The sequence below is a fragment of the Sus scrofa genome, chromosome 7, assembly GCF_000003025.6.
Source record: "Sus scrofa isolate TJ Tabasco breed Duroc chromosome 7, Sscrofa11.1, whole genome shotgun sequence".
Taxonomy (NCBI): domain Eukaryota; kingdom Metazoa; phylum Chordata; class Mammalia; order Artiodactyla; family Suidae; genus Sus; species Sus scrofa.
In genome coordinates, this window is record NC_010449.5 from 24,308,012 (window position 1) to 24,380,100 (window position 72,089).

At 43.5% G+C, this 72,089-nt stretch overlaps 1 protein-coding gene and 1 long non-coding RNA gene across 2 annotated transcripts; both read left to right on the plus strand.

Annotated features, from left to right (window-relative positions):
- On the plus strand, window positions 13,495-16,365 carry LOC110261497. Its single transcript, XR_002345626.1, has 3 exons — window positions 13,495-13,981; window positions 14,564-14,707; window positions 15,751-16,365. It is a non-coding gene; the product is annotated as an uncharacterized LOC110261497 (long non-coding RNA).
- LOC100155579 (butyrophilin-like protein 1) lies at window positions 16,624-31,203 on the plus strand. Its single transcript, XM_021098468.1, is given in 9 exon segments — window positions 16,624-18,499; window positions 18,735-18,875; window positions 18,878-19,015; window positions 19,113-19,313; window positions 19,729-19,749; window positions 19,843-19,869; window positions 20,875-20,901; window positions 25,609-25,635; window positions 26,283-31,203. Coding segments are annotated over 9 exon segments (1,656 nt in total). The 5' UTR covers window positions 16,624-18,087; the 3' UTR covers window positions 26,945-31,203.

The following is a 72,089-nucleotide window of genomic DNA, read 5'->3' on the forward strand; positions in this document are numbered from 1 at the left end:
ATGGCCAAAAAACACATGAAAAGATGTTCAGCATCACTCTTTATTAGAGAAATACAAACCAACACCACCATGAGGTACCATCTTACACCAGCCAGAATGGCCACCATCAAAAAGTCTACAAACAATAAGTGCTGGAGAGGGTGTGGAGAAAAAGGAACCCTATTCCACTGTTGATGGGATTGTAACTTGGCGGGACCACTGTGGAAAGCAGTATGGAGATTCCTCAGAAAACCAAAAATAGAACTACCCTTTGATCCAGCAATCCCACTCCTGGGCATCTATCCAGAGAAAACCATGACTCTCCAAGACACATGTACTCCGATGTTCATTGCAGCACTCTTTTCAATAGCCAAGACATGGAAACAACGTAAATGTCCATCGACTGAGGAGTGGATCAAGAAGGCATGGTACATATACACAATGGACTATTACTCATCCATCAACAGGAACGAAATACCAGCATTTTTAGCAACATGGGTGGACCTAGAAATGACCATGCTAAGTGAAATCAGTCATATAGTGAGACACCAACATCAAATGCTTTCACTGACACGTGGAATCTGAAAAAAGGACAGAATGAACTTCTTTGCTGAACAGATACTGACTCACAGACTTTGAAAAACTTATGGTTTCTGAAAGGAGATGGTTTGGGGGGTGGGGGTATGCACTAGGGTTGTGGGATGGAAATGCTATAAAATTGGGTTGTGATGATCATTGTACAAGTATAAATGTAGTAAATTCATTGAGTAATAAAAATAATAATAAAAAAGAATATACAAGTCCTTTTTTTTTTTGATGCCCAGGTCAAATTCTACTGCCTGTGAACGTCCTTCATGTATTATCCGTATCCAAAGAGATTTTTCTGTTGAATTTATCCTATTGCATTTACTGCTCTGAATCATTTTTTAATATTTATATTTTTAACATTGTTTTAGTGTTCTCATTTACATTTATCTTCTTGATGCAGATATTCTTGCATTCCTCTATGGATACTGCACTTAGTAGGGACTAAATAAATAATTGGTGGGTAGGAAGATATCACACTTCCTTGAGAAAAAAACGTGCATTTCTTTAGTCAGAGTTTTATTTCAGAAAAATTATGTCTTCCTGGCCATGATTCATCATGGACATACATTTTGAAAAATTTAAATTTGGAAGGTGAAGGTTGAGACTGAGAGATCTAAAAAGTTGAACTTTCTGAAGGATCTTTTGCCAGGTTGCAAGCACAGGAGCAGAAGCTTTGTGGCTAAAGGAAAAGTAAGGAGTCCATTATTTTAATCGAAACTGGAGAAGGCTGGGAGATAGTTTTGAAATTGATGTGTTGGAGTGAAACTTGTTTCTTTTTGTCAGTTTATAAAATCTGGTGCTGTTTTCCTTCAAAGTGATCTTTTTTTGCTGTCCTTCCTGACATCTTCTTTTTGGTTTATACCCTTGTTCTCTTTACTCCTTTTTATTTTATTCCCTTTTGCAATAGAATCTTCTTTGATATCCTTGCTCTCTTTTTTGTCCTCATCTCCCTTCATGTCTTTGTCCTCTGTCTTGTCCTCATCTCCTTTTATGTGTTTGTCCTCTGTCTTATCCTCATCATCCTTCTTGTCCTGGTCCTCTTTTATGTCCTCATCTTCCTTTAGGTCTTTGTCTTCTGTCTTGTCCTCATCTCCTTTCATGTCCTTGTCCTCTGTCTTCTCCTCATCTTCCTTCATGTCCTTGTTCTTGTTTTTGTCTTTATTGCCCTTCTTGTCCTGGTCCTGCTCCTTATCTTCATCTCCCTTCTTTTCTTTATTCTCCCTGTCTTCATCTCCCTCCTTTTTCCTGTTCCCCCTTTGCTCCTCATTTTCACCTTCCTTTTTGTCACCGTCTTCTTTCTTTGATTGGCCTTTTCTGTTTTCTTTTCCTTGTCCATGTCCTCCCTAATACCTTGCCTTTAACCATGTTTTTCTCTCTTCTCTTTTTTACTCTGAGTTTTCTCAGGGAGCTCTTCAATTTTCACTCCAGTTTTCTGTTTTTGTCCCATTTCATAGACCGCCTCAGGACCACTTACTTTTCTGTTATACTGGTACTCTAGACTGTATTGGCTATTTTGTGGTGGGTCTGCCTGAATTCTCAGTTGAAGATCCTGTTTTTGGGTGGTTTTTCTTGTTTCTCTAGTGCCATGTTTTATCTCTGTTTTTGAACCTTCTCTCAAATTACCTGAAAATAAACATAGCATATAATAATAGTGCATAATTCATATCCTCAGTAATTTTTATCTATTTTCATTTTTTTTGTTGCAGACACTTTTACTTTGCATTAAGCTTGAATCAATAAGTGTGTGTCTTCCCAAAATGTAAAATTTGTGAAGCTGTACGAGCACAAAGAATTAGATAAGGGGTCCTTTGAAACACAGACTCTTCAGGAATTGAATTGAGAAAAAGGAAAAATATAACACAAAGAAATTGTTAATTGATGGGTAGAGTATGGCCAGAGAGTACGATTAAAGTGAATAGAGAAAAGTTCCCGTTGTGGCTCAGGGGTAACGAACCCGACCAGTGTCCATGAGGATGCAGGTTTGAACCCTGGGTTTGCCCAATCAGCATTGCCATGAGTTGGAGTGTAAGGTGCAGATGTGGCTCAGATTCTGAGTTACTGTGGTTGTGGCATAGGCCAGCAGCTACAGCTCTGATTTGACCCCTAGCCTGGGAACTTCCATATGCTGTGGGTACAGCCCTACAAAGACAACAACAACAAAAAATTAAAATTAACTGAAAAGAAGAAGTTTTTCTGAGAAAATTATATTATTATATAATGTTTATGATTCCATAAGGAAGCTCCATCTCCCTTTGAGTGATAAAAATTGCTAAACTAGGAGTTCCTGTTGTGGTGCAGTCGAAAGGAATCTGATTAGAAACCATGAGGTCGTGGGTTTGATCCCCGGCTTCACTCAGTGGGTTAAGGATCCTGTGTTGCCATGAACTGCGGTGTAGGTCACAGATGTGGCTTGGATCCTGTGTTGCTGTGACTGTGGTGTAGGCCAGCAGTTTCAGCTCCAATTTGACCCCTGGCCTGGGAACCCTCATATACTGTGGGTGCAGCCCTAAAAAGAAAAAAAAAATTGCTAAACTAGATATTTGAGAGACAATAAGGCTGGAACTTTTCCTTAGCTCTCTCACAGCTTTTCAGAGATTCTATATTAAAAGTGATTTAGAGATGGTAGCATTACCTAAAGTAGAAAAACAGCTGGGTCTTGTACCTACGCTGAGAAAAGGAATGTTTATTGCTGTGTGATGCATAACAAGCTAAAATTAATATTTTTATAAATACAAAAAGCATGACTGGAGTTCCCATCGTGGCTCAGTGGTTAATGAATCTGACTAGGAACCATGAGGTTGCAAGTTCAATCCCTGGCCTTGCTCAATGGGTTAATGATCTGGTGTTGCCGTGAGCTGTGGTGTAGGTTACAGATGCAGCTCAGATCTGGCATTGCTGTGGCTCTGGTGTAGGCCGGCGTCTACAGCTCTGATTAGACCCCTGGCCTGTGAACCTCCGTACCTGTGGGAGCGGCCCTAGAAAAGGCAAAAAAAAAAAAAAAAAAAAAAAAAAAAAAAAAAAAAAAAAAAAAAAAAAAGGACAAAAAAACCCCCCAAAAGAGCATGATTACTTATTTCATTGAAATCCAAATTCTCATTTTTTTTCTTTTTGTCTGTGCCTGTGGCACGTGGAGTTTCCCAGGCCAGGGATCGAACCTGCACCACAGCAATGACCTGAGCCACTACAATAACAATGCTGGATCCTTAACCCACCGAGACACCAGGGAACTCCCCAAGTTCTTACAGTTATATTTTATTGTTCATCTTTTAATTGATCTTGAGTGTTTGCTTCTATCATGTTTCAATGCCCCTTTTCTTATTTAATACAGAAGAAATGGGACCGTTAGTTACTGAAATTGGATAGAAAATATAATTTAAGTTAGTAATGAGAGTTAAGGGTTTCCCCAAATTGAGAATGGGCCAAAAGTTTAATGAGGTTTCCACATGTAAGTGATACCAAATGATGTTGGTGTCTCACTGTTTGACTGACTTTGCTTAGCATGCTAATATCTAGGGAACTCCCCTATGTCGGATTCTTGACATGCTGAGCTCCCTGTTCTGACAGAAACTCGAAGAAGAGTATCTTTTCCAAGTGAAAACAAGCATTTTAGTGGGCTTTGGTCAGAAGCCACTGAATATGGTTGCTAATGTTATGCTTCTTGGGAGGAAGGCACCTTTATATTTGTATCAGTGGTATTACAGGCGTCTATAGATGAGAGATTTTTGAGGGAGGTAAACCTATTTCATTTATTCTTTTCTCTCAGCCTCTAAAGGATTTGTAATCTTTAAAAATCTGTTAAGGGGTTCCCACTGTGGCTCATCAGTAATGAACCCGACTAGTATTCATGAGGACTTGGGTTCGATCCCCGGCCTTGCTCAGTGGGTTACGGACCCAGTGTTGCCGTGAGCTGTGGTGTAGGTCACAGATGTAGCTTGGATCTGGCATTGCTGTATATGTGGCGTAGGCTGACAGCTGTAGCTCCGATTGCACCCCTAGCCTGGGAACTTCCATATGCCACAGGGGTGGCCCTAAAATAAAAAGTAAATCTGTTAAAATCTATTTTTAAAGTTTGCCTTCTTAACTTTAATATATCCTCTCTGTTCTAAATGCCTTCTACTTTCTCTTATTCTTTTTCTGTTCTGTCCTTGGGAGCTGCTCAGGCCCACACAGCCACAAAGAGTATTCACACTTCTCTAAAAGCTTGTTCCTCCTTCTCAGGGGCTTCCCAATGCATGATGCTGCTGATGGTGGTACCAGCATCATCATAGTTGCCCGCGGAGAGCCAGGGACATAGAAAGTTCTCTCTGGTATGAACTGACCTCTTTGCTTCCAACAGCACATCAGAGAGAGGCTTTCTTTATGCCCCTTGACTTTCCTTTCAATTTATATCCTCTCAGAAGGATAAACCCGTCATTCACACTTCAGTCATGGGGACTTTTGACCTTACGAGGATCCATCTCTGAGCTGAGCCCTGGTGATGTGACCAAACACACAGGAGATGATAGCCCATTGTAGACGTAGAAATACACAAGAGTGGCCCCCTTGGAGAGGTTGTTTGTGAACTGGTTACTCCTCACCTCCCCAAGTTCTTACCATTGTGGTGGCCATAGCTCATCTCTGGACCACTCCTCTTTTTTATTTGTCCCTCTGTAACCTCATCGATTCTCATGGTTCACATCAGATTTAAATATCACCCGTGAGGACTATCTTTTCCTGGTGACTCCCAAATTTGTGCTCTAAATGGCACTCCAAGAAAGTGAAAACACAAGCAACGGAATGGGAGAAAATATTTGAAAATCATATATCAGATGAAGGACTTGTATCCAGAATATATAAAGAATTCTTATAACTCAATAACAACCATTTAAAAACAGGCAAAATATTTGAACAGATGTTTTACAAAAGATACACGAATAGCTGGGACTGACTGCCTGGGCTTCAACCTGGCACAGTCGTCGGTCAAGTGATGCCCATCCATGGCCCGCCTTCCTCATGGGGTCTGACCTGGCTCTGGGTGTTAGGAGAATTGTCTGCATTAAAGGATCTCTGGTCTCCTATGCGCTACTGTCCAGAGCTTCCCAGTCTAGGTGGGAGATCCTGACAGGCATAAGTAGAACCATAAACCTGATGGGAGGTGTCGTGAACAGTCCCCGTGGAAGCCCTGGGAAGAAGCCCGGCAGTTCTCTATTCCCACGGCTCCGACCATCACCTGGTCCTGTCCCCACACAACCATGTCTCCAGCCCAGACCTCAAGACCAACACGTCCACCTGCGTCTTCCACTCCCCACTGGCACGTCTAACAGGAAAGTCAACAGAAATGTGTCTAAACCCAAACTCTTGCTCCCTTGCTCCAGCCGCCCCTCCCTCTCTACCCCCAATTCCTGACAGAGCTGTTACCCGTCGCTTAGTCTAGGTATCTGGCAAGCATTCCTTTTTTTCTCACGCTTAATACCCATTTCGCCAGCCAATCCAGGCACACCTGCCTTCCAAGCAAAGTCCCCACCGACCCCTTTTGCTCTTCACTTTGAACATCCCATGTCAGGTCTAAGCCCTGGGCCCAGGGAGGACGGAGAGAGGCTCTGTCCCTCCCTGGTCTAAATGGGTGTGGCCTCCGGGCTGGTCTCCTGCTTCCATCCTCTGAGTTTCTTCTCCAAATGGTAACTGAGTGATGGTATCAAAGAGGAAGGCTTGTTGTTCCTGTGGTAAGAAATGCCAGGAAACAAACGCGTTGATAGATGAAATGATAAGAGATCTGAGATTTGTTTCACAATAATCCAGTAGGGGGGGAAGTGTGTGTGGCGAGGGAGTAAATATGGTTGAAGCCGGGGGATGGGTAAGTGCATATTTATTTTTAATTTTTAATTTTAATTTTTGTTCTTTTTAGGGCCGCACTTGTGACCTATGGAGGTTCCCAGGCTAGGGGTCAAATTGGAGCTACAGCTGCTGGCCTACACTACAGCCACAGCAACCGGGCTCCGAGCCATGCCTGCGACCTACACCCACAGCTCATAGCAACACAGGGGGTGAACCTGCGTCCTCATGGATACTGATCGGATTCGTTTCCTCAGAGCCACGATGGGAACTCCATGTGGGTATTTATTGTACAGTCATTCATTACACTATTCTGTCCACTTTTTTGGGTAATTTTTCCCAGTTTTGACTGCCCTGTGGCATATGGAGCTCCCAGCCCAGGGATCAGATTTGAGCGGCATTTGCGATCCTCAACTGGCTGTGCCAGGCTGGGGCTCCAACCTGCATCCCTGCCCTCCCAAGAGGCCACCAGTCCCCCTGTGCCACAGCAGGAGCTCCACTATTCAGTCTACTTTTTATATGCTTAAAACATTTTATAATAAAGGTAAAATAAAGCAGTCCAATGCAATGATATAAATCTGGTTAAGAACTTCGAAAGGCTCTCCATCTCTCTGAGAAGAGAAACCCAAAGCCGTGAAATGTAGAAGTAATAGCTGGGTTACCTGGGAAGGTGTTTGTGGTAGAGACGCTCAGGGTGGGAATTCTCCCATTAAGCTCTCTCTCCGGGTCCTTTTGTCCTTTGCTGCGTTACTCTTTGCCCTGTCTTCTTCGTCCTTTCTCACTTTCCCCTGCCCTGCTTTGTACCCTGGGAGACTGACCTCCTGGGATGGATCAAGGTGGGGGCGGGAGAACCTGCTGGCGGCTTCTTATTGGGTTTGGCCACTAGGGGGAGACCTGCTGTAAGGAGCGAGAGGATGGGGTGTTTCACATTCCCTCATTCCCTCCCCTTCAGAGTCTGGGCTCCTCCCCTTGTCCCTTCTGGGATGTGTGTGTGTGTGTGTGTGTGTGTGTGTGTGTGTGTGTGTGTGTGTGTGTGTGTGTGTGTGTGTGTGTGTGTGTATGGTGGTGTGGAGATGGGGGTACAGGCTGCCACAGCCTCAGAATCCCTTCATCCAGTTCTCACCCATATAAATGCCCCTTCTTTACAGCTCTGTCCTTGAATCACCTCATTGGAATTCTGCGACCTCCTGGGACCCTCCATCCCTCATCCCTCCTTCTTCTCTTTTCCTGGTCCTCACAGGGGCTGGCCCAGGACTGAGCTTCAGCTGGGACGTTGGGGGGGTGCATTCCCTCCTCACTCAGGACTGTGTGGTCTTTCTCAGCAGAACGGGAGGGCCGAGTCCTCAGCCTGCTCCCCCCTTCCTTGGATGCAGCCTTTAACTCCTCCCTCCACCTTTGAACCCCTGGTCCAAGGTCTCTGAGTCAATGCCTCCTCAGCCCGAAAGATGTCTCCTTGGAGAAGTCAGGCTCTGACCAGCCATTTGCAGCTTCGTTCATGGGGTACAGAATTTACCTGGGAAGCCAGAGCTGAAACAGAGGGCACTTCTCTGCCCAGGGCCTCCCTTGGGTGTATCTCATCTTCCGTGTTCCTGAGGGTTCTCTCGTTTTGTGATTTTCTCCACTTCACCTTTTGTCCTGTCAGGTGGCCGGGTTGTGAGGCTGCCTGGGGCAAGAGGCTTTTTTTGTCTTCCCCAGATGCTTGCAGCCCTCTGGCAATAAACACCCAGTCAACCAGTGAGTGTATGGGGTGTGTCCTATAACCTTTTCCTAGGGAGCCCGGGAGGGGTGAAATGGTAGGGGCAGGTGGAGGAACAAAGCTTCTGATTTGGGGGAAAAGGCAGAGCCAAGGCTGGGCCTTTTGCAAAGACAGGTGTATGTGGGTGTGGGTGTGTGTGTGTGTGTTTGGGATGGGTTGGGAGGTGAGATGGGTCCATGAAGTGGGAGATCCCCACTTTCTTCAGCTTCAGGGGCGCGATGACATTGGGGACCATTGTGAGACCAATAAGTGGGGACTTACTATTTATGTATGTATGTAAGTATGTATTTATTTATTTTTGCTTTTTTTTTTTGCCTTTTCTAGGGCTGCTCCCACAGCATATGGAGGTTCCCAGGCTAGGGGTTGAATCAGAGCTGTAGCCGCCGGCCTATGCCACAGCCACAGCAACACCAGATCTGAGCTGTGTCTGCAACCTATACCACAGCTCTCGGCAACGCTGGATCCTCAACCCACTGAGCAAGGGCAGGATTAAACCCTCAACCTCATGGTCCTTAATTGGATTTGTTAACCACTGCACCACGACGAGAACTCCTGTATTTATTTATTTTTAATGAGTGGGGACTTCGCTGACATTGTCCCAACACTCTCTTGTGGAAACACAATTTTGTCCTTAAAATGAATACTATTTTATTTAAATAAACAAATAAATAAAGTGATAATTAAAATGAATAAGAGCTAATTCTTCAGCAAGTCAGTAAGTGCTGAAGTCGCACCACCCTGGGACATTCCCCAGGTGCCCTTTCCTGGCCCAACAGCCCCCTCAGCCTTCCAGGGTCTTCTCATCTGACTGCCGTCTCAGATGCAGCTTGTCTGCTCTTCAACTTCAAGTCTCAGGGATCCTTTAGCGTGCGATCCTTTGTGTCTGGTTTCTGCTCCGTCCCCTTTTCTAAGATTCCTTGTCCTTATCTCCCTTCCCTCCCTGGCTGTCTCCACCAGGCAAGAGCACTTTCAGGCCACCGTGCTGGCCACGAGGGGGCAGCAGAAGCCGATGGAACCCAGGCTGACGCAGTGGAGCCGCTGCTCCCTTGGCCCTGGGGTTACGCTTCCCACTGAGGTAGCACCTTCTTTCGAGGGGGTGCCAGGCAGCTGGCACAGGCTGGTCCTAGTGCTTCGTCCTCTGAGATCTGCTGCTTCAGAGAGGATTTCTAGAGTGGAAGTTTGGAGCTGAGTTCTCCAAACTCTTTGGGTCATGCACTCTTTTCTGGTAGTTTATTGTGAACATGCAGCAATCAATTATGCACAAAGAAACACAAATAACACATTAAAATAGATAAGATTAAAACTTTTAAAATATTTTTTCTGCCTCCCCTCCTGCCCCCAGATCCCTGGAGCACCCTTGGATCTGGTTCACACCTAACTGGTGGCCCCTGTTTAGAGCTTGGGTGAGCTTTAAGGGGTGGGGTGGGGGACTGGTGCTTGTGGGTTTGACAGGTGAAGGCATCCCTGCAGCAGGTGCCCTCATGTTATTATCGCCCAGCTGTACAGTGAAGAAAGTAAGACTTTCCTGTGAGGGCTCTAATAAAGCAGGTCCTGTTCAGAGTGAGATGGCTGAGTGAAGGGGGTTCCTGTCGTGGCTCAGTGGGTTAAGAACCCGGCATAGTGTCTCTGAGGATGCAGGGTTCAATCCCTGGCCTCCCTCCCTGGGTTAAGGATCCGATGTTGCTGTGAGCTGCAGTGTAGTTTGCAGATGTGGCTCGGATCCGGTGTGGTGTTTCTGTGGATGTGATGCAGGCTGGTAGCTGCAGCTCTCATTTGACCCCCAGCCCCGGACCTTCCACATGTGTGGCCTTAAAAAAAAAAGGCATTGTGAGGAAGACTAGAATTAGATAGGTTAAAAAAAAAAAAAAAAAGGCACTGTGTGAAGGTGGGCATGAGTATTTGGGGACAGTGTTTAGAGAGCAGGGCTCAGCCTCAAGGCTTCAGGCTGGAGCTCTGCCTGTGGACACACGTCTCCCTGACAGGAAGGAACAGGGTGGGCCTCCTGGGCCCTGTTAGAATCAGCCTCTCAGGGCTGGTCAGGGCCTTTCCTGCCTTTTCCTGCCCAGGCCTCTGTCCTCTGATTCTCTCAGGGACAGAGGCCAAAGTGCCAGAACTCCAGGACTCCAGGCCTTTCCCATGCCCTGGCACTCAAAGCCCTCTCGCTAGAAGGACTTCCTGCTTAACCCTCGAGCATGGGTGGGCCTGACCTACCTGGGATTGGGAGATGAGGCAATTCTTCCCGGGTTGCTGTCTGGGTCACCCATGGGGGCAGAACGAATACTTACTGCAAATCTGACACGGACGTCTCGGTGACTGAGGAAGGTGCCCGAGACACGCAGGGCAGGTGTGTCCATTCTGGGGTCCTGTCCCTTATATGCCAGGGGAGTGCCGGGAGGGTCCCACGCCTTCCACCCTCCCTCCCTTCCTTCCTTCTCTTCCCTTTCTTCCAGTATCTTCTTTTGTTTCCTTTCCTTTTAATCTTATTGTCTTCTGTTTATTTATCGGTGTAATAAAATTTATTACATTTTCCGTAGGAATGGCCTTCTCCCTGCTCTCACTCCATTAACTTCTTTTTTTTCTTTCTTTTTCTTTCTTCCTTTTTTTTTGCCTTTTCTAGGGCCGATCCCATGACATATGGAAGTTCCCAGGCTCGGGGTCCAATCAGAACTGTAGCCACTGGCCTACACCAGAGCCACAGCAATGCCAGATCCGAGCCACGTCAGCAACCTACACCACAGCTCACGGCAACACTGGATCCTTAACCCACTGAGCAAGGCCAGGGATCGAACCCGCAACCTTGTGGTTCCTAGTTGGATTTGTTAACCACTGAGCCACAACAGGAACTCCTCACTCCCTTATCTTGGTCCGTCTCAGGGCCTGGGTGGGAGTGATGCCCCCTCCCGTCCCCTGGAATCTCAGACTTTGGAAGCAGAGTACATTGGCTACTTGGGGGGTGGTGGGGTAGGTGCCGTGTGCTCTGCAGCTGACCTCTGGGTGGGCCTGTGAGCACTGACTCCTGGGATTGAGTGAGGGTCCTGAGGGAGTGCCAGAGCCACCTTTGGTTGGATGTTTTAGTTTTGAAAATGAGAGCCTATTCTGGGAGGGACATAAGTGAGGTTCAGAGGAAGGGCATGGCCCCAACCGTGCCCTTGGGGTCCCACCCAGCACATTCCAGTGCAGGGCTTTACCCACCAGCCAAAGTCACTGTGGTGAGAAGGAAGAAATTTTCTTCCTTTCTTTCTTTTTTTTTGGGGGGGGGGGCTGCACCTGTGGCATATGGAGGTTCCCAGGCTAGGGGTCAAATTGGAGCTACAGCTGCCGGCCTACACCACAGCCACAGCTATGCAGGATCTGAGCCGAGTCTTCCACCTACACCTCAGCTCACAGCAACGCCAGATCCTTAGCCCATTGAGTGAGGCCGGGAATTGAACCTGCATCCTCATGGATACTGGTGGGATATATTTCTGCTGTGCCACAACAGAAACCCCAAGAAAAAAAAATTTTTTTTTTTTTGGTTTCTTTCAGGGCTGCACCCACCCGAAATGGTGGTTCCAGGCTCGGGGTCAAATCAGAGCTACAGCTGCCGACCTACACCACAGCCACAGCAACGCAGGATTTGAGCCACGTCTGTGACCTGCACTACAGCTCACGACAACACCAGATCCTTAACCCACTGAGTGAGGCTGAGGATCGAACCCACAACCTCATGGTTCCTAGTTGGATTCCTTTCCACTGTGCCTCAGTGGGAACTCCCCAAGAAAAAAATTTTAAGTCAAAACCAATCCTATCACAGTGTGTGTGTGTGTGTGTGTGTGTGTGTGTGTGTGTGTGTGTGTGTATTTAAGTAAGCAAGAAGAAAACACTTTTTGGATTTTTTTTTCTTTCTAGGGTCGCACCTGTAGCATATGGATGTTCCCAGGCTAGAGGTTGAATCAGAGCTGCAGCTGCTGGTCTACACCACAGCCACAGCAATGCCAGATCTGAGCTGCCTCTGGGACCTTCACTGCAGCTTTCGGCATAGGATCCTTAACCCACTGAGTGAGGCCAGGGATTGAACCAGAATCCTCATGGATACTAGCCAGGTTCTTAACCCGCTGAGCCACAGTAGTACCTCGTCTTTTAATTTTTCCTGCAGTGGAAGAGAACCCAGAGAACCCTTCACCTTAACAGTGTCAGGATAACAGTGTCAGGTTGGCCCTTTTAAGAAAAAGGGTTTAATCCTTTCTATCGACTGTCACGTTTTAAAAATTATAACTCACTCTACTCTCACATTTGTTTTCTGACTTAAGTATTTATCTGAAATTGTTTCAAAATGTGCTGGAGTTCCTGTTGTGATCCTTGTTTCAACGGGATCGGTGGCATCTTGGGAGCACTGGGACACAGGCTTGATCCCTGGGCCAGGCACAGTGGATGAATGATCCAGAGGTGCTGCAGGTGGGGCTTAGGTTGCAACTGCGGCTGGGGTCTGAGCCCTGGCCCAGGCACTCCATACGCCTCAGGGCGGCCAATAATAAGTAAATGAAAAAGTAACTAATAAATAAATAAACAAACAGGACTTGACATAACTAAAAGATGAAAGATATTATATGTGTGGTAAAGAGCAAAGTAAACTATTAACCCCATTAGCATTAGGATGACTTATACTTTGGCGAGTGAACAGTCTTTGTTGTTAAAGCAGCCTGAACACGGCCCTGCCTCCGGGGGAGGGTGGTGAAGTTTGCCGTTTCTGTCCATCTTGCCAGTGTGCTCCTGTCCCCTGGAAAGTAATAACCCTGTCCTTTGTCACTGCCAGCCCTCTCTCCCTCCCAGTATGGACTCTAAGGGCGGGTACTCGGGGTGAGATAAGCTTTCTGGCCAGACCTTCTCAGGGCATTTCAGAGTCCAAGGTCCCTTGTTGCTGGTCCTGGAAGCTCCTGCGGCCTGGGCTGGGGCTCTGTCCCTGTGCCATCCCCCAACCCCCATGGGATCATTTCCATAGTGAGCCCCTGGTGCTGACAGACCCAGGCACCGGGCCGAGTATCAGTCTTGGGTGTGCCACACAGGCCCCACTTCCAAGGTTAGAAAGGAGCCAGCCTGGAGTTCCCACTGTGGCTCAGCTGGTTAAGAACCTGACTAGTATCCATGAAGTTGTGGGTTTGATCCCTGGTCCCGCTCAGTGGGTTGAGGATCTGGCATTGCCACGAGCTGTGGTGTTGGTCTGGGACATGGCTCAGATCTGGCATTGCTGTAGCTGTGGTGAAGGCAGGCAGCTGCAGCTCCAGTTTGACCCCTAGCCTGGGAACCTCCATATGCTGCAGTGCGGTCTTAAAAAGAAACAACCAAAAGACACAGAGAACAAAAGACAGCCAGCCTGGAGAGTAGCACTTGTTCCAATTGTGGCTATTGAGTCCCTGCCTCTCTCTGCCCCCTCAGGGTTGTGTCAGCATTCCCAGACCTGCCCTCCTTTTGCTGCTCTGATCAGACTGGTTCCTTCTTGATAACGGGGGTGAGTGTCCAGAGGGCAGGGCAGAGTGTGCTTTGTATGCCTTTTGCAAGTTTCAGTTTCAAAGAGCAGAAGGGGCCAGAGAAGGCGGATTCAACCGTTGGGGATCGTTTTGATGGGGGCGCCCATGGTCTGGCCTCTGCAGACCCCCCTGTAACCTGTGCCAGGCTCTGCCACTCTGCTGGGAGCTGCCTGCTTCTCAGCCACGAGGGACTCAGATCTGGAGCTGGAATTAGAGTTTGGGGCTCAGGCAATTAGCTTCAAGTGCAAAGTCTGAGGGCAGATCTGGGGCCTGCTGGGCTCCCTGAACCTTTTCCTGCTGCTGAGTTGAGAGACGCTTCAGAAGTCCCAGGCTTTCAAAGCAGGTGAGTTGGTTTTGAAGACGCGTGTGGGCCAAGAAGGGAAAGCAGGGAGCAGCTGGCCGGGAGGAGGAGGCTGAGCGAGTGGTGGGGCTGTGGGCCGGGCTGAGTGGGACTGGATAAGCTCTAAGAAGCCCAGGACAACCACAGCGAGGGTCGCACCTTCACTCGTTTATTTTAATGTTGTATCTGCAGCACCGACAGGCCCTGTTCCAAGTACAGGTAGTGACTCTACAAATTTATATTCAAGTGATTCTTGGTTAAAACCTTGGGGCACAGGAATTCCCTTTGTGGCTCTGTGGTTAACAAACCCGACTAGGATCCATGAGGATGGCGGGTTCAATCCCTGGCCTCACTCGGTGGGTTAATGATCCGGCATTGCTGTGAGCTGTGGTGTAGGTCACAGATACAGCTCGAATCTGGCATTGCTATGGCTGTGGTATAGACGGGCAGCTGCAGCTTCGATTGGAACCTTAGCCTGGGAACTGCCGTATACCTCAGGTGCAACCAAAAAATTAAAAACAACAACAACTAAAAAACCCCAAACAACCTTGAGGTGGAAGTGCCTTTCATATCTTTATTTTGCAGATGAGGAAACACACAGAGAAGGCCAAGGAACCTGACTAAGGTCATCACACAGAGAGTGGGCCAGCCCTGGGGAGAGGTCAGCAGTCAGCCCCCAGAATCTGGCCTTCCCAGGACCCTAAGCTGTGTCCTTCTCAACCCTGAACAGTAAGTGTTTGGGGATATTTTGTCTCTAAGCGCCAAGCTCTAATTCATTTTAGGAGTTCCCGTCATGGCGCAGTGGTTAATGAATCCGACTAGGAACCATGAGGTTGCGGGTTCGGTCCCTGTCCTTGTTCAGTGGGTTAACGATCCGGTGTTGCCTTGAGCTGTGGTGTAGGTTGCAGACGCGGCTCGGATCCTGCATTGCTGTGGCTCTGGCGTAGGCTGGTAGCTACAGCTCCGATTAGACCCCTAGCCTGGGAAACTCCATATGCCGCGGGAGTGGCCCAGGAAATGGCAAAAAGACAAAAACAAACAAACAAACAAACAAAAAAACCTCTAATTCATTTTATCTCCTTGGCTGCTGTTTCCACTGGGCATTTCTGCTCCAGTGCAATCTTCTCCAAAGACAGTGAGGATGAGGGTTCGCCTGTTGGTGGGGATTGACCGGACACCTGGGTACCGGGCCACATCCCTGGTCCCTCGCAGGCAGGGCTGGGTGGGATTAAAATTCAGGGGAACCGAACAAGCAACTCGGGCAGCACAGCTGTGCCTGTGATGGGACCCAGGTTCTCCTTGAGGAGGATGTGCTTGGTCTCAGGCTTCTCAGTGATTCTTGGTCCCCTGGGGGCCACAGAACCACAGCAAGTAGGAGCGGACCTGCCCTTCATGGTGAGGGGCCTGAGTCTGGGCCGGTTGTCCTGGGGGGTCACTGGCAGTTGTGCCTAATGCAGAGATGGGGGATGGTTTCCTCCCGGGGCCCGGGGTGCTGAGGAAGGAAGTGCCTGGTTTTCTGGGCAGAGCGGGCTGTGCGGCAGGTGGGCTGGGCTGGGAAGGGAAGGAGTGTGCTTTTCCCCAGCCAACCTAGTGGTTGTCTAGCCCCACAGAGGCTTCCCCGGGGTGGGAGGAGCCCAGCTCGGTGCTTTCTTGGGGTCAGGGTGGTGGGGGCCTCACCCCGCAGTGGGGAGGCTGTGGTCCTGCTGGGGACAGTCGCCAGCCCTGGGCCCCGAGCTCCGGGTGGCCCTGCCTCCTGCCTTGCTCTCTCTCAGCTCGGAGGAAATGGAGGATCTGTCCTGCTGCCCTGTGCTCTGCCGGCTCACCCCGCTGCTGCTCCTCATCCAGCTGCTCACTGGGGGCTCCCTAGGTGAGTGGTCCCCATCCCTCTTGCTGTGTCCTCTGGGGTGGGTGGCTCCCTGGGGGCTGGAGCCGGGCTGGTTCTCTCCATCGCCAGGGGGTGACCATTTTTCTCTGGAAAAATGACGATGCTCCCCAACTATTCATTATAATTAGACATTTAGGAAGAGTCTCTAAGCCATGATATGAGGGTAAGGACCCTGACAGTTGTCACATGAGGGATTTATGCAAGTTAACTGTCAGAAATGTGACAATACCTCTTCCCCCTAGTTTTTACTTCTCAGCTTTAGTGGTATTGAAGCTCTTACTCCTGCATTAATTCATTTCGTTCCCCATATATTTACAGGGTGTGGACTATGTGTCAGGTGCTCTTCTTGAATTCAGCAGACAGAATCCCTGGCTTTATAGACCTTCCAGTCTCACGGGAGGCACCGAGTAGTAAATGTGAGAGCAGGTGTAGGGGACAGTTTGCTGTAAGAGATGGGAGGTGGGGCAGTGAGGCAGGGCAGGCGGGCAGGCAGGGCTGTGGAGGTGGGAGCGGGCAGGCCGCGGTGTTCAGGGAGGCGGTCAGTGAAGACAGTGTGATGGAACCAAGTCCTGGAGGGGCGGGGTTGGTGAGGCCGTGAGGCTCCCCTTGGGAGGATGGTTTCTTTTTTCCTTTTCTTTTGGCTTTTTAGGGCTGCACCGGCAGCATATGGCGGTTCCCAGGCTAGGGGTCAAATCGGATCTATAGCTGCCGGCCTACACCACGGCCACAGCCATGCAGGATCTGAGCCATGTGTGCAACCTACACCACCGCTCATGGCAACACCAGATCCTTAACCCACTGAGCGAGGCCAGGGATGGAACCCGCAACGTCATGGTTCCTAGTCGGATTTTGTTTCCCCTGAGCCACGACAGGAACTCCCAGGATGATGGTTTCTGCAGGAGAGAGCAGCCAGTGCGAAGCTGCCCGTGTGCCCGGGATGGTCGAGGAACCGTGGAGGCACGTGTGGGCTGCCGCAGAGTGATCGAGAGGGAGAGAAGGAGGAGCTGGGGTCAGAGAGGCCCTGGGGTCACCCCGTCCCCAGAGTGGGCCTGTGGTCCACGGGGCAACCGAGGGGCCATGGCAGAGTAGGGACAAGATTGACAGGTGAGAAGAGCCTGCAGTTGTGGGAGTGGGGAGACCCAGGGGAGACTCCAGGGGAGAGAGGATGGCGGCTCAGGCCACATTTGAGCAGCTGGGGGCGGGGAGAAGTTGGTCTTTAGAGTCCGGTGGGGCTGTCCTGCAGAAGTCATGTCGTGTGCCATCCACCAGGCCTGAGAAAGTCACAGGCTCTGAGAAGGTAGTGTTGGGGTCAATCCTCTTTTTTTTTTTTTTTTTTTTTTAAAGAAGCGGAGATATGGGCAGTTGTAGGCCATCAGAGTGAAGGCCGGTTTTTAATGGAAATAGTACTTGGGTCTAGTTTTAACTTTTTTCTTTTTTCTTTTTTCGGGCCACACCTGTGGCACATGGACGTTCCCAGGCTAGGGGTCAGATTGGTACAGCAGCTGCCGGCCTACCTCACAGCCACAGCAAAGTAGCATCTGAGCCATGTCTGTGTACACCACAGCTCATGGCAACTCCAGATCCTTAACCCACTGAGTGAGACCAGGGATTGAACACGCATACTAGTCGGGTTAGGAACCCGCTGAGCCACAAGGGGAACTGTGGATCTAGTTTTTAGTCCACACATAATTTAGCCAAGGAGATAGATATGAGCACAGACAAAAAAGTTGAGGGTGGCAGTGGGGAGTCCCTGGATGTGGCTGAATGATCAGGGAGTTCTGATCCGGGCCCCAGGTGTGCTCTTTGGTCAGGGTTCAGTCTTGTCCAAGAAGGACCAGGATAGAGCTGCAGTTCTCAACGTGTGGTTTCCGGAGCATCAGTATCAGCCTTTCAGGGACCTCTTTAAAAACGCACATCCTTTGGTCCACCCAGACCACGAGAATCGGAAGTTCTGAGGCTTGGGCCCAGCAGCATGTGTTTCATAAGCCCCCTTGCTGATTCTGCTGCACGCTGACGGTTGCAGCCCCCCGAGTTAGAGTCCTCTGTGAAAAGATGTGACGAAGGAGCACAGATAGATGAGGGATTCTCTTTGTGATCATCTGTGGGTGACAGCATTGCAGTCAGAAGATCTTGCTCAGATTCAGAATCATCACAGCTCCACCCATCAGGTCAGAGTTCATCTCGTCCAACACCTGTCGCCCGCCTGCCTGGGCCTTCCCACCAGATGGCGTGTGCTCCCTTCGCTCAGTCTGTGTTTCTGTTTCTCACTCCCATGTCTGTGTCCACAGAGGAGTTCTCGGTGCTTGGGCCCTCAGATCCCATTGTGGCAGTGCTCGGTGGGGATGCCGTGCTGTCCTGTCGTGTGTTCCCGGCCATGAATGCCGAGGACATGGAGCTGAGGTGGTTCCGTTCCAAGTTTTCAGAAGCCGTGTTCATCTATCAAAACCGAGAGGAACAGAGTGAACAACAGATGGGTTGTTATGCCGGGCGGGCCTCGCTGGTGAGGGACCTCCTCTCCCAGGGAGAGGCTGCCATACTCATCCGCCAGGTCCAGGTTTCTGACAATGGGCTGTACACCTGCTTCTTCAGAAAGGGGGACTTCCATAAAGAGGCAAGTTTGGAGCTGAAGCTGGCAGGTTGGTGACATGGAAACTAGGTCAGAGTCCTGGAGTGTGGGGGTGGGAGGCACCTTAAAGATGGAACTCAGCCCTTCATTTATTACAAGAGGAATGGAGGCTCTTTGGTCCATTCCTTCATAAAATGCAAATATATGGGGCCCCTACTACGTGTCTGTTCCTTTTCAAAACACCTGGGATACATCAGAAACCTAACAAAGATACTGTTCTCATGAATTTATCGTCCCTCCTGCAGGTGTGGGCTCTGCCCCTGAGATGCGCATCACAGGGCCCGAGGAGGACGGGGTCCGCGTGCTGTGCACGGTCTCGGGGTGGTTCCCGAAGCCCCAGGTGCAGTGGAGGGACGGGAGCGGAGAGAAGTTCCTGGCGTTCTCCGAGCCCACACCCAGGACGCGGAGGGGCTGTTCAGCGTGGAGGCCGCCCTGGTGGTGCGAGACCGCTCCGTGGGCAACGTGACCTGCTCCGTCCTCAACCCTGTCCTGGGCCAGGAGAAGGCCATGGCCATTTTCATCCCAGGTCAGTGCTGCTGCCCGCTTCCAGTGGGCCTTCCTGAGTGTACTGGGCTCGGCAGCCCTGGGCCGTGGCCCTGACGGGGTCTCTGGCTGGGCTGTAGAGCCCTTCTTCCCCCAGGCCTCTCCCTGGAAGGTGGCTTTCTTGGTGAGCCTGACTGTGCTGATGCTCCTCGTCCTTGGGGCTGGATGTTACATCAGGAGAGAACATTCCATCAAGTTGCGGGAGATGGAAGAAAAGAGGCATCTGTGGCAGGCTAAGGAGGAGGCCCGGCAGACAAAGGAGAAGGCTCTACAGGACAAAGGTGAGGCTGGACAGCAGCCAAGGCTGGCGAGGGTGGCAGCCTGTGCTAGAGGGACAGGAAGACCACAGGGCCGAGTCCAGGGCTCCAGGGAAATCCAGGGCCCTTGGCCCAGGGCAGGTGTCTGGGGAGATCCGGGGAGCCGTGGAGGCTCGGATGGGTGGAGTTGGAACTTCACCCAGGTTACATACCGAGTGGTGTTTTGTTGTTGCTGTTGTTTTGGCCATGCCTGTGGCATGCAGACGTTTCCAGGCCAGGGACTGCACCCGCACCTCAGCAGCAACTCGAGCTGCTGCAGTGACAGCACTGGATCCTTAACTTGCTGAGCTACCAGAGAACTCCCAGAGAGGTTGTTTTTTTGTGGATTCGTTTCTTAGGGATGGGAACTCATTTTTTTTTTTTTTTCACTTTCTTTCAGCTGAACTCCAGGCACAGCTCAGTAAGTTCTGCTTTTCCTTCTGCGCTCTGTGCATCCCCTTTGAAGGAGACTTTCTGGTTCTTAGCTCACCTGTTTCCTGTGTGTTCCTTTCAGACTGGAGGAAAGACGTGTACCTGGCTGGTGAGTGAGTCTCCAGATGGCCCTGGGTTTCCTGTCCTACCTGTGCCAAGGCGTCCCCCTCTTTGTGTCTGTCTAGACACCCACACACGTGTGGACCCCTTTCCCTGGGGTGGAAGTGGAGGCTGGGGAAGGCAGAACCCAGCACCACGGGCTCTCCTGGATCTGGGCTGCTGTTTCCCACCCAGTGCTTGGGAGCCTGGATGTGACGGTGACTCCCGGGTCCGCATGCATGTTGGGTCTTGTTCCAACTCTGACGGACCCACCTTCTTGATAGTTTTCTAGCCTTGTGTGCATCTGGTTTTCAGCCAGCACCTGGAAGCCAGAAGCCAGCTTCTCTGAGACTTCAGTCTTCAAGGGGCTCTCTACATAAAGAGGGCGATTACGTTTAGGAGCGCCCCCTCCTGCCCGTAGCCCAAAAGCCCATCCAGGGAGAGTCTGTTTTCTCCCGTTCCTGAGGGTGAGGATTGAAGAGTGCTGGAGGGGCTGACCGGGCTGACCATACATGGGGAGGCCGTGGGATGGGCGTCGATTCCCCAGAATAGTCTCTTCTTTCTCCCACGAAATCGAATGAGCCACTTTTAGCCCAGAGCTCACCTCACCTCTCTGTCCTTACGTAATTCCCAGTTCAAGTTATTTCCCAAATGTATCTTTGCCAGGACAAGGCTAGATAAGAGAATTCTTTCTTAAAATAATGGAGTCATTTATGTTTTCTCCCTTTGGATCCTTTGTGGCAAAAGCGAATGCAGATAGCATCAGAATTTTTGAGGTTTATGAGGCACAGAGCAGCTAAGTGACTTGCCAAGTGTCCCACGGGGCAGTGGGACAGTGGTGGCCCTCAGTCTGTAATGCTGGCCTCCCGATTGTGGTCTAGGGAAGTTCCCAGAACACCTGGTGTCTGTACGTGGCAGGAGTCCCCTCCCCTCTGGCCTCTTCCCCACTGGCATAGCTTCCCCTGCAGAGCAGGCTGCTGTGGCTGAGGTCTCACCAGGGTGTGTTCCCTTTCAGGCTGGAAGAAGGCCCAGCTGTATGCAGGTAAGTGGCTGTGAGTTCCTGGGGCCTCCACTCCCCAGGCTGGACTCTGCCCCCTTCTCCACCAGGGTGGGGTGGGTGTTCCTGGTCTCCCTGCCACTTTTGTAGCCTCCATCTGGAGACTGCAGGGCCTCCTCCTTGGGAACCCACCTCTGCCTCCATTCTGGCCCATCCTCCACTGTTAGGGTGAGCGACCGCCTCCCGAAGCACCTGATCCAGTGGGGCTTCTCGCTGGTGCAGTGACAGTGGGGAGGGGCATTGTGAGGAGGGCAGGCAGCAGGGAACGACTGTGTGGATCAGGACTCACTGACCTCCAGAAGATTTCGGGGATGGTGCTCGCCTGCTTAGGACTCGGGTCTTCCCAAGGGGACCCTGGGCTCTTGATCCCTCTTGCTCTCAAGTTCCTCCACTTTTTGGGTCTGGTTTTGGTGTTCCCATTTCTTCTTGGTCCTCTGGGATATTGGCCCTCTCTCTGCTTCCTCATGTCCAGGCTGAGTTTCTTCCTGCAAGCCTCCTGGGTTGCTGAGAAAGTAAGTTTCTCTAGAGCAGGTATCCTGAGTGTGTGGTCCAGAACCTCTGGGATGTTTATGGACTCCTGGGGTGAGGGTCTGTGAAAGATTGGAAATTATATGTCATCTCCTGTGTATATGTTTGTGTGACAGGAGCAAAGACAGAACAACCGTCATCTCTCCATTTCAGAGAATTCTGTGTTTGCTAATGGGCTTCTTAGGGGCAGCGTGTGAAGACTGGGCAAAAAGAAACGTAGAGGAGTCAACATTGTTTTCCCAGAAAGGGTGAGGCGCAAACCAGGGAAGACAGACCAGGAGGAGGAAGAGAGGAGGCGATGAGGAGGAAGTCAGGGGTCTGAGATGTGTCTTACAGAGATTCGGGGTGGCTTGAAGTGGTGGAAGAGAAACCGCAAGAAACAGCCATGGTGGATGGAGTTAGGGAGCACCCAGAGGGTGTGCAAGTTATCTGGATGCGGGAAGTGTAATCAACTCCTTGATATCTCTTTGAGAAATTTCAGTTCAGACACAGCTATTTTTAAACCATTTTGCAGTAACCCTTTTTTTTTTTGGTCTTTTTATAATGATTTTAATTTTTTCCATTATAGCTGATTTACTGTGTTCTGCCAAATTTCTACTGCACAGCAAGGTGACCCAGGCACACATACATGTATACATTCTTTTCCTGCATTATCATGCTGCATCACAAGTGACCAGACGTAGTTCCCAGGGTGTACAGCAGGATCTCATTCTTACGCATTCCAAAGGCAATAGTTTGCATGTATTAACCTCATAATCCCAGTCCCTCCCAGTCCCTCCCCTCTCCCTCTTGGCAACCCCAAGTCTGTTGTCCATATCCATAGTTTTCTTTTCTGTGGAAAGATTCATTTGTGCCATATATGAGATTCCAGATATAAGTGAAATCATGTGGTAGTTGTCTTTCTCTTTCTGATTTACTTCCCTGAGTATGAGAGTCTCTATTTCCATCATGTTGCTGCAAATGGCATTATTTTGTTCTTTTTTATGGCTGAGTAGTATTCCATTGTGTATATATACACTATATCTTCTTAGTCCCGTCATCGGTGGATGGTCATTTAAGGTGTTTCCACGCCTTGGCTATTGTGACTAGTGCTGCAGTGAACATGCAGGTGCATGTGTCTTTTTCAAGGCAAGTTTTGTCTGGATATATGCCCAAGAGTGGGATTGCTGCGTCATGTGGTAGTTCTATGTATAGTTTTCCAAGGTCCCTCCGTACTGTTTTTGGTAGTGGTTGTACCAATTTACATCCCCACCAACAGGGCAGGAGGGTTGCAATAACCATTTAACTGATTTTGCCTCTGATAATGAGACCATCCCCACCTTCGTGTAGTGGTCGGGGCAGGAGTGTGGTCTGGTGTGTCCCAGGGCAGTGTAGGCTTGTCCAGAGGACCTTCCGCTGTGGGGTGAGTTAAAACTCTGTACCTTTTGAGCCTGTGTCACATGCCCTCTTCCTACTTAGAATGTTATTGTCTAAGAATTTAGACTGAGCGACGGGGATAAACCAAGGGGTGAAAAGCCTGGTACTGGATTTGAGAGGGGTGAGGATTGCACCTTAGGGCTTCTTACTGATGCTCCTGAGGATTTCCATATTAAGCATGAGGATCAGATAGTTTTCTTTTACCATCTCCCCTTACCTGTTACATTACAGAGCATATGCTTTCATGTATACCTTGTCTGCCCTTGTATTTTGTAAGGAGAAACCCCAGTATGCTAGAATCAACTCTTTCCCATTGACAGGTTCATAGAATGAGGGGGACAAATATCTCATCTCTTTTTACTCATAATATTGGAAAGGCAGGAATTCCCTTGTGGTGCAGTGGGTCAGGGATCCAGCATTGTCCCTGCAGCGGCTCAGGTCCCTGCTGTGGCAGGGATTTGATCCTTGGCCCAGGTGAGGGCAAAAAACATGGAGAAACCGTTTGTCCTTTAGTGATTTGCTGTGGAAATTAAGTGAAGAATTGTATCCCACTCAAGATATTGTGGAATCTCACAATTAAATGCCCACTCTCTTTTCTCCTCCTCCCCCTTCTTCTTCTTTCATAATCTCTCTCATTTGTGATAGAGAAATTTATAGCTGGGTATTAAGTAGCGTCTTTGTGAAGAACAAGTAAATTAAAGTTAATTTTTTCCTCAAAGGGTCTCATGGTCCATGTTATGTGATCTTATTTCCATCAAGCAAATCAGCAGCGATGGAAAGGCCAGCTTCTGCATGACCTTTCATTAAGTGGGAATGGTCGTAACAAATTTACACCCTAATGTGCAAGACAATACCATTTACGTATTTCTATAAATGTTCTAATTTTATTCCCAACTGTGCACTCTGGTGGAGGCAACAGCGCTATAAGTGCGGGCCTTTCAGGGTGCCATGACTTATATAAGCCTTGCTTTGCTTCCTTTCTTCTTCCCAAAAGCGAGTATGGAGGTTGGAAGAGATTCTGCGGCCTTGGGTCAGTGAGGGAAAAGGGTGCTATGCTCTCCTCCTAGTCGTATCGGGTCATCACCCTGGGGAGACTAACCTGATCTGATTCTCTTTTTTAATTGAATTTTTCTTTTATTTTAGCTTTGCATGCTTTAGTGATGAATCCTTCAGAAGAAAGAACCACTCTTTAGGAGTTAGAATTACTACTATTTTTATTATTGTGCATTTCCTAAGGAGATGGGCAAGCTACTTTTGTTTCTGACTGTCAGAATTTTATGAATTGCCAGTTTGAAATATTCCGGGGAAAATAACATCTCACATTCTGCAATGGGCCTCATATATATATGTATATGTATGTTTATATATATGTATTTTTTTGTAATTTTGTTTATTTATTTATGTTTTTATTAAAGTATAGTTGATTTACAATTTTTCTTCAATCTCTGTTACATGGTGAAGTGACCCAGTCCCACTCATTTCCCTGTGCTGTACAGTAGGATCTCATTGCCCATCCATTCCAAATATAACAGTTTGCATCCAATCCCCCACCGCAAATGTCCAACCATTCCACTCCCTCCCACTTCCCACCTGTGAACCCCAAGTCTTCTCTCCTTGGCCATGATCTGCTTCTGGTGTTTTTTTTTTTTTTTTTTTTTCAGTAGGATATCAGTTCCATATTTTAGATCCCACAAATAAGCGGTATCATATGGTATTTGTCTTTTTCTTTCTTGCTTTGGAACTAGAGATTCTGAAGTAAGCCAGGAAGAAAAAGACCCATGTGGTTCTTAAGATCCCTGATTTGGGGTCAGCTGAGGAGCGGCAGGTCCTGTGTAGCTATTTGGGCACTGTTGTTTCCTCTCTACCCTTGACCCCATCTCAGAGTCCTTAATCACACCTGTAAAGTTCCCTTTGACACAACATATGCACATGTTCTGTGGTTTGGAACACGGACATCTTTAGGGGCCTCCACAGGGAGGTTCTCCTGGAAGCTTACAATCTTTCTGGGCAATTATAAGGGGATGCAGATGACCAGATTGAATATTTGGGGTTCTCCCTTACATTTAGGGATGTTTTTGCTCCACTGCCCTGTGAAAAGGGGGAAGAGAATTCACTGGTGCCTTTCCCCTCACCGAATGTATGTCTTCCCTTGAAAAATCTCTCTCCTTTCCTTGAAATCTCTCTGTTGCTTCCTAACTGGGTAGGTTTTCACTGATGTTGCATCTTGAATTCTCTGCACTAATGGTTCATAGTCATCCTCTGAGTTAAATCAGTCAAGTTGTGTTCTCTCAACTGCTGGCCTAGTGGTAACCTGCACATTTAGCTCAATTAGTTTTTGATCATTCAATGGAAGCCTTGGAAATTTTGACCTCTTCAGTTCTTTAAAATCCTGGCTTTCAGGATGGGTCTGTGGCTAGGGACTTGAGAAAGCACTATTTTGCAGTGAAATCTGGGCAGTAACCTTTATGTTCAAACTGATATCAAGCCTCTTAATTGTTCAGTATTAAAGTCTAAAGCTAAAGGCTTAGCTTTCATGAGAAGCAGCAGTATGATGGTTGTGTGTGTGTGTGTGTGTGTGTGTGTGTGTGTGTGTGTGTGTGTGTGAGAAAAGAAATCTGCATCAGTTGAATGTTTCCAAAATCTTTTCCCCCATAACTCTCTTGTTTGTATGTTTCAGAAGACTAAGCAGAAGACTGATATGTGTAGTCTCTGCAAATCTCTGAGGTGAAACCTGTGGTTCTCTTGTAGATTGGAGGACGGAGAAGTTCCAGCCCCGTGAGTGACTTTGTGCTCATTCTGGGTGTTCCTGCTGCAGCCCCCGTGGCCTCTCCTTTAGTTCTCAGTGGTGATATGGAGGCTGGCACCATCAACGGTGGTGGGGTGGGGTGTGGGGTCATAGTCACACAATTGGGGCTGGAGGGTGTGGCTGATGTTGGCTGCTAAAGACATTCTTCAGCTTTTGGAGACTGGGCTGGTCCTCACGGGTCTTGTGACATATTTAAACCTAAAATTGGTTTTGTGGTTCCTTTTATTTTGGCCTTTTAGGGCCACATTTGTGGCATCTGGAAGTTCCCAGGGTGGGGGTTAAATTGGAGCCTCAGCTGCTGGCCTAAGCCACAGCCAAGCCATGTCTGGAACCTACATCACAGCTCACGGCAATGCCATCCTTATTCCACTGAGCAAGTCCAGGGATTGAACCTGCATCCTCATGGATACTAGTCAGGTTTGTAACCTGCTGAGCCACAACAGGTACTCATTTTTTTTGGTCCTTTTTGCTTGGAGGCCATGGGGTTGAATCACATGTTTCTAATCTCGGGGGGCTTAGCCTTCCCCCCACGCAGCTGAGAGTCAGGGATGGGCGTGGTTGTGTGTTCTTGTTATGGGGCAGGGGAGGGCCTTGCATGATGCAGCTTTCTCTGCAGAGCCTGTCACTCTGGATCCAGGATCTGCCGCTTCAAGCCTTGTAGTCACCCATGAAAAGACGAGTGTGACCAGGAAGAACACTGGTGTGAACCCAGGAGACATGGACAGTGTGTTGGGCTTTGAGGACATCTCATCAGGGCGCTGGTACTGGGAGGTGGAGATCAAGGATGGAGATGGATGCGAGTGGGCTCTGGGGGTCTGTAGGAAAGATGTGAAACGGGAAGGTTGGTGTAAAGAATGCCCAGAAAAGGGGTTCTGGCTTGTGGGGAAATATAGCGATAAATATTTTGTCCATACTGCACAATACACTGAGCTATCCCTTCGCCAGTTTCTCCACAGGGTGGGGGTGTTCCTAGACCATGAGGAAGGGGATGTCTCCTTCTATAACATGACTGATGGCTCCCACATCTTCTCCTTCACTGGGGTTTCCTTCTCTGGGGCTCTCTGTCCCTACTTCAAACTTAGGGCAGGAGATGTGTCTCTGACCATCTGCTCCAAGGTGGGAGGGTCTGAGGGGCTCCCTGTGCCCCTTAATGATTCTTGCCTGGAGGGGCCTGTGAGCCTCCCAGGGGAGGAGATCAGCTCAGGCTCTGGTGCTGATGCTCCCCCAGGGGCTGAGTCTCCATTACTCCCCTGCAACCCCGAGGCTGTGTCCCCATAGGTCCCATCACTGTCCCAGACCCCTCGCTGTGGCTCTTCCTGGAGCTGCAGACTCCAGGTGACAAAGGCCTCTGAGGTGATTTCTGGATGGCTGGAGTCTTGGCTTCTTGATCTGGAAGCAGATTCCTGGGTGTGTGTTTATGAGAATAGTCAGTTCGTGCTTTATGCTCAGCCAGCAGATTATAAAAGTTGACTCTTTGAGCTGGTTTGGGGATAGGCAACATCTGACTGTGGGAAGTTGTATTTCCTTTGGTAATGAAAAATATGTCATTTGGACATGAAAGGTGATGAGGGCTTGAACCACTCAGCAGAAGAAAATGGAGTTCACTTGTTCTAATTTGAGTTTTTGCAGAAGAACCCAGAGGATACTGGTTGGTCCCCAGCTCTATGCTGAGGGATCTGAACTGTCACATCAGGAAAGCCGGCCATCCAGAATTTTCCAGGGAAATGGGTGGCTGATGGACTTTCAAGGCGTCTAATATTTTATGTATTTCTTATTCTGAGATGGAGAAAACACCCACACATCCCAAAGAACAGTGAATTTCGGTAACCTGTGAAGAACTTGTGTTGTGCTCATTTCAGGAAGTAAGGAAAAGGATCTGGGTTTTAAATATCTGTCAACAGCAGGTGCAAAAAAGAGAATTGCTATCTGAATTAAGAGTAAATGAAGAAGAGACTTTGCAGAGGCAGTGTGAATTGCAGAAACCTTGAAGCACAGCACAGAGCCAGTTATCAATGTGTCGCCTCTCAGTTCTTCTAAGTCCAGTGGTAAAGGTTAGTGGAAAACCTTAGCAAACCAAAGGAAGCAGGACTACTGAGGACTCAGACCTTTGGGAATGAAGACGTGGTCACTGCACCAGGTGGAGAACTCTGACCTGTGGGTCTGGGTGCGAAGACAGGGAATGGGAAGTGGAGGAGGCAGTCATGGACGTTGACTCTGATTTGCGATCCATTCCAGAAAGAGGATGTTGATAGCTTTGCTTATTTTCTCTGTCTTAATGTGTGTGTGTTGTTTGTATTTACTATCCATTTTCTCCCTCTTTCTTCTTCTTTTAGAAGAAAGAAGACTTTCCTTCAAGTTGTTAGACTTTTATTCAAGTTGTTGGAGGTTATGTGTATTATGCTACAGTCTTCAGGTCACAGAATAGTCAAGGACATTGGGACTGCATTTGAGGAGTAAATAGGAGAGTGGCATTGGATGCATTGTCTGGGACTGTCTGTCTCCTCATTTTGGGCAAGGGGCAAGAACTTCATTTGTATGGGTAGCTCTGTCTTGGTGGGTGAGAAGGCAGGGTTGTGGTGTGGTGTTAGTGGAAGTGCAAATGTGTGTAAAATGGTGTGTGTGGAAGCTGAGTGACCCAAGGTGTGGACTGTGCTTATTATCGGGTGTCTTGCCTCTTGGTCCCAAAGTCACCCTGTATTTGCCCTGCTTTGTGATACCGGAGCTGAACCCCATAACCTCTTGGTTCTGCCTGGCACGGTGTCAGTCTCTGGAAGGGACCCTGTACCCCATAGCAGAGGATGGGCTTCTCTTGCCGGTCTGGAGCTTTTCTTTTGATCCTATGATGTGATAGTGTCCTGCAGTTCACTATCTGTCACTTTTGCTGAATGTGCCTGGCATTGCAGCAGGCTGTCCCAGAGGCTTGCTTCCCATGGAATCTTTTTGTTTCTTCTTTCTTCTTTCCTTTCTCCCTTTCCTTCTTTCCTTCTTTCCTTCTTTCCTTCTTTCCTTCTTTCCTTCTTTCCTTCTTTCCTTCCTTCCTTCCTTCCTTCCTTCCTTCCTTCCTTCCTTCCTTCCTTCCTTCCTTCCTTCCTTCCTTCCTTCTTTCTTTCTTTCTTTCTTTCTTTCTTTCTTTCTTTCTTTCTTTCTTTCTTTCTTTCTTTCTTTCTTTCTTTCTTTCTTTCTTTCTTTCTTTCTTTCTTTCTTTCCTTTTTAGGGCCACATTAGGGGCACATGGAGCTTTCCAGGCTAGGGGTCCAATCAGAGCTGTAGCTGCTGCCCTACACCACAGCCACAGCAACTCAGAGCCGCATCTGCAACCCACACCACAGCTTACGCCAATGCCAGATCCTTGGCCCACTGAGCAAGGCCAGGGATCAAACCTGCATCCTCATGGATGCTCGTCAGATTTGTTAATGGCTGAGCCGTGACAGGACCTCCCTTCCCAGGGAATCTTTCAGAGCTCCAGTGGGACGTTTCCTGCCCATCAGCTTGGCCTGTGGCTCGTTGGTGACCTTCTTTGCCTGCCAGGAGACCACAGTCCCCCTTTCCCCATAAGCTCTGAATGAAGTTTCTTTCCCAAATGTCTGTCTTCCTTGGGTTTCTGCCTGTGCCCTAGAGGGAGTCTGCTCCCCATAGCTGCTATTTCTGGCTTTCTTTTCTGCTTTGTGAGTTAACTTTTGCTAGTTTATAGTTCTTTATCTCAGTTTATCTCGTTCAGCTGACTGATGTGCTTTCTGTCTCCTGACTGGACTCTGACTGATGCAAACATCTGAACTGCAGTGTGGCTTGGAGGATGACACTGCACGGCCCCCACTGCACATTTATTTTTTCTTGAAAATGTGTATCAACTTTTATTTTTATTTTTTCTTACTCAATGAATTTATTACATTTGTAGCTGTACAATGATCATCACAATCCAATTTTATAGGATTTCCATCCCACAACCCCAGAGCATCCCCCCACCCCCAGACTGTCTCCTTTGGAGACCAGAAGCTTTTCAAAGTCTGTGAGTCAGTATCTGTTCTGCAAAGAAGTTCATTCTGTCCTTTTTTCAGATTCCACAGAGGCATTGACAAATTTATTGAAATTGTTCCCCCCGGAATAAGTCAAACGAATATACTCTTGGAGTCCTTGTGTGGATGTAAGCATTCTGTATGTTAATATAGTTTCAGTTATATTTATCCCTCCTTCCATTTATTTTGAACCTTCCTGACACTATACTACTTTTGGACAAGCTATGGGCATATTTCCTTTGATGCAGTGCGAAAAGGAAGATATTCATATGCTGTGAATTATCCACACAACAGGGAAGTAATCTTTAGACACGTGGACCAGCTGTCTAAGTAATTCCAGAAGGAATGATTAAAGTCTTCAGTGTGGTAGAGCTTTGTCGGAATTGCCTGACGTAAGTGTCATGGCTGTGTACGTTTTGTGCTGTTTCCTTGAAATTTTATTGGTCAAAGTTGCAGATGCTTTTCTGTGCCTTTTATTATTGTTTAGGAAAACATTGAATTATACAGAAAGTACTACTCACTCTCTGGTTGTATTTGCTATTCAAAAAAAAACCCACATCTTTTATTTATTTGTTCTTATTCTCATTATTATTTTTTGGGCTGTGCCCGCAGCATGCGGAAGTTCCTGGGTAGGGATCTAACCCGTGCTACAGCTATAACCAGAGCCACAGCAGTGAGAATGCTGGATCCTCAACTGCTGGAGCCACGAGCGAACTCCAAAAAAATGCGTCTTTTAGTACCTCCTCAACTATTATCCAAGCAGTTGTTTCCTGTATTGCTAAGAAACATCGTTCAAGGCCCGGGAATAGGTGAAACGTTGGGAGTCATTTCTTTTTTGTGTCATCCTAGGGCATTAAGACTCATACAAACCTTTGTTATTATCTAGGGGAGAACATCAGTGTTGCCTTTGGCTTTCAAGTTTAACCATTGGCTCCTTTCCTGTGATGTATAGTTGTCTGTTCAGCAGAGAAGATCACTCTAAATGTTACAGTGTAATTGTCCATTAACCACTTGCCCCTCCTCAACTTGGAATACTTATTTCAAACTGCCTTTTCTGGTGGATGATCAATGCCACGTTTTCAAAATGCTGTCTGAACCTAACTTTACATTGTACCAATGCCATGATTGATTAATTCATTGAATAAATTCGTAGATTTATACATGGTCGAGAGACATGTTTATGACTTTGTGGAAATTTTACAATACCTTTTACTTTAAAAAACATGGGTTTTATTAAAAAAACTATTAAATTTAAGTATAGAATTTTTTATACTTGGTAAAAGATGAATACATTATGAAAATCCCATGTGGGGCGTTCTCGTCATGGCTCGGCAGTAATGAACACAACTAGTATCCATTAGGACTCAGGTTTGATCCCTCGTCTCGCTCAAGCTGGTTAAAAATCTGGTATTGCCTTGGGCTGTGGAGTAGGTCGCAGACGTGGCAGCTACAGCTTCAACTGGATCCCTAGCCTGGAGACTTCCATATGCTGCACCTTTGGCCTTAAAAAGAAAAAAAAAAAAACCCGATGTGATAAGTGTAGAAAATAGGAGGTAATGAAATGAAATATGAGTTATAACTTAGTAACTTCCCCCCGCAGATTGGAAGAGAAGCCTGCAGAGAGGATAATACTTTTCCTGGATTACCCAAAAGTGTTGGGGTTTGGATCTTTATCTGAAATAGAAAGCTGCTTATACTCGTGGATCCCTTTCTCATTTTATTAGCTTGCTCATCCATACAGCTGAGTACCCTCCACCATCCATTTAATCAACAAGTCCTTGGCCAGCATTTCCACTGCCTCGATCTGTGAAATTTGACTGTTGTCCCTCACCTTCTACACTCATCTTTCGTTTTTTCTTTTTTCTTTTTGTGGTTTGTCTTTTGAGGGCCACACCCACGGCATATGGAGGGTGCCAGGCTAGGGGTCTCATCAGAGCTGTAGCTGCTGGCCTACACCACAGCCACAGGAATGCCAGATCCTTAACCCACTGAGGGAGGCCAGGGATCGAACCTGCAACCTCATGGTTACTTGTCGGGTTTGTTAACCACTGAGCCACAACGGGAACTCCCTACACTCATCTTTCTGACTCTGGTCTCGGGAGGGTGTCTGTGATGGAGTGTGGAATTTAGCCAGGGGGACAGGAGCCCCCAGAAGGAAGGTCAGGGGAGGTTTGGGAGAGTCAGGGTGTTTCCTCCTGAGGCCTCCTCCCCAAATGGCTTTTGTTTCCCCTCATTGGGACCCCCGTGTCCTCCCACCACACAAAATTTTGTGGAGAAGATTCCATGTCGCTTGGGTTAGTCCTAGACGAGACATCTTTCCCTGGGCACTGGGGAGTTCTCTGGCTTAGCTTTCACTTCCACTGGTTCCATCTTCTTGATTCTCTTCTTTCTTTCTTTTCCTTCCCCTAATTTCCAACCCCTCTTGTACCACATGGCCTTTCCAATGAGGGTGGGGTGATGCTGTACTAATCCTGGGGTGATCAAGATGATCACCCATGTTCCAGCTAAAACCATTGTCTCAGGTACCACCAGAGGTGTGAATCCCACATTTGGGAATGACGGGGAATACTGCCACTCAGCACTTTACAAAGCTCCTCTGAGAGGAGCACTGTGATAAAGGGCACACGACCCATCTGATCCTCTGTGCACCTAAGCCTGATTAGGCCAGGCTAGCAGAAAGCTAGGGCCCCTGCCACTTCCTCTCATTCTGTCTGAAGACTGCTCCTGCAGTGTGCATCAGGCACAAAGGATGACCTGACTGAGCTTGCTGCTGGGCTTAGTGTAGGGGTTTCCAAGTTACCTTTCTCGATCTGTTAAGTGGTGTGTCTCTTTTTGAGGAGCCACTAGGGTAGGGTCTCTTTGGCCTCAGTGTTAGGAAGAAGTGGTATAATACGATAGGAATTTAAAGAAGTTCAACTGTAAATTTTCTGCAGAAGAACAAAGAACCAAGCCAAACAAGGCGGCAATGTAAATAGAAAACAATTTCTCTTGACTGAGAAGCTGACAGTATTAAATATAGTTCCCCGTGCTCCACAGTAGGTCCCTGTTTATTTTATACACGGTACTGTGTATATGTTAATCCCAAACTCCTAATTTACCCTCCCCCCATCCCGTCTGGTAACCGTAAATTGTTTTCTATGTCAGTGAGTCAGTTTCTGTTTTGTAAGTTCACTTGTATCATATTTTTGAGAGTCCACAGATAAAGGACACCATATGATTATTTCACATTTTCATTATTTTAAATTTTCCTGATTTCCTCTCTTCAGTTTAATTTTATATTGTTTTGAAAACACTTTTTTTTTTCTTTTTAGGGCTGAATCTGCGGCATACGGGAAGTTCCTGGGCTAGAGGTTGAATTGGAGCTGTATCTGCTGGCCTAAGCCACAGCCACAGCAATGCCAGATCAGAGTTGCATCTGTGACCTATGCTGCAGCTCACGGCAACACCGGATCTTTAACCCACTGAGCAAGGCCAGGATTGAATCCACATCCTCATGGACACTATGTCAAGTTCTTAACCTGCTGAGCCTCAGCGGGAACTCCAGCCACAATGGGAATTCCTGAAAACATTTTTAATGAGCTATTCATAATTGTTATTTAGAATAAGGTAGCAATAAATCAATGTGTAGACATACAACCAACCACATGTGAGTGAAATATCTCATCTAGCTGAGGAATCAGGCTTTGCTGATCAGGCCCTTCTCCTTGTCATGGTCTCCTTTTTGGCTTCTGCAGTGTCAACCCTTCCACTCACCTGTCTCAATCATTTCTTTTTCCTTGCAGTCTCTCCTTATACTGGCTTTTAATATGTTTCTGTTTCTTAGGATTAAGTCTTAGATTCTCTTTTCTTTTCTTCCTAGATATTATTTCCCATCCATATCCTAGAAGCCAGCTCTCACCCACATACTCATAACTTCCACCTTTATACCTCCTGTTCACTTCCTTTCTTGAACTGTAGAACTCGATTTTCGTTTAACTTCTAGACACCCAAGGCATCACGTGGCCCAAGGTATTGTTTTTGTTTTTTCATTAGAAGAGGAGGTAAGTTAACTGGTAAATAACTTCCAAGTTACATTTTATTTATTTAATTAATTAATTATTTTTTTTTTTTGTCTTTTTTTTTGCCATTTCTTGGGCAGCTCTCACGGCACATGGAGGTTCACAGGCTAGGGGTCGAATCGGAGCTGTAGCCACCGGCCTACACCAGAGCCACAGCAAGGCGGATGCTTAACCCACTGAGCAAGGCCAGGGATTGAACCCACAACCTCATGGTTCCTAGTCGGATTCGTTAACCACTGTGCCATGACGGGAACTCCCCTCCAAGTTACATTTTAAAATTTAATATTGCCTTTTCATTCCACAAGTAGTTTGCACTCGACTTGTTCAAAACATAGCATATTACTCTCTCTCCTGATTCCAGAATACTACTCCCCCACCCCAGAATTTCCCCTGAATTCTCTTTTGATTCACTTCCTAAACCAGCACCTCAGGTGTCCATGTCAGAAACCTGGAAAACATCCTTATCCTGAATAGCCACAGTCTTGAGAATGAACAAATTTGGAAGTATCACCCTCTTATTTCAACCCATACTACAATGCTACCATCATCAAAACTGTATGATACCAGCATAAAAACAGACTCATAGATCAATGGAGCAGAATAGAGAGCCCAGAAATGATTCTACACTCATATGTTTGGCTCCCTCTAAACCTTATTTTCCCCATCTGTAAAATGGTGATAAGAATACCAGCCTTATAGGGGTGAGGGAATGACACTGGTTGGCAAAGGTCCTGGCACCACGCTTCACACATGGAAGGCAGACAATTGCCCGTAGGAGGTTGTGCCTGGTGAGCTAGATGAAGAAGGGAGGGATATTTGAGGTGAAGTAAATGGAACATGAAACGAAACAGAGGCACGAGAGAGCAAGGCCTGCTTAGTAAACATTACATGTTTTGCAGGGATGGGACTGTTGGGTGCTGGGATGGAGTTAACGAAAGATGAGGCTAATGTAATGCAGTGCCAGGTCATAAAGGGCTTGTGTGCTGGCCCAAAGAGCTCTGACTTTATGCGTAAGGGGAGCTACTTGGAGGCTTTGAGTAGCTTAATAACACTACATTTTAGGTTTTAGGTTACTCTACCATGTGGAAGTTGAAGATAGAGGCCAATAAGAGACTAAGTCATCCAGTTGAAAACTCTAGAAATCCTGTTCTCAGGCAAGGGTAGAATGAATGGGTTGTGGATGAGGGATAGAAATTACAGGGCTTGGGGCCTGTAGAATGCTAGTGGACATGTAGAAGGAATCTGGGGTACTTCCCAGTCACACGGCAGGGGGCATATGGTAGGGAGACACAGAGTTCAGGGAAAGGAGTTCACTTTTTTTGCAGCTTAGACCGAATCAGTTAATGAGTCAAAGGTTTTGCAAGGCTAGTTGTCAAGTTGTATTAAAGGGCCTAAGCCATGGGTGGAGGACATGGCTCAGGCAGAACTTTCACTCTCTGCTGATCCTTTGTTCTGCCTGATCTAGTCTGTTGAACCTTTGTAATTAATTTTTCAGTTTGATTACTGTGTTTTCTGGCTCATTAATTCTGTTTAGTATCTGAAAATATTTCCACATTTTGATTGAAAGTGTGAGGAAATAAGGCAGGGAGGGGAGAAGGCAGTGAGGGAAAACTGTAGGAGAGACGTTGGTGAGGGGGAGAGGGAGAGGAGAACAGAGTGAGTTAGAAACCGAGTGTCTAAGATACTGAGGGCTAGTGGTGAGGGGAGTAGCTGGAGAGAGGGACAATGAAGGGAGAGGAATTGAGGAGGAAACTGAGAAAAGAAGATGATGAGTGGAACTGATGGGAGAAGATGTTGAGGGGGAAAGTGAGGGGAGAAGACAGTGAGGGAGAAATTCTGTCAAAGGCAGGCAGGGAGTGGGAAACTGAGGATAGAAGACAATGATGGGGAAGTTGTGAGGCGAGAAGGTGGTGAGAAAGTGGTTGTGAGAGGAAAAGTCGTTCGGAGGAAAATGAAAAGAGAAGGTGAGGGAAAAATGTGAGGGGGAAACTGTGAGAGGAAAACCCAGTGGCTATGAGGGAGGAATTGTGAGAGGAGAAGGCAGAGAGGGGTAAACTGAGGGGAGAAGGTGGTGAGGGGAATATGTGAGGAGGACACTGAGGGAATACTGCAGTAAGGGGGAAAGAGTGAGGAATGAAAGGCCTGAGGGAAAGGGTGAGGAGGGAAGGGCTAGGGAGGAATTGTGAGAAGAGAAGGCAGTGAGGGAGAAAATGAGGAAAGAAGGTCGTGAGTGGAAATGGTGAGGGGAGAAGGTAGTTGGAGGAAACTGAGGGGAGAAAGTGGTCTGGGGGGAAAATGTGGAGAGAGAAAGTAGTACAAGGAAAAAAAGTAGGTGTTGTGGGGGACGACAGGCGAGAGCCTTTGAGGGGGAAACTGGATAAAAGGTGGTGAAGGGAAACTAGGAAGGGTGAGGTGGTGAGGGGGAAATCAAGTAGAGACGGTGGTGAGGGGAAACTGTTAGGGACCTGTCGTCGGATGGGGGTGGGGGCAGTAAAGCCAGTCTGCTGACTCTACCCTGTTGTAGTGAAGGGAAGTGCAGCGTTCACTGTAAGGCGCAGTGCAAGGATTCCAGGACAGCTAGTGGTCAAAGAGGGCCAGCTCTGGAGTTCCCAGGCGGCCTAGCGGTTGAGGATCCCTGCCTTGTCACTGCTCTAGCTGGGGCTGCAGAACTCTCAGAAGGGTTTCTTGAGCAAACCGCTTTATTTTTGGTCTCTTTTTGCCATTTTCTTGGGCCGCTCCTGCGGCATATGGAGGTTCCCAGGCTAGGGGTCTAATCGGAACTGTAGCCCGCCTGCCTAAGCCAGAGCCATAGCAACGCGGGAACCGAGCCGCGTCTGCGACCTACACCACAGCTCACGGCAACGCTGGATCCTTAACCCACTGAGCAAGGCCAGGGATCGAACCCTCAACCTAGTCAGATTCCTTGGCCACTGAGCCAGGACAGGAACTCGTTGAGCACTGAGCCAGGACAGGAACTCCTAGAGCAAAGCACTTTTAAAGGCAAACGGAGGGCGGGGACGTGCGACGGCGGCTGCCCGAGTCTCTGATTGGTTGATGGTGAGGTGAGGGGGCGGGGTCAGAGGAGTTGAGCCTTATCAATCCTTAGGAGCCAGGAGCTCAGGGGGGTGCCAGCCCTGGTCCATGTGAAGTAGTTAATGTCTTCCTTTTGGTGGGGCCTTAGCCTCTGTTGGACAAACAACTAAAGAATATCCGACAGGGACGCCTGAGGGCAGTGGGCAGGGATGGAGAGATCTGTCAGGGAGCGAGAGCCCCACAGTGTCCCATTCGTTTTGAAACTGAGGCAGAAGTCTGTGAGGGAGAAACTGAGGAGAGAAGGTGGTGAAGGGAAACCTTGAGGCGGAACTGAGGGGAGGGGCAAACTGTGTGAAATGAAGGGGCTTGAGGAGAAATGGTGAGGCGAGAAGGCTGTGATGCGAAACTGCGAGCGGAGCCTGCCCTGAGCCCGAGGCTGTGAGGGGAGAAGGCGTTCCGGCGCGAACTGAGGGGATGAAATTGCGAGGAGAGGGTGGTGTCGGGAAGGGACACTGTGCGGAGACAGGCCGGGGAGAGCGTGAGGAGACGGGCGTGAACGTCGGAAACCGAGAGGACCTAGCGAGGTCGGCGGCGAGCGGGAGCACCGGCCGCCGGGAACCCGGCCTGAGCGCTGCCGGGAGCTGCCTCAGCCTGAGGTGCAAGGGCGGAGCCGCCGGCCCCCGCGCTGCTCGCGGCTCCGCCTTGAGGTGAGGAGGAGGCCGTCCGCGTCTTGAAGATTAGATTTGCCACAGAAAGGAGCCTTGGCTTGGCAAAGGAATTAATTCTCTGAAGGATCCGCTTCCGGAAAAGGGATTTCTCTCCCTCTTCCAAAGCAGTAAGTTCGTTTCCCACCGCTTTCCACCTCTTGTATAAAGCGGTATGTCGCAGTTGGCTGAAACCTGAGCGGATGCAACGCGCTTTGCCCTTTGCTTCTCCAGCAGGAGGAAGAGGATCCGTTTGGGGGGTTTTCCTTCTTCCCTTCCTTTCTTCTTAAAACCTGTTTATTTTGCATTAAGACCCACAAGTAGTGGCAAAAATAGTGTAGCCAGAACAAAGAGGCAGCCAACGAAAGGCAAGCAAGCAAGCAAGCAAGCAAGCAAGCAATCAAGTCCCCAGCCCCCCCCACCCCCAAAGTGTTCTTCACCCATCTTTCCCCAATGATAACATTTTACATAATCATACATTTTTCAAAACCAGGAAACTCACGTTGGTGTAATATTATTATTAACCTTATTTAGATTTCACCAGTTTTTACATAGTTTTTTTCGGGAATCTGTAGTACTATGAAATTTCATATCACGTATGCAGTTTCCACCGATGTCAGAATACAAAATGGTTTTATCACCAAAAAGAATCTCACTCATGCTGTGTCTTTTTAGTTAGGCTTCCCCCCAGCTTTAACCCTCGCCAGCCACCGACCGTTCTCCATCACTATAGTTATGGCATTTCAAGAGTGTTACAAATATGTAACCATATGAGAGTCAAAGATCCTAACACCCTGGAGGTCCATCTAAGTTATTGTGTGGGTCAGGATTTTGTTCCTTTTTGATGGCTTATGATATTTCATGATACGGATATGGATATGCCACATTTTGTTACCCATTTGCTCCCTGAAAGACATTTGGAGTGTTTCTTGCTTTAGTCTGTTACAAAAGAAATTTATGAATAGTCCAGTACAGTTTTTTCTCTGTGCATGTGGACGTGTTTTATTTCTCTAGGATAAAATTCCAGGAGTATGAGGATAGCTAGGTTATATGGTCAGTGCATGTTTTACTTCATAAGAAATTGACAGACTCTTTCCCAGAGTTGCTGTGTTATTTTAGATTCCCCTAGCCATGTATATATAAAAGATTCACTTGCTAATGGTTGTAACCCTTGGTATTATCAGTACTTTTACATTGTAGTTGGCTTGTAGATCTCTATAGTGTTACCTAATTATATTTAGAATTGCGTGTTTTTAGTGTCTGATGGTGATATATATCTTTTCATCTCTTTCCTCTTTGGTGAAATGTTGGTTCAGGTCTCCTGCCCATTTTCTATTTGGATTGTTTTGTTTTCTTGATGCTGAGTTTAGGGAGTTCCTGATTACATTCTGGAGAAAAGCCGTTTGTTGAATATGTGTTTCACAGATGTTTCTTCCCGTCTATTGGGTGTACGTTCATCCTCTACAGGGAGTTTTGAAAATCAAAGTCTTAAATTTTGATAGAGTCCCGTTTATCTAATTTTCCTTTTGTGGATTGTGCTTTTCGTATTACATTGACGTCACAATACTTCTCTCCTATTTTTGTCTTAAAAGTTTTGAGTTTATATTTTATGTTTAGATTTATGATTAATTTTGACTTCATGTTTAAAAATATAGTGTGAGATTTAGGTTGAGGTTAAAGTGCTTTTTGTTTGTTGGGTGGAAGTCCAGTTGTTTGTCATACTCTTTATTGAAAATGCTGTTTTCAAAGGATACCAAAATCGCCGCTGAATTGGTCTTGCACCTTTGTGAAAAATCAGTTGGGAATACTTGTGTGGGTCTTTTTCCGTATGGTCACAGTCCATTGATAGATGAATCTATTTCTCTTCCTATATATGAGTCTTAACACAGTAGTTATACAATAAATCTTAACATTTCATTATTATTATTTTTCACTTTTGTTTTAGTTATTCCATTTTAGGACCAGCTTGTCTGTATCTACAAAAGAAAGCTTTTTTTTTTTTTTTCTTTTTGCTATTTCTTGGGCCGTTCCCACGGCATATGGAGGTTCCCAGGCTTGGGGTCCAATTGGAGCTGTAGCCACCGGCCTACACCAGAGCCACAGCAATGCGGGATCCGAGCCGAGTCTGCAACCTACACCACAGCTCATGGCAAAGCCGGATCGTTAACCCACTGAGCAAGGGCAGGGACCAAACCCATAACCTCATGGTTCCTAGTCGGATTCGTCAACCACTGCGCCACGACGGGAACTCCAAAAGAAAGCTTTGATAGGAATATGTTAAAACTCTGGATCAATTTGGGGAGAATCGATATCTTTATTGAGTCTTCCAGTTAACTAAGACTGCATGTATCTCTTTTTTTATATTTAGATCTTTTTTTCTTATATTTCATCAACATTTTGTAATTTTCAGCATGCAGATTCTGTATGTATTGTTTTTTTCATTTTTAAAAGTTTTATTGATGTATGGTTGATTATTTTGTTTGATAATATGTGTTAATTGTCTTTGCAAGTGGTTGCAAATAGTATTGTTCTTTAATTTTTGTTTCCTATTATTTATTGCTAGCATACATAAATATGATTGAGTTGTATTGTGACCTTGCTAAACTCACTTTAATAGTTCCAGAAATGTTTTTGTAGTTTCTTGGGATATTTTCTCTGGATATAAACTTTTGACTTGGTAGTTCTTGTCTTTTGGCACTTGAGAAATACTATGCCATTGTTTTCCAGCCTAATGGTTTTTTTTGTTGAGAAATCTGCTGTCATTTGAATAGTTGTTCTATTTTTTTCTTTTTTAATTTCATTTTTTATTATTTTTATTTTTTATTGCTTGTTCTTTTAAAAATGTTTGTTTTTCTCTGTCTGGATGTTTTCAGTCTTTTTTCTTTATCTTTAGTGCTCAGAAATTTGATTATGATATGACTGGGTATGAGTTTCTTTGGGTTTATTGTGTTAGAGGTTGCCTTAGTTTCTTGAATTGTAGGTTTTTCTGTTTTTCACTACATTTGGGAAGCCTTAAGTCATCATTTCTTCCATTTTTTTTCAGCACTGTTTGTCCTGTTCTTTTTGAGATTCTGATGACAAGAATGTTAGTTGTTTTGTTATTTCCCACAGGTGTCCGTGGGTCTGTTCATTTGTTTCTTTGAATCTGTTTTCTCTCAGTTTGGATTGGAGAATTTACAGATTCTTGTGTGATCTCAGTTCTGTTGGTAACCCCATCCAGTGATTTTTCATTTTGGTTATTTTTTTTTAGTTATAAAATTTCCATTTTCTTCTTCAGTTCCCAACCCCACAGATGACTTAATTTTGCATCTACAGCTCAGACATCTTTGAGGTTCTTACCTCTTTATCAATTGCCTGTTTGATGTTTTCTTTTGAATACTGCAAAGACACATCAAACTCAATATATATAAAATGGAAAGACCTCCTAAATGTCTCCATTTCTACCTCCATTTTGCTCTCTCACCACCAGGATACCTTCACCTTTCAATGATTGCAGTACCATCTGACTTGGTCTTCTCCTACCACCTTGGCTCTTCTTCAAACTCTCCTCCACTTGCAGCTAGAGTGATTTTTGGTTCAAAATGTAAATCTAATCATGTCTCATGAAAAACCTTTTGGTGGTTTTCAATTGGCCAAAGACAAAATTTAACATGTCTTAAAATGTTCTACATAGTGTGACTTCTGGCCTGCTTCTCCAACTTTGTTTTGAACTATGTTTCCTATTGCTCTTTGCTTTTCTTTTTGGTTTTGTTTGTTTTTTTTTTTGATTTTGTTTTTGTCTGTCTTTTAAGGGCCGCACCTGGGGCATATGGAAGTTCCCAGGCTAGGGGTCAAATTGGAGCTGCCGGCCTACCAACAGTCATAGCAACTGGGGATCTGAGCAGCATCTGCGACCTACACCACAGCTCATGGCAATGCCGGCTCCTTAATCCAGTGATCAAGGCCATGGATCGAACCTGTTTCTCTTAGATACTAGTTGGGTTCATTACTGCCGAGCCACAACAGGAACTCCCTCAATTCAAGCAATATTTTCTTTCCTTTTTTTCTTTTAAATAAGTCTCTTAAAAATTTCTTTTATTGAAGTGTAGTTGATTTACAATGTTATGTTAGTTTCTGGTGTACAGCAAAGTGATTCAGTTATATTATATATATATATATACATACACACACACACACACACACACACACATACTTTTTCATATTCTTTTCCATTACAGTTAATTACAAGATAATGGATATATAGTTCTCTGTGCTATACAGTAGGACTTTGTTGTTTATTTTATATATAGTAGTTTGTGTCCACTAATCCCGAACTCCTAATTTATCCTTCTCCTCCCCCAGCCCCTTCCCCTTTTGATAATCATAAATTTGTTTTCTATCTGTAAGTCTGTTTCTAGTTTGTAAATAAATTCATTTGTATCATATTGTAGATTCCACAGGTAAGTGATATCATGTGCTATTTGTCTTTTTCTGTCAAGCAGTACTTTCTTTCTTTTTAAGTTTTATTGAAGCATAGTTTAGTTGATTTATAAGGTTGTGATTATGCCTGCTGTACAACAAAGTGATTCCGTCATACATATTCACATATCCATTCTCTTTCAGATTCTTTTCCCACATGGATTATCACAGAATAAAGTAGTATGTTCTTAATATTAAGCTGTCCCTGACTTGGTTGATTAGGTAGAAATCTTCCTATTACAGGTCATTTTAGAATGAAACTAGTTGGAGTTCCTGTCGTCATGGCTCACGAATCTGACCAGGAACCATGAGGTTTTGGGTTTGATCCCTGGTCTCGCTCAGTGGGTTAAGGATCCAGTGTTGCCGTGAGCTGTGGTGTAGGTTGCAGATGTGGCTGGGATCCGATGCTGCTGTGGCTCTGGTGTAGGCTGGCGGCTACAGCTGCGATTAGACCCCTAGCCTGGGAACCTCCATAGGCTGTGGGTGTGGCCCTAGAAAAGAAAAAAAAAAAAAAGAATGAAACTTGTTATATTTGCAATTTTATGTGTTTATTATTGGATTAACATCTTTCCTTTTGAATAAGTTCCATTAGGCATGGACTGTATTTAATTGTGCTTACCATTGCATTTTCAGCACCTAAGGCATTGCCTGGCATATAACCCTAGGCTCTTGATAAATATTTGGCCAATGACTCAGTCAAAAGGAGGAGTAAAGTCTGCAGTTGGAAATATTGGCCTGGATCACACAGAAGCTAAAAAAAAAATGAACTCTATGAGTTGCCGTCATGGCTCAGCAGAAACGAATCTGACAAGAATCCATGAGCATGCAGGTCTGATCCCTGGCCTCACTCACTCGGTTAAGGATCTGGCGTTGATGTGAGCTGTGGTGTAGGTCTCAGATGCGGCTCGGATCCCAAGTTGCTGTGACTGTGGCATAGGCCGGCAGCTACAGCTCTGATTTGACCTCTAGCCTGGGAACCTGCATATGCCGTGGGTGTGGTCTCAAAATACACACACACACACACACACACACACACACAAAGAGCTCTAATTTGGTGCTATGGTTATTATAAAAATTGTCTCAAATATAAGTATTGTAGGGATAGTGTGAAGCCATTATTGATTACATTCCCAAAGTTAGCGTATAGCTTGTCTTTCTCCCTCTGGATTGCTCTTCTATGGATGATGCCTTCATCTTATCAGCTAGCCAGTGGCAAAACTTTGGGGTCATCTTTGAGTTTCTCCATATCATATGCATTCAGTTAGTGGTCAAAGTAGGTTCATTTCTCTTTCAAGATGATTGTCACATCTGTTTCTTTCATTTTGGTCTCATCGCCTCCAAATTAATTTAGGCTCTTGTCTTTTTGTGGCTGTATCACTGATCTCTCTGCCTCCTTTCTCTTTCTGAAAGACATCTCAGCTTATATTTCTATTGCCTATGAAACAAATTAAATAAAAGCTCAAGTCCTTCCACAACCCTGTCTTTTTTTTTTTTTGACCACCCCTGTGGCATGCAGAAGTTCCTTGGCTAGAGACTGACCTCGAGCCACAGCAGGAACAATGCCAAATCCTTAACCGCCAGGCCACCGGGGAACTCCCAGAACCCTGTTTTGAAATTTCAACCTTATTTTCTTCTAATACCCTCAGTGCTTGCCAAATTTCAATTATTCAGATCCCACTATTTTTCATAATTTTTGCCATATCTAAGACAACCTGTATTATTTTTTATGCAATATTTTTCTTTAAATCTTCAAACTTTTTAACTTAGTCTCATTCTAATTTACAATTTCTTCAAAATCATGGGCTTGATGAGGCTGAATATACTTCTTTTATAATTCATTTAATAACAAATATTACATGTTACTGTTAAAATATTTACCCGAGTATCACCTGATATCATCTTATACATTAGTGGTGGTTTGTGGACTATACTTTGGGGAACTTTGCTGTACCCAAATTTCCTGCTCTACTCCCTGCCTATAGAATATATTTTTCATGTCTGATTTTTGTCCCCTCTCTTCTTTTCCCAGTCAATTTAGTAAACATTGTTGTAGGCACTGAGGATTAAGATAATGGTAAGATACAGATTTTTCCTTCAAGGAGTTTATACTCTGTTAGAGGAATCCACAGCCTCAAAGAATATGCAAGTCCTGGAGGATGGGATTAATATGGTGGAATAGAAGGACTGGAGCTCAACTTCTCTCCTAAAAACAACAAAATTTGGAGTTCCTGTCGTGGCGCAGTGGTTAACGAATCTGACTAGGAACCATGAGGTTGCGGGTTCGATCCCTGGCCTTGCTCAGTGGGTTGGGCAGCCAGTGTTGCTGTGAGCTGTGGTGTAGGTCTCAGATGCGGCTCGATCTCAAGTTGCTGTGGCTGTGGCTGTGGCCTATGGCTACAGCTCCAATTAGACCCCCTAGCCTGGGAATCTCCATGTGCTGCAGAAGCGGCTCTAGAAAAGGCAAAAAGACAAAACAACAAAAAAATTTACAACTAAGTGCTGAGCAGTCTTCAACCAAATGGACCAGAAACCTTCAAAAAGATATCCTACTGCAGAAGACAAAGAGGAGGTCACATCAAGAGGTAGGAGGGGCGTTTCGTGATATAACCAACCCCATACCTCCCGCGTGGGAAGCCCCACAGATTGGAAAGTCATGTTCACAGAGTGAGCGTTCTGAGCCCCACATGGAACTCCCACGTGTGGGGATCTGGCACTGGGAGAAAGAGCCCCTGGAGTATTGGCATTGAAGGTGAGTGGGGCTTGTGTGGAGGAGCTCCATGGGACTGGGAGAAATGGAGACCCCATTCTTAAAAGGCACACACGGACTTTCATGTGCACTGGGTCCCAGTGCAAAGCAAAATCTCCATAGGAATCTGGGTCAATCCTGAATGCAGTTCTTGGGGGACCACCTGGGAAAGCAGGGGTGAATGTGGCTTCTTGTGGGGAAAGGACATTGGCAGCAAAGCCTTGGGAATATTCATCAGTGTGCCTTTCTCTGGAGGTGGCCATTTTGGGAAAATCTGCCCCCCCCCCAGCACTGAGAAGCCCCAAGCCAAACAACAATCCAGGTGGGATGACAGCCCTGCCCCTCAGTAAACAGGCTGCCCAAAGACTCCCCAGGCACACACCCACTTCTAATCTCATCCAGAGACAAAGCCCCACCCACCAGAGGGATAGGAATCAGCTCCACCTACCAGTGGGCAAACATTGGTCCCTGCCACAAGGAAGCATACAGCAAGCCACCCCCCCAATACTAACTTCAGCTATAAGGGTGGTGGACAACAGAATTAAGAGAGGCTACATCTCTATTATCTGTAAAAAAAGGTCACCTCACCAAAAAATTACAAAAATGAAAAGGCAGAGAACTATAACTCAGATGAGGGAGAAAGGAAAAACCCCCAGAAAATCAGCTAAGTGATGAGGAGATTCTCAGCCTCCAGGAAAAAGCCTTTAGACTGTTGATGCTGAAGATGATGCAAGATATTTGAAATAAACTGGAGGCAAAGATGGATAACTTACAGGAAACACTGAGCAAAGAGATACAAGATATAAAACTTAAACAAGAGGAGATGCAAAATACAATAGCTGAAATAAAAGATTCATTAGAAGCCACCACCAGCAGAACACAGGAGGCAGAAGAACGAATAAGTGAGGTGGAGGACAGATTAGTGGAAATCATGGATGCGGAACAGAAAAGAGAAAAAAGATTGAAAACAAATGAAGAGAGTCTCAGAGAACCCTGGGACAATGTTAAATGCACCAACATCCATATTAGAGGGGTGCCAGAAGGAGAAGGGGACAGAAAAAACATTCCAAGAGATAATAGCTGAAAACTTCCCTAACATGGGAAAGGAACCACTCATTCAAATCCAGGAAACACAACGAGTACCATATAAAATACACCCAAGGAGGAATACACTGAGACACATATTAATCAAACTGACCAAAATTAAAGACAAAGAGAAAATCTTGAAAGCAGCTAGGGAAAAGAAACACATAACATACAAGGGAACCCCGATAAGGTTATCTGCAGATTTTTCAGCAGAAACTCTGCAGGACAGAAGGGAGTGGCATGATATACTTCACGTGATGAAAGGAAAAAGCCTACTGTATGCAACTGTATGCCAGTAAAACGGAAAACCCTGAACAAATGGACAAATTCTTAGAAAAGTGCAATCTTCCAAGACTAAACCAAGATGAAATAGAAGAGATGAATGGACCAATCAAAAGAACTGAAATTAAAACAGTGATTTAAAAACTTCCAACAAACAAAAGTCCAGGACCAGATGGCTTCACAGGCAAATTCTGTCAAGCATTTAGAGAAGAGCTAACACCTCTCCTTCTGAAACTATTTCAAAAAATTGCAGAGGAAGGGATACTCCCAAACTCATTCTATGAGACCACCATCACCCTGATACGAAAACCAGACAAAGATACCACAAAAAAAGAAAACTACAGGGAATTTCACTGATGAGCATAGATGCAAACATTCTCAACAAAATACTAGCAAACTGCCTCCAACAATACATTCAAAGGATTATACATCGTGATCCAGTGGGATTTATTCCAGGGATGCAAGGGTTCTTCAATATCTGCAAATCCATCAGTGTGATACACCACATTAACAAACTGAAGAATAAAAACCATATGATCCTCTCGATAGATGCAGAAAAAGCCTTTGACAAAATCCAACACCCATTTCTGATAAAAAACGCTGCAGAAAGTGGGTACGGAGGGAACCTACCTCACCATAATAAAGGCCATATGTGACAAACCACAGCGAACATCATTCTCAATGGTGAAAAGGTGAAAGAATTCCCGCTGAGGTCAGGAACAAGACAAAGATGTCGCTCTTGCCAGTACTATTCAACATAGTTTTGGAAGTCCTAGCCACAGTGATATGAGAAGTAAAAGAGATACAAGGAATCCACATTGGAAAGGAAGAAGTAAAACTATCCCTATTTGCAGATGACATGATACTATACCTAGAGAATCCTAAAGACGCTACCAGAAAACTGTTAGAGCTCATCCATGAATGTGGCAAGGTCTCAGGACACAAAATTAATGCACAGAAATTGACTGTGTTTCTATACACTAACAATGAAAGATCAGAAAGAGAAATTAGGGAAGCAATCTCGTTTACCATCGCATCCATAGGAATAAAATACCTAGGAGAAAACCTACCTAAAGAGACAAAAGACCTGTTCTCTGAAAAGTGTAAGACACTGATGAAAGAAATCAAAGACGACACAAATAGATGGAAAGATATACCGTGCATGTGGATTGGAAGAGTTAATATTATCAAAATGACTCTACGACCCAAGGCAATCTACAGATTCAATGCAATCCCTATGCAATGACCAAGGACATTTTTCACAGAACTCGAACCAAATGTTTTAAAGTTTGTTTGGAAGCACAAAAGACCCAGAATAGCCAAAGACATGCTGAAAAAAGACAAATGAAGCTGGAGGCCTCAGGCTCCCTGACTTCAGACTATACTACAAAGCAACATTCTCAAAACCGTATGGTATTGGCACAAAGACAGAACTATAGATCAGTGGAACAGGATAGAAAGCCCAGAGTTAAACCCATGCACCTATGCAACTACAGCCAACTCATCTATGACTAAGGAGGCAAGAATATTCAATGGGGAAAAGACAGCCCATTCAATAAGTGGTGCTTGGAAAACTGGACAGCCACATGGAAAAGAATGGAATCAGAACACTCCCTAACACCATACACAAAAATCAACTCCAAATGGATTAAAGACCTAGATAATCTAAGACCAGACACTATAAAACTCACAGAGGAAAACAGGGCAAACACTCTCTGACATAAATGACAGCACCATCTTCTCAGATCCACCTCATAAAGTGATGACAGTAAAAATAAAAATAAACAAATGGGACCTAATTAAACTCAAAGTTTCTGCACAGCAAAGGAAACCCTAAACAAAACGAAAAGACAGCCCACAGAATGGGAGAAAATCTTTGCAAATGAAGCGACTGACAAGAGATTCATCTCCAAAATTTATAAACACCTTCTGCAGCTCCATACCAAAAAAACAAACACCCCCATCAAAAAATGGGCAGAAGATCTAAACAGACAATCCTCCAAAGAAGACATACAGATGGCCAAAAAACACATGAAAAGATGTTCAGCATCACTCATTATTAGAGAAATACAAACCAACACCACCATGAGGTACCATCTTACACCAGCCAGAATGGCCACCATCAAAAAGTCTACAAACAGTAAGTGCGGTAGAGGGTGTGGAGAAAAAGGAACCCTATTCCACTGTTGATGGGATTGTAACTTGGCGGGACCACTGTGGAAAGCAGTATGGAGATTCCTCAGAAAACCAAAAATAGAACTACCGTTTGATCCAGCAATCCCACTCCTGGGCATCTATCCAGAGAAAACCATGACTCTCCAAGACACATGTACTCCGATGTTCATTGCAGCACTCTTTTCAATAGCCAAGACATGGAAACAACGTAAATGTCCATCGACTGAGGAGTGGATCAAGAAGGCATGGTACATATACACAATGGACTATTACTCATCCATCAAAAGGAACGAAATACCAGCATTTTTAGCAACATGGGTGGACCTAGAAATGACCATGCTAAGTGAAATCAGTCATATAGTGAGACACCAACATCAAATGCTTTCACTGACACGTGGAATCTGAAAAAAGGACAGAATGAACTTCTTTGCTGAACAGATACTGACTCACAGACTTTGAAAAACTTATGGTTTCTGAAAGGAGATGGTTTGGAGGGGGTGGGGGTATGCACTAGGGTTGTGGGATGGAAATGCTATAAAATTGGGTTGTGATGATCATTGTACAAGTATAAATGTAGTAAATTCATTGAGTAATAAAAATAATAATAAAAAAGAATATACAAGTCCTTTTTTTTTTGATGCCCAGGTCAAATTCTACTGCCTGTGAACGTCCTTCATGTATTATCCGTATCCAAAGAGATTTTTCTGTTGAATTTATCCTATTGCATTTACTGCTCTGAATCATTTTTTGATATTTATATTTTTAACATTGTTTTAGTGTTCTCATTTACATTTATCTTCTTGATGCAGATATTCTTGCATTCCTCTATGGATACTGCACTTAGTAGGGACTAAATAAATAATTGGTGGGTAGGAAGATATCACACTTCCTTGAGAAAAAAACGTGCATTTCTTTAGTCAGAGTTTTATTTCAGAAAAATTATGTCTTCCTGGCCATGATTCATCATGGACATACATTTTGAAAAATTTACATTTGGAAGGTGAAGGTTGAGACTGAGAGATCTAAAAAGTTGAACTTTCTGAAGGATCTTTTGCCAGGTTGCAAGCACAGGAGCAGAAGCTTTGTGGCTAAAGGAAAAGTAAGGAGTCCATTATTTTAATCGATACTGGAGAAGGCTGGGAGATAGTTTTGAAATTGATGTGTTGGAGTGAAACTTGTTTCTTTTTGTCAGTTTATAAAATCTGGTGCTGTTTTCCTTCAAAGTGATCTTTTTTTGCTGTCCTTCCTGACATCTTCTTTTTGGTTTATACCCTTGTTCTCTTTACTCCTTTTTATTTTATTCCCTTTTGCAATAGAATCTTCTTTGATATCCTTGCTCTCTTTTTTGTCCTCATCTCCCTTCATGTCCTTGTCCTCAGTCTTGTCCTCATCTCCTTTTATGTCCTTGTCCTCTGTCTTGTCCTCATCTCCTTTTATGTGTTTGTCCTCTGTCTTGTCCTCATCATCCTTCTTGTCCTGGTCCTCTTTTATATCTTCATCTTCCTTCTTGTCCTGGTCCTCTTTTTTGTCCTCATCTTCCTTTAGGTCTTTGTCTTCTGTCTTGTCCTCATCTCCTTTCATGTCCTTGTCCTCTGTCTTCTCCTCATCTTCCTTCATGTCCTTGTTCTTGTTTTCATCTTTATTGCCCTTCTTGTCCTGGTCCTGCTCCTTATCTTCATCTCCCTTCTTTTCTTTATTCTCCCTGTCTTCATCTCCCTCCTTTTTCCTGTTCCCCCTTTGCTCCTCATTTTCACCTTCCTTTTTGTCACCGTCTTCTTTCTTTGATTGGCCCTTTTCTGTTTTCTTTTCCTTGTCCATGTCCTCCCTAGTACCTTGCCTTTTGCCATGTTTTTCTCTCTTCTCTTTTTTACTCTGAGTTTTCTCAGGGAGCTCTTCAATTTTCACTCCAGTTTTCTGTTTTTGTCCCATTTCATAGACCTCCTCAGGGCCACTTACTGTTCCTTTAGACTGGTACTTAAGACTGTATTGGCTATTTTGTGGTGGGTCTGCCTGAATTCTCAGTTGAAGATCCTGTTTTAGGGTGGTTTTTCTTGTTTCTCTAGTGCCATGTTTATCTCTGTTTTTGAACCTTCTCTCAAATTACCTGAAAATAAAACAGAGCATATAATAACAGTTCATATCCTCAGTAATTTTTATCTATTTTCATTTTTTTTTGTTGCAGACACTTTTACTTTGCATTAAGCTTGAATCAATAAGTGTGTCTTCCCAATAATGTAAAATTTGTGAAGCTGTACGTGCACAAAGAATTAGATAAGGGGTCCTTTGAAACACAGACTCTTCAGGAATTGAATTGAGAAAAAGGAAAAATATAACACAAAGGAATTGTTAATTGATCGGTAGAGTATGGCTAGAGAGTACGATTAATGTGAATAGAGAAAAGTTCCCGTTGTGGCTCAGGGGCAACGAACCCGACCAGTGTCCATGAGGATGCAGGTTTGAACCCTGGGTTTGCCCAATCAGCTTTGCCATGAGTTGGCGTGTAGGGTGCAGATGTGGCTCAGATTCTGAGTTACTGTGGTTGTGGCATAGGCCGGCAGCTACAGCTCTGATTTGACCCCTAGCCTGGGAACTTCCATATGCCGTGGGTACAGCCCTACAAAGACAACAACAACAAAAAATTAAAATTAATAGAGATATGAACTGAAAAGAAGAACTTTTTTCTGAGAAAATTATATTATTATATAATGTTTATGATTCCATAAGGAAGCTCCATCTCCCTTTGAGTGATAAAAATTGCTAAACTAGGAGTTCCTGTTGTGGTGCAGTCGAAACGAATCCGATTAGAAACCATGAGGTCGTGTGTTTGATCCCTGGCTTTGTTCAGTGGGTTAAGGATCCTGTGTTGCCGTGAACTGTGGTTTAGGTCACAGATGTGGCTTGGATCCTGTGTTGCTGTGACTGTGGTGTAGGCCAGCAGTTTCAGCTCCAATTTGACCCCTAGCCTGGGAACCCCCATATACTGTGGGTGCAGCCCTAAAAAGCTAAAAAAAAATTGCTAAACTAGATATTTGAGAGACAATGAGGCTGGAACTTTTCCTTAGCTCTCTCACAGCTTTTCAGAGATTCTGCATTAATAGCGATTTAGAGATGGTAGCATTAGTTAAAGTAGAAAACCAGCTGGTTCTTGTAGTACCTATGCTAAAAAAGGAATATTTTTTGCTGTGTGATGCATAACAAGCTAAAATTAATATTTTTATAAATACAGAAAGCATGATTACTTATTTCATTGAAATCCAAAATTTTTTTTCTTTTTGGCTGTGCCTGTGGCATGTGGAATTTCCCAGGCCAGGGATCGAACCTGCACCACAGCAGTGACCTGAACCACTACAGTAACAATGCTGGATCCTTAACCCACTGAGATACCAGGGAACTCCCCAAGTTCTTAGAGTTATATTTTATTGTTCATCTTTTAATTGAGCTTGAGTGTTTGCTTCTACCATGTTTAAATGCCCCTTTTCTTATTTAATACAGAAGAAATGGGACCGTTAGTTACTGAAATTGGATAGAAAATATAATTTAAGTTAGTAATGAGAGTTAGGGGTCTCCCCAAATTAGAATGGGCCAAAAGTTTAATGAGGTTTCCACATGTAAGTGATACCAAATGATGTGGGTGTCTCACTGTTTGACTGACTTTGCTTAGCATGCTAATATCTAGGGAACTCCCCTATGTCAGATTCTTGACATGCTGAGCCACAACAGGAACTCAAAGAAGAGTATCTTTTCCAAGTGAAAACAAGCATTTTAGTGGGCCTTGGTCAGAAGCCACTGAATATGGTTGCTAATGTTATGCTTCTTGGGAGGAAGGCACCTTTATATTTGTATCAGTGTTATTACAGGCGTCTATAGATGAGAGATTTTTGAGGGAGGTAAAACCTATTTCATTTATTCTTTTCTCTCAGCCTCTAAAGGATTTGTAATCTTTAAAAATCTGTTAAGGAGTTCCCATTGTGGCTCATCAGTAATGAACCTGACTAGTATTCATGAGGACTTGGGTTCGATCCCTGGCCTTGCTCAGTGGGTTACGGATCCAGTGTTGCCGTGAGCTGTGGTGTAGGTCACAGATGTAGCTTGGATTTGGCATTGCTGTATATGTGGCGTAGGCTGACAGCTGTAGCTCCGATTGCACCCCTAGCCTGGGAACTTCCATATGCCACAGGGGTGGCCCTAAAATAAAAAGTAAATCTGTTAAAATCTATTTTTAAAGTTTGCCTTCTTAACTTTAATATATCCTCTCTGTTCTAAATGCCTTCTACTTTCTCTTATTCTTTTTCTGTTCTCCTGGAGTCATTATTAGTATTTTTCATTGTTTTTGGTGATCACTTCAGATAACCAGTTCCAGGATATCATTTCTCTAATCGTCTCTCTTTCAGTAAACTGACTTCCCTCAATTTAGAAATCAACAGTGAGCTATGATTTATGTTGAATAAGTACATTAGCTCATATCCATGCCTGGGTAGAGTTGGAAATAGCATGAAAAGTATTTCCCACATCACTTAGGATATCTGTGGATACTAGAATTGTTAGAAACAGAAGGAACTTAGCAGTGGGCATGAAAGGTACTGCTAGAAAACAAGCCCACACCATAGGTTAGATTGCTTTTTACTTTGTGTGGTTCCTACTCATAGAGTTTGCAGAGGATTATCAAAAAAGAGACCTTCAGAGAAGACCAAACCCTCCATTTTTTCCAGGAGCAATAAAACAAGATAGCGATTAGTTTCCCATTCTTTCTTGTCAGGTTCACAAGTGTGGTGGATAGAGTATGCAATGCTCATTTCAGAGCCTTTTAAAAAATGTTATTAGCCTACAGCATTGAAACCTTTAAGAAAATTATTATAATGTCACATATTCTATATACTAATAATATAATGTCATAGAATAATATATACTAGTTCTTTTGTTTTCTCTTATTTGTCCTCACCTTAAAAAGTATGGACTGCTTTTTTTTTTTTTGAAATTTTCTTTTTTTTACAGAATAAAACACATACATTTAAACACAATTACATTCACACAGATTATTATATCATGGATCTTAAGAAACAGATTAAGTGACTCCCTCTGGAGAAGTGGAATGGAAAATATGCTGAGACAGATAGGAAATTTATTCTATACTTTATTCCATTTTGTATGGCTTTCATCCTTACTATTTAGTATTATCTATTACATTTCAATTTTTCTTTAAAAATTAGCATTATATTAAAATTGTTATATTATGCAACTAAAATTTATAAAGAAGAATGTTTTATATAGCATAATAAAAAATAACTGGTAAGAATAACAAAAATAATACACCCTCTGAAAATAAGTAAAATATAAAATGCATAAATTGGTTAAAAAACAGCGTAACTATATAAATATGTCCTCACAATTTGTTACATCTTATTGATTCTTCAATATAGGCATTACACCATTCTAGGTAATGTGATAAGCAAGATATTATAGACCTTACATTGTACCGTGGAGAGAAATGGTTATTAGTAATACAATTGTAGAACTGTATTTTTAATTGTACAGTTGCATTATTTAATTATAATTGTCATAAATTCTTTGATGGAGAGAAAATCAGAATCAGATCTAAGAAGACTTCAGCATTCCAAGGATGTTAAATGACCCCCTTCATGGTGGATTATGCACTTTTTTACTATGAGATATATTTCTTCTCCAGAGATTCCTTGTTTGTGTATCAATTGTAGATTTTTGGTTTGCAGTTATTCTGAAGTTTTGATATGAGTCTATATGTCTATGAGATTGTTTTAAGTTGTTGTTCTCTTAATTGCAAGTTCATTTCCAGTGTCCCGCATTTGTACCCACCTTTTCTCATGGTTTCTGATTTTGGTGGTATAATTGTGCATGGATGATTTCGTATCTTTACTGTATATATAACTTCACTGGTGAGCCTTGTCATTTGTGGAATTGTTATTTCCTGTTGCTGTCTTTTCTGCCTAGAGAAGTTCCTTTAGTATTTGTTGTAAGGCTGGTTTAGTGTTGCTGAATCCTCTCAACTTTTGCTTATCTGTGAAGGTTTTGATTTCTCCTTCAAATCTGAATGAGAGCCTTGCTGGATACAGCAATCTTGGTTGGAGGTTTTTTCCTTTCATCACGTGAAGTATATCATGCCACTCCCTTCTGGCCTGCAGAGTTTCTGCTGAAAAATCTGCAGATAACCTTATTGGGGTTCCCTTGTATGTTATGTGTTTCTTTTCCCTAGCTGCTTTCAAGATTTTCTCTTTGTCTTTAATTTTGGTCAGTTTGATTAATATGTGTCTCCGTGTATTCCTCCTTGGGTGTATTTTATATGGTACTCGTTGTGTTTCCTGGATTTGAATGAGTGGTTCCTTTCCCACGTTAGGGAAGTTTTCAGCTATTATCTCTTGGAATGTTTTTTCTGTCCCCTTCTCTCTCTCTTCTCCTTCTGGCACCCCTCTAATATGGATGTTGGTGCATTTAACATTGTCCCAGGGTTCTCTGAGACTCTCTTCATTTGTTTTCAATCTTTTTTCTCTTTTCTGTTCCGCATCCATGATTTCCACTAATCTGTCCTCCACCTCACTTATTCGTTCTTCTGCCTCCTGTGTTCTGCTGGTGGTGGCTTCTAATGAATCTTTTATTTCAGCTATTGTATTTTGCATCTCCTCTTGTTTAAGTTTTATATCTTGTATCTCTTTGCTCAGTGTTTCCTGTAAGTTATCCATCTTTGCCTCCAGTTTATTTCAAATATCTTGCATCATCTTCAGCATCAACAGTCTAAAGGCTTTTTCCTGGAGGCTGAGAATCTCCTCATCACTTAGCTGATTTTCTGGGGGTTTTTCCTTTCTCCCTCATCTGAGTTATAGTTCTCTGCCTTTTCATTTTTATAGGTTTTTGGTGTGGTGACCTTTTTATAGATAATAGAGTTGTAACCTCTCTTACTTCTGGTGTCCACCCCCGTTGTGGCTGAATTCGGTATGGGGCTTGCTGTATGCTTCCTTATGGCAGAGAATGATGCCTGCCCACTGGTAGGTGGAGCTGATTCCTATCCGTCTGGTGGGTGGGGCTTTGTCTCTGGATGAGATTAGAGGTGGCTGTGTGCCTGGGGGGTCTTTGGGCAGCCTATTTACTGATGGGTGGGGCTATCATCCCACCTGGATTTTTGTTTGGCCTGGGGCTTCTCAGTGCTGACTGATGGGTGGGGCCAGATTTTCCCAAAATGGTCACCTCCAGAGAAAGGCACACTGATGCATATTCTCAAGAGCTTTGCCTTCAACGTCCTTCCCTCACAACAAGGCACATTCACCCCTGTTTTCCTAGGATGTCCTCCAAGAACTGCAGTCAGGTTTGACCCAGAGTCCTATGGAGACTTTGCTTTGCACTGGGACCCAGTGCACATGAAAGTCCGTGTGTGCCTTTTAAGAATGGGGTCTCCGTTTCTCCCAGTCATGTGGATCTCCTGCACACAAGCCCCACTGGCCTTCAATGCCAGATGGTCCAGGGGCTCTTTCTCCCAGTGCCAGATCCCCGCCCGTGAGGGTTTGATGTGGGGCTCAGAACTCTCATTCCTGTAGGTGAGTCTGTGAACCAGTTAGTTTTCAGTCTGTGGGGCTTCCCACCTGGGAGGTATGGGGTTGTTTATATCATGAAATCGCCCCTCCTACCTCTTGATGTGTCCTCCTCTTTTTCTTCTGGAGTAGGGTATCTTTTTTAAAGTTTCCAGTCTATTTGGGTGGAGATTGCTCAGGCTTTAGTTATGAATTTTGTTGTTTTTAGGAGAGAAGTTGAACTCCAGTCCTTCTATCCCACCATTTTAATCCTGTCTATCTCAGATTGCTTTCTTGTTGATAAACATTTAGGTATTTACCAGAAGAGTTTTCCTCTTTTTCTTGTTTCAGTTAATCAAGGGGGTTTGTTTTTCCTGGGACACCACTAACAACTTGACAATGAACAAAGGGTGGGAAGTATAGTATCAATTATTTTTAGTTTCTTCTAGGAGCTATGAAAGCATAACAAAATTGTAGTTTAGGGAAAAATAATGTGTATATGGATATGATTTTACTACAGTTTTTTGTAAAATAAAACATAAGCATGACTTGGTCATAGGCTATTGAATATAGTTCTAAAGAAGTACTTCTTAGGAAAGATGCTCTAGCCCTCTTTGTCTGTGTCTGTGGAGCAATAGCCCTGATCAAGGTAGAGTTTTAGGAGGAGGTGGAGGGCATAAGAGGTTTTTGTCATCCTATTTTTTCTCAGCCCCTATGAGAAAAGGAAACCTATTAAAAACTGTTAAAAAATCTCTCCTTTTGAAAAATCTGCTGCAATGAATTTTATGCACCCTCTTTAGTTTCTAATACTTTTACTCTCCTCTGTTCCTCATTAAACTCAAGAGGTAAAGTTTTTAGTTTTTGCCTAAAACTCACTAGAAGCAGTTCTAGATTATTTACTTACCTTTTACTCTTAGGTAGATGAATTATGTTTTCAGACTTAATCAAGAAGTTAAGGGGTAATTTGGGTAAGTAGCTAAAAGTGAAAATAGTGAGTGCAGAAAATATTCCTAGTTCTCCTGAGAAATAAGTTTTTATAGATCCTGGAACTGAGAATTAAAGAACTTACCAGTGGGCACTGGAGGGTCTGTGGAAGGAAAACCCAAAACAATAGATTACTTTTTTTTGTTGAACAATCTAGTTTATTCAGAGTGTTTGCTGTCAGCTTCAGATGTATGACTTTTAGGGAGATCTGACCTTTCCAAATCACTGAGTTGTGCTGCACTGTGATGGAGAATTAAGAAAGCCTCTGTGTGGTGTTTCTATAACCTTGTTGCGGACAACCAACTAAAAGAGTGTGAGGTAAAGTCCTTCTAGTGTGTTCTTTTCCCCCTGAGTGTAGAGGTAAAACTCTTTGGAAGTTGTTTTGGGGTCATCCCTTTAAGTATCCTCTTCCTCTAGTTTCTGTTATCTGTCTTTCCTTTTCCCTTTCCTCCATCTTTTCTTCCTGACAATTGTGTCCTTTAAAAACATTATCATTAACTTAACTGGATGGTAAATGAAGAGAGAGAGGGATAAGTAGGAGCATCAGTCTTTTTCATTATTAGAAATGATATTTTCCTGCAGGAATTGGGAAGTGCAAATAATTTATGTGTGTAGTTACTACTAGATCTCACTAAAAATGGATCTAAGATACTAAGATACTATCTTAGTATGCCATGGTCAGAAACAGTGAATATGGTCTTAGTACTATCCTTGTCAAGAGGGAAATTCCATTCCTTCCATGTCTGTGTCTTTTGGTGCCACAGTCCCTTTCCATACAGCACTTTAGGAAGAGGAAATAAAAGAGGATGTGCTCCTTCTTGCTACTAGAATTGGGAACCTATCAGAAACTGTTAAAAACTCTAAATTTGCTGCCTTAAATTTCATGAATCCTCTTACATTTTTAAATTTCTTTACCTCTCTCCCCCTACACCTCTTTTTACTATAAATTCTGGTGCTAAATTTATTCATTTCTGCTAATGACTTATTTTAACAAACCACAAGTGATCGCTTCTCTACTCTTTTTTTTTTTTTTTTTTGTCTTTTTGCCTTTTCTGGGCCCGCTTCTGCAGCATATGGAGGTTCCCAGGCTAGGGGTCGAATCGGAGCTGTAGCCGCTGGCCTACACCAGGGCCACAGCAACGTGGGATCCGAGCCGTGTCTGCAACCTACACCACAGCTCACGGCAACACCGGATCCTTAACCCACTAAGCAAGGCCAGGGATCGAACCTGCAACCTCATGGTTCTTAGATTCATTAACCACTGCGCCACGATGGGAACTCCTGCTTCCCTACTCTTTAGGGAATGTCTCTCCTAGTAGAATTCATTAGTAATACTAAGGAGTTGGGGGGGAAAGGCAATAAACCTCACGATCCAACAGAGTTGGAGGTGAAAACAATGAGTGTAGAAGAATGGCTGGGAGAGCTATGGACAATGAAATTGAAAACAGGCAATTAACTTACCAGAGGACACCAAGGACATTAGGGGAGAAACAAAAATATAGACCAAAATGACTTAAATAATTTCTCGGGTCAAGTATCTAGTTTGTTCTCATAGAGCAGTATCAGAAATGAGACTGTTAGGCAGCACCTATGCCTTTATTTCTTTTCAGTCACAGTAGGATGGTACAATGGATTGAGTGTTTGTGACCTCTCTAATTCATTGAAACCTAATCCCCAGTGTGATGGTATTTGGAAGTGGGGCCTTTGGGAAATTAATTATTAGGTCATGAAGATGAAGTCCTCATGAATGATATTAGTGTCCTTATAAAAAGGGACCCCAGGGAACTCTCTTGTCCTCTTTTCTCATGCGGCAAGGAGGCCCTGGAAGAGGGCCCTCATTGGAACCTGACCATGCTAATACCCTGATACTGGACTTCTAGGATTTAGAACTGTGAGAATAAATTTCTATTGTTTGTAAGTGGCGTAGTCTGTGGTACTTTTGTTGTGGCAGATAGAATGTGAGAGCAGGATTCCTTTGTCTGTTCTCACATCCCCTTCTGTGTGGTGGAGAAGGAGGCCCATTTTTTTTCCTTTTATTCTTTTTTTTAAATTCTTTCTTTTTATTCTTTATTTTTTCTTTTATTCACTCAATTCACAGGGCTAAAATTGCTCAGAGATATTTAACATGTCTTTTCTACTTTCTCTTATCTTTCTCCTTGTTCCTTTCCCCCTATTTCCTTGCCATTTCTATATCTCCTTTTTTTTTTGTTTTATTAGTATAATCTGATTTACTGCTGTTGACAAGCCATTTAAACTTTCACTGTCTCAGACACCGACATTTATTCTTTCTGTTAATCTGTGAGGTTTGCCTTTTATATAATATTGTTAAATAACTTAACCATATATTGATAAGGAGATAAAATGTAAGCTTAACATTATTTAGTGTTAGAAATGGTGGTTCTTGGGAGTTCTTGTGGCTCAGTGGTAACAAACTTGACTAGTATCCACAAGGATGCCAGTTTGATTCTCTGGCCTTGCTCAGTGGGTTAAGGATCTGGTGTTGCCATGAGCTGTGATGTAGGTCACAGATATGCCTCAGATCCCAATTTGCCATGGCTGTGGCATAGGCTGGCAGCTGCAGCTCTGATTCAACCCCTAGCCTGGGAACTTCCATATGCTGCAAGGACTGCCCTAAAAGAAAGAAAAAAAAAAAAAAAGAAGAAGAAGAAGAAGAAAAAAAAAGAAATGATGATTCTCTCAGGAACTTTTAAAGGCAACAATAATATAATAGTTTAGGAGAAAAAGAAATTCAGTCTGCGTGTTTTATATATGCTATGAGAATTTAAAACCATTTGATCAACTTGTCTCTTATGCATCTTCTTTGTGTTTTTTTTGTCTTTTTTTTTTTAGGGCCCCACTCTTGGCATATGGAGGTTCCCAGGCTAGGGGTGGAATTGGAGCTGTAGCTGCCAGCCTACACCACAGCCACAGCAATGCTAGATCTGAGCTGAATCTGCGACCTACACCACAACTCATGGCGATGCTGGATCTTTAACCCACTGAGCGAGGCCAGGGATTGAACTCGCAACCTCATGGTTTGTTCCCTTGCGCCAGGATGGGAACTCTGTCTTCTCTGTTTTCTTAACTCCTCCATTTTCCCCTCATCCTATTCCAATTTTCCTGTTTCTCTTATAAGTTCTGGTGCAAATATGTTAGTTTCTACTGATAGGAGATAATTTACCTTTTATTTACTCTTTTGGATAAGTGAGGGATTTTCTTTTAGAAAACATGAACAAACTAAGGGAATGTTGGATAAATATGCCAGTCTCAAGGTAAAAGTGAATCATATAGGAAAAGTTTCCTAGGAGTTCCCACTGTGGCACAGCAGAAATGAATCTGACTAGGAACCATGAAGTTGCAGGTTCGATCCCTAGCCTCGCTCAGCAGGTCAAGGATCTGGCATTGCTGTGAGCTGTTGTGTAGGTCGCAGACATGGCTCAGATCTGATGGTGTTGCTGTGGCTGTGGTGTAGGCCGGTGGCTACAGCTCCGATTAGACCCATAGCCTGGGAACCTCCATATGCCACGGATGTGGCCCTGAAAAGACAAAAAAAAAAAAAAAAAAAAAACTTTCCCAGAACCTGCAGAGTATCTTTTGGTAGTGGTGCTGACAATTAGGAAGAAAGGATACCAGTGGATATTACAAATACTGAAAAAGGAGTCTAGAACAATATTAAAGAATTTCCCCTTAGAAATAAGTAGTTCCAACTCTAATGACTTTGAGGGAAAGCATTAAAAATGAGATTTTTAGAGGATACCAAACACTTCTATATTTTTAGTCATAGATGTGATATGATGAAAGATTAGTATCCCTTTTGTATGAATCATATCCTCTCACTGTAGCTCTGGTGAGATGTGGGAGGCCCATTCAATATGGAGCATTGATATCCTTCAGTGGATTGATTTGCTGTGATGTCATTGTACTTAAAAAATAATTTTCTCCATTTTCAGCAACATGGATGGAACTAAAGATTCTCATACTAAGTGAAGTTAAGTCAGAAAGAAAAAGACAAATACCATGATATCACTTATATGGGGGATCTAAAATATGGCACAAATATACCTATCTACAGAACAGAAACAAACTCATGGACATAGGGAACAGACTTGTGGTTGCCGAGGGGGAGGGAGTGGGATGGACTTGGGAATTTGGGGATAGTGGTTGCATTTGGAGTGGATAAGCAATGAGGTCCTGCTGTATATAGCTGAGGGAACTATATCCAATCACTTGTAATGGAACATGATGGAAAATATTATAAGAAAAAGAATGTGTGTGTGTATAAATAAATAACTGGGTCATTGTGCTGTACAGCAGAAATTGACAAAAGATTGTAAATCAATCATAATTAAAAAATTAAAAAAAAATCGAAACAAATTAACTTGTGTGGAAGGAATGTAAAGAAAACATCAGGTAGTTTGGCCAGAGCATTATTAGAGCAGCCCATTGAATTTAGTAAAATTTTTGATGTGCTATTTCAAGCAGTTCCTTTTTTTAAATTTGCATTTTAGGGCACACCTGCCACATATGGAAGTTTCCAGGCTTAGAGTTGAATCTGGGCTGTAGCTGCTGGCCTATGCCAGATCTGAGCCTATGTCTGCAACCTATACCACAGCTCATAGCAACACCAGATCCCCGGCTGAATGAGGTCAGGGATTGAACCTGAATCCTCATGGATACTAGTTGGATTTCTTTCCGCTGCACCACAACTGGAACTCCCTCAAGCAGTTTTTAAAATTAAAATATATTTGTAGTAGGAGTTCCCACTGTGGTGCAGTGAGATTGGTGGCATTTGTGCAGTGCCAGGAGGCTGGTTCATTCCCTGGCTTGGCACAGTGGGGTTAAAGGATGTGCCATTGCTGCAGCTGCGACATAGGTCGAAACTGCAGCTGGATCTGATCCCTGGCCTGGGAACTTCATATGCCCTGATGGCTAAAAAAGAACAACAACAACAAAAAAAACAACCTGGAGAAAATACATCAAAATTTTGATATTTTAAAATTCTGGGTTGACTGTATGAATGCCTGTTATAGTTCTCTCTCTACTTTATTGTATACTTGAATTATTAAAGACAACCCTAAAGCTTTTGAGTTAAAAAATTAAACTTTTTTTCTGTTTTTCTTCCTGTATACAAGCACACTTGTTTTAGAATTTCTGCATGTTTTTTGTTTAGTTTGTTTTAGAGAACAATTTTAGAATTCACCAGGAGTTTGTAAATATTTGGCTGAAATAAACCAAAGAAATAATTTAGATTATATTTCTGTATCCATTACTGAGTCACTATTTAGATCATAAATTATTTTCCTAAGAAACAACAAACTTCTTAGTTATATTGAAATGTCATAGGATCAGTATTCCCATTTTAAGAATGGCTTTTTTTTTTTGATTTTATAAATTTTATGAATTGGGTCTGTCGTCAGGGGCACATTCTAGTTTTTTCACTTCTTCGTTCAGTCCAGAATAAATATTTATAAATTTAAGTCCTTCCTTTCCTTTCTTTGCTCTGATACATTTGTCTCTCTTATTTTATTCTTCGCTATATCCTCATTCTTATTTAAATCACTGAATACTGTTTTTCAAGATGAATACCATTTTTTTGGTGATGAACAAATAATTTTATCTGAATGTTTCCCCTTCATATTTAAAGGACTAATTAAAAAAAAAGTGGTGCTAATTTCACAGCAAGAGAAAGGAAGAACTATGAACTCTTCTCTTCTGCATAAGTGATAATACTAATCTCTTATGTTGTTCAAGACCAAGGTATTTTTACACTGTGACAACAGAAAGGGAAATTATTAGTTGTTACTATGAACTTTTCTGAAATTAAGTTTCATTTTAATCTTTTATTCTTATATATGGTATATATTTAATGTTGATAATCTTCTTAAGAATGTCAGTGGTCTGGATCCAGGGCCACCAAATTCTCTGTGATGTGTGCACAGGGGTTTTAGTTCCAATATATTCGTAGAACATAGGTCTCAGAAGGAGACTACTGCTCCTCCTCACTCCTCAGTATTGCCTTTCTCCTCTCATCATCTTTCTGGAAATTACAACCCTGAAAGCATTGTAACAGTTGTCTTACTTTAAACCAAAGTTCCCTAAATTCATCAGTTAATTTTTTTCAGTTATCTTACTTTCAAGTTAATTTCTTTCCTTACTTCCTTTCTTTTTTTTTTACATGTAATTAAAACATATTAAATAACAGGAGATATTCTTTTATTTCTTATACTTTCATTTACTGATTTATACATCCCTCCCCCCCACCCCACCCCAGTTCCTCAGTGAACTGTGGGACTTCTGGGTAAAATGAAGGGAAGAGAGACTGAGGTATATGAGTCTGAATTGAAATAGAGAGGTGGAATTGAAAATAGGTATTTTGTGAAAAGTTCCCTAGATTCTGCAGAAGTTTGCCATATGCTAGAATTAGGAAATGCAAAGAAACTTACTTGTGGGTATTGAAGTTGCTCCTAAAACACAAAACCAAAAATTATATAAACAAAATCCAAAATATACTTAAAAATATATAGTTTCTATTCATAATCTTCCAAAGATAATGTTAAAAAATGAGACATTTGCAGAGTACTACACTAACTCTGCTTGTATTTCTTCCTTTTTTGGGGTCTTTTTTGTCTTTTAACGGCCACACCCACGGCATTTGGAGGTTCCCAGGCTAGGGGTCACATTGGAGCTGTAGCCGCTGGCCTATGCCACAGCCACAGCAACGTGGGATCTCGAACCACATCTGCAACCTACACCATCGCTCATGGCAATGCCGGATTCTTAACCCACTGAGTGAGGCCAGGGACCGAACCCACGTCCTCATGGATGCTTCGTGTTGGCTAACCCCTGAGCCACGACTGGAACTCCACCCTGCTTGTATTTCTAAAGCAATCTGGCAACTTTATGTGTCTGGAGGAAGATAAGAAAGATAGTGCCTACTCCACATTTCTTCATGTATTTTCACTGTTTTTCAACATTTGAACTTTCTTACTGCCTTTTAATTCTTTCAGTTTTCCTCATGTAATCTGCTCCTGCACTCTTTCTTATCCTCAGGAATTTTTTTGTCCTTTATTATTAAATTTTTGTTTTTGTATTTGTGTCACAGAGTGGTAAGTCAATATATTGCTGAAAAATTGGCTTAACATTTTTTTCCTGACAATATTTTCCACATACCATATGGAATGTCTTTTTTTTCCCTATTAACAAAGAATGTATACTTAAAAAATTAACAGTACTCTATCATGTTTCAGAGCAATTAGCTTTGTAAAGGCTAGAAATGGCAGCCCTTATATATTATGGAAGACAGAAAAATACCATGGGAAGAAAACAGCAAAGGAGCCAGTGAATAACATTGCTTCTCCCCAAAGAAAAACACTACTGCCAGAGGTCACTTTGGCACATGTTGAATATAATTTATATTGATACTCTTCTGTTCTTCCTTCCTTCATTCCATCAATGGTTTATTCAACAAACATTTATTAACCATCAATTGTGTTCAGAAATCATGCCTGGCACAAGAGAGTAACAGATTCTCATTCCAATTGAGAATAACAGATTTTGACTTCCAGGAGCTTCTAGATAGAGGCATCAGGCATAAATTTTAGGATGTGCAGAGATGTTTTACTTCTATTTAGAATAAAATTAAAATTCAAAATGAAATGTTTCATTGAATCTGTAAATGCACATTTTCATACCTTTACTATTCAGTTGAATAGAAAAACATCAATAGGAAAACTAGAAGTATTTCAAAGGCATGAAAATGATAGAAGTCTGGTCTTAGTTTAGAAATGGCCGTACACAGGCAGCTAAATTTCCATTATGAAATCAGATCCAAAATTATCTCATAAAACAAAATCGAATTTGCCTAGCACTCCTCAGTAGGGAGTTGAAATTCAGGCCCTCCTAAATTTAAGCATCATTTAAATTTTCTTCCATCTATTTGTTTTTTCATTAATTCATCTTTTCCTTTATTCTTTAAAAAACTTATTTAAGTGGGAAATGTGCTTTGTTTATTATTTTCAGACTATTATAGATAACAATGGGAGAATTAAAATCTTAAATTATATATTCAATTTTCTTTTCACACAGAAAACTAGAACTTATAACCTGAAAATAACTTTTTTCAACTCTTGTTATACTTACAAAGAAAAAAGTTTACTGTTCTTTTTCCCCCTGGCACTTGGAGAATGGTTTCTTATGATAGTCTTCCAAGGGGAGTTTTTGCATACCTCTGCTGAACTTGTTAAAATATTTGGCTTATGTTTGCTAGGATATCTCAGTTTAATTTTACCCCTTACCTGCAAACACCAAAACCTGGTTCTATGTCAAAACCCACCCCCTTGGAGTTCCCTTGTGGTAGAGAGGGTTAAGGATCCAGTGTTGCCACTGCAGTGGCTTAAGTTGCTGCTGTGGCTCTGGTTTGGTCCCTGGCTGGAGCCAAAACAAAGCAAAAACACCCCACGCTCTTTCTAATGAGAGAGGCTTTAAATGTGGTCATCCAGTCACACAAGTGGCTGCCCTTACTTGAGTCTGAGCCCTGGTTAAAGTGATTGCCTGTGGAGTTTAACTGGATTAGGAGGGAAGGGAGTAAAGAACTGATAGTGGGAAATGAAAGAGGAGAAATTAGACAAGTCAAGAAATTAAGAGTGTCAGTGAGGTCAGTTAACATGTGCTGTGGGATGAAGCCTGTGGCAAAGCTCTTGGTGGGAGATAATGAGACTGTAAATCAGTGGGAGATGATTTTGTCAGTTTGATTATTTAAACTTTGTTGTTTCCATTTTCTTATCCAATGTATTTTTTTCTACTTTTTCCCTTCCCATTGAATTTATTTAAAAGAAGTTTCATTTCTTTCCAATCGTGTCCTGTCAATTTGTAAAAACCTGGGGTTTCTTCAAGTATTGTACATTTATTCACTTGTTTCTCTGTTGTCCAGCCTTGCAGGTACACTTATGGGTACTAAGTTATTTAACAAATTATTTTCTCATTTTATATGCTTTTATTTCTCTATTTTCGTCTTTCTGCTTCAGTTCATTTAACTTAAAACTTTAGTGTGTTCCCTCCCATTTGATATGGAATTTATGATAATATCCTTTTCAGAGTATTTTTTAACAGTTAGGTGGCATTTATGGAGTTCCTGTCGTGGTGCAGTGGTTAATGAATCCAAGTAGGAACCATGAGGTTGCGGGTTTGATCCCTGGCCTTGCTCAGTGGGTTAAGGATCCCGTTGCTGCGAGCTGTGGTGTAGGTTGCAGACGTGGCTCAGATCCCGTGTGGCGGTGGCTCTGGATAATAGGCTGGCAGCTACAGCTCCGATTAGACCCCTAGCCTGGGAATCTCCATGTGCCGCGGGAGCAGCCCAAGAAATGGCAGAAAGACAAACACACAAACAAACAAAAAACCAGTTAAGTTAAATGCTTAAGGAAATTAGGCATTTAATTTCCAGGAATTCAGTAAAATTCTTAGCTTGTCCCCCTGAAAATGACAACCAGCAAAGTTAAAAATATTACCATGTACATGGTAACAATCTGTTATATATTTGATGTAATTTTATTTTAATTACAGATGTGACAGTATTACTTACTAGGAAGTGGCGTAGCTTTTGCTGAAATACAAGAAATATATGTTTTTTAGTATGGGTGTGGCACATTTTCCCCTGTTAATATTCCACTGGGGAATCTTATAAACAATGACTAAGAAGCACAAGAACTTCTGTTACAGTTATTTTGATGCTAGAATCCTTGGAAGCATGATCACTTATGAAGTATGTCAGATCTTCAGTTCTGATATTTTCAGAGCCTAGCAAATACCTGCTTCATTCCATTCTCTTCTTTTATAGTTTTCCCATTTTTCACTCTAATTTTTCTTACCTATGGTCTTCTTTGTCAGTTGCTATCCACTTATTTGAAAAAGAAAATTGTGATTTAACTATGATTTTTTGGTTCCGCTTTTTATTCTATTTGTTACTCAGTGGGGTTTTTGGTTTACAAGTTCATTGGCAAATGTTTCTTTCTCTCTCTCTCTCTCTCTCTCTCTCTTTTTTTTTTGCTTTTTAGGGCCGCACCTGCAGCAGATGGAAGTTCCCAGGTTAGGGGTCCAATTGGGGCTGTAGCCGCCAGCCTACGCCACAGCCACAGCAACGTGGGATCTGAGCCATGCCTGTGACCTACACCACAGCTCACGGCAACGCCAGATCCTTAACCCACTGAGCGAGGCTAGGGATCGAACCCTCAATCCTCATGGATACTAGTTGGGTTTGTTAACCACTGAGCCACGATGGGGAACTCCTGGCAAATGTTTCTTAATTAGCATGAAGACTTAACTTAAAAAGGTTAGGAACTTCATGAAAAATTGAAAATAAATTACCACCAAAGGATCAATTACAGAATTTTATTTAGCCTAATAAATTTAATAATTTAAAAATAGAGGAATTTGCCCTTGTGGCTTAGTGGTAACGAATCTGACTAGTATCAATAAGGATGCAGGTTTGATCCCTGGCCCTGCACAGTGGATTAAGGATCTGGCATTGCTGTGAGCTGTGGTATAGGTCTCAGATGGGGTACAGGTGGGGCTTTGCTGTAGCTGTGGCTGTGGTGTAGGCTGGCAGCTGCAGCTCTGATTCAGCCCCTAAACTGAGAACTTCCATATGCCGTGGGGGAGGCCCTAAAAAAAAAGGCAAAAAAAAAAAAAGAAAATCAACTTATTAATTTATTTAGCAAATATTAATGTAGAGAAAAATTTATCATGAATAACGTTAGTGTATTACATTAATGTATTAACACACTATCAAATTTAGGCTTCTAGACTTTTCCTAAATATTAGTTAACTATAATATGCAACTTAGTTGTAAATAAATTACTATGAATTCTATATTTCCTTTGATACATATTATTCCTTTTTTTTTTTGGCCATACCTGTGGCATGTGGAAGTTCCTGGGCCAGGGATCCAACCTGTACCACAGCAGTGACCCCAGCTGCTGCGTGACAGTGCTGGATCCTTAACCCACCTCTCCACAAGGGAACTCCAAGATACATATTCTACTTGTAGTTTAAAAAAATTTAAAACAATTTTGTAATGATTTTTATTTTTTCTATTATAGCTGGCTTACAGTGTTCTGTCAATTTTCTACTGTACAGCAAGGTGACCCAGTTACATATACATGTATACTTGTAATTTAAAATTTTTGTCAATACTAACCTCCCCCCATCCTGTCCCTCCCTACCCTATACCTGGCATATAGCTCCCCAAACCCTTCCTGAGCCTTAAGAGCTATGGGAACATCTGTTGTTATAATGTTTGGTCTCTTATTCTCAGTTCTTGAAAATGCTTTGGAGGCATAAAGGTGAAATGAGTGTCTTGTTATTCATAACAAACCCCTTTCCCCATATCTGGGTTTCTCTCAATGAGGTAACTTTTGGAGATCACCTAAGGATGAGGGCTGGTTGCTGGAGGAACCAACCTTGAATAGAAGGTTGGAACTTTCAGTCCCACACCTTGATTCAGGGGAGGGGAGTAGGGCTAGAGGTTGAATCATTCACCAGTACCCTTTCAATTTTGATATCCTGAGGGAAATATATAGATATGGACAATTCTTTCATTCGCTTTCTGTATTGTCTAGGATTCTGACTTACTTTGGGGAGCTAGGCATAAGGTTTTTAAATTTCCTCATGATTTTTCTCCTTATTCTCACCCATTTCTTTTATTTCTCTGTTTTCCTTTCCCAGCTTCAAAAATTCTTTTAATGTTTCTTTCTTTCTTTCTTCTTCTTCTTTTTTTTTTTTGTCCTTTTGCCTCTTCTAGGGACGCTTCCCTTGGCATATGGAGGTTCCCAGGCTAGGGGTCTAATTGGAGCTGTAGCCACAGGCCTAAGCCAGAGCCACAGCAACGCTGGATGAAAGCTGTGTCTGTAACCTATCCCACAGCTCGCAGCAATGGGATCCTTAACCCACTGAGCAAGGCCAGGGATTGAACCTGCAACCTCATGGTTTCTAGTCGGATTCGTTAACCACTGCGCCACGAGGGAACTCCATAATGTTTCTTCATCCCTCTTTCCGAGAACATTATTTTGTATTTTGGCAAGTCAGCTGACTTGATACAACTGAAGTTCTTAGCTCTTCTTTCTACAAATCAGTGAGTCTTAAATTCGAAGTGATTATCAGGAACTTAGTAAAAGTCTTATTAACTGGTGCTCAATTGACAATGACAACCTTCCAAGTTAGTAGGAGTCCTCCATGCTATAATAGTCATTAAGTAGTAGAGTTAGAAATTAAATAATGTGGTTACCAATACGTGGTGCAGTTTTTGTTGAAATATAAGTACGAACAAATAATTACTTGTTAACCTGTTATTGAACAACACATTTTCCTTTTTTAAATCTTCCAATGAAAATCTTATAAAATGACACCCAAACAGCACAAACACTTCTGCAGTGGTTATTGTATTGCTGTAATTCCTGATCAAAAGATCCTTCATTAGTGTGTGTCAATCTTAGTGTCAAAATTGGAGAGAACTGTGATGAGATTTTAGTCTCATCACCCATCTGCTGTGGTAGCTCCTCTGTACTATCCCTTTTAAGTGAGAAACTTATGACTGGGCTTTTTTTTAATTGAAGGTGAACCCATTACTTTCCCTAATCATTTATATTTATCTTTGAACAACTCACATTCATTCTTTCTTAATAGCTTCTCATGTGTTCTTTCTCTTTTTTTTCAATGTTGACTCTCTCCTATGTAGATTCCAGTCTTCTGAGGAACATGCCCTCTTAGTTATTCAATGCATTTAAATTTTTTAGCAAATTGTTAGTAATCCTAAAAAATTTCACCAGTGTTGGGTGAATACACAGAAATAATATGAGGTTTTCAAATTTGGGTGTTAATTGCCAGAGTAATAAAAAATTCTTAAAATTTTTTTTTTTTTAATTTTTGGCTTTTTGTCTTTATAGGGCTACACTGGCGGCATATGGAGGTTCTCAGGCTAGGGGTCTAATTGGAGCTGTAGCTGCTGGCCTATGCCACAGCCACAGCAACGCCAGATCTGAGCTGAGTCTGCAACCTACACCACAGCTCCTTAACCCACTGAGTGAGGCCAGGGATCAAACCCATGACCTTATGGTTCCCAGTTGGATTCGTTTCCGCTGCGCCACGACTGGAACTCAAATAAAAAATTCTTGATGAATTTATCCCCAAACCACTTATATTGAGAAATAGAAAAAAGCTTAAGGGTGAGTTTTTCAGCTCTCCCTAACCTGTAAACAAACATAAATGAGTGCAGTTTAACTTGCAGTTTGCCCTAATATGCTTCTTTGAGTTGTTTCAACATCTAATTTTCTTAGAGCACAAAAACTTCCATAGCAGTATGAAGGCCCATTTAAGAATCATATACTGTTTTGTAGTTTGTACAGTTTTAAAATCCAAATTTTCTACTAATTAGAAAACTTTTGGGTATGGAGGGAAAAGGCAAAAGGAGATTTAATAACATTAATTTTAGCAAAGTTGGTCATAGAAGCAACCACATTGAGCTAGAGTGAAATCACCTTGGACTGGAGACATGGAAAAGGAACTTACCTCTGGTTCTCCCACCTCTTTCTATAATAAAAGAGAAATAACTGAAGACTAAAATTCTTGGATATAATTTTTTCTTGAGTACTAAATAATTACAATAGCTAGTGACATCTGACTGATTTACATGTGCCCAGGCACTGTTTCAAATGATTTAACTATTTTAATTCCCACTGAAATCCCATGAGGTGGCTGTAGTTGTTATCTTCTACCATTTTCATTTTACCAGTGGAAGAACAGGGTAGAGATAGGTTAAGTAAAAAGCCCAAGATCAGACATCCCTTAAATGGTGGAGTCTGGATTTACAGTTAAGTATTAAAACCTCAGAGTTCATACTCTGTGGTCTTTAATGTACACATCATTTTGGGTCTTTAAAGTTGCATGTTGGCTGCTTTGGCACTATAATCCAAGATGGCAAAATCTCTTTAAACATTAATTCCCTCACTTTTTCATACATGATCTTCTTATCTTTTTCTTTATTTTCTGTTAACTTTCTGAGGCAGAAAAGATTTATTAACTTAGGTGCAATCACTGATCAAATAGTGGTGATCTGGAATCCATGTTTGTTTAACTTCACATTATAGCTTTCATATGCCCTGTAGAAGTGAGATAAGATTTCCTCTTCCAGTTATAAAATAAGTGCTCTGTAAGTGTCTACCATATTTTAGGCCTCCCTTGAAGACTGAATAAGTGTAGTGAAGGTTAACATGACTATTGTTCATGTACTGAAGTAGGAAGTACTCACTAGGAGGCTACAGGATATTGAGGAGGAAGCGCTTCTTCCTTTACATCCACACCTATTTCTCTCAGACTCCCTAAGAAGTTAAGACCTTCTAGGAAGTGTGAAGGAGCATGAACAGATAAGTTAAATACCTAATTGTGAAAGTTAAAACTACCAGGTTAATGGAAGAAAATGGCAGAACATCTTCAAGACCTTGCATGTGGGAAAGGGCTACTTTTCATCTCCAAAGCACAAACCATAATGTAAAAAAACTGCCATATATGAGCACACATAAATTAACTATTTCTTTCCAACAAGAGCACCATAGAATATCATACTTAACGGATTTGGAGAACATTGTTTCAAAATCTAAAAGTCACAAAGAATAAGTATTGGAATATAAAACGTGTTATAGGCTGATGTTTGTGCCCCCTCCCCTCAAATTCATATTTTGAAGCCCAGGCCATTAAGGTGATAATTAGGATGTAGGGAGGTAATTAGGTTTAGATTAAGTCAAGAGCGTGGAGCTCTCATGAGAGGACTAGTGCCCTTATAAGAAGAGACACCAGAGAGTGAGTGAGTGCCATCTCTCTCTCTTCCACATAAGGACACAGCAAGAAGGTGGCTATCTGCAAACCAGGAAGAGGACCTTATCCAAAAACTTCACCATGCTGGCACCCTAATCTTAGACTTTCAGCCTCCAGAACAATGAGAAATAAACATTTGTTGTTTAAGCCACCCGGTCTGTGGTATTCCATTATAGTAGCCTGCAGGGATAGTAAAATATAAAAATTAAGAGCTATGTATTTGTGGAGTTTTCCTGAGGTGCAGTGGGTTAAGGATCTGATGTTATCACTGCAGTGGTTTGGGTTGCTGCTGTGACTGTGGTGCAGGTTTGATCCCTGGCCCATGAACGTCTACAGCAATGGGTATGCAAAAAGTGCTGTATATTTACATTATTTTTACTCTTTTATCTGTTATTTTTATTTCCTCTTTCCTTCAGTCTTTTTATAGTACCTCTATAAGAAGGTTTTTTTTTTAAATTTATTTTCCTTTTCCTTTTAGGGCTACACCTGCGGC